Consider the following 72,089-nt stretch of genomic DNA (forward strand, 5'->3'; position numbering starts at 1 on the left):
ATCTTTGCGTCCTCACTGTCTACTTGATTAGTACAAGATGATTGGAGGTTGGCAAATGTCATTCCCTTGTTCAAGAAAGGGAATAAGGATAATCCTGGGAATTATAGACGGGTCAGTCTTACTTCTATGATGGGCAACTTCTTGGAGAGGATTCTGAGATAGTATTTATGATTATTTGGAAAAGCACAGTTTGATTAGAAATAGTCAGCATGGCTTTGTGAGAGGTAGATCATGCCTCACAACCCTTATTGAATTTTTTGAGGTTGTGACAAAACACATTGATGAAGGCAGAGCGGTGGATGTGGTGTATATAGATTTTAGCAAGGCATTTGATAAGGTTCCCCATGGTAGGCTCATTCAGAAAGTAAGGAGGCATGGGATTCAGGGAAATTTGGCTGTCTGGACACAAAACTGGCTGTCCAATAGAAGGCAGAGGGTGGTAGTAGATGGAAAGTATTCAGCCTGGAGCTCGGTGACCAGTGGTATTCCACAGGGATCTGTTCTGGGGCCTCTGCTCTTTGTGATCTTTATAAATGACTTGGATGAGGAAGTGGAAGGGTGGGTTAGTAAGTTTGCCGCTGACACGAAGGTTGGCGGAGTTGTGGACAGCGTGGAGGGCTGTTGTAGTTTGCAACAGGACATTGGCAGGATGCAGAGCTGGGCAAAGAAGTGGCAGATGGAATTCAACACAGAAAAGTGTGAAGTGATTCATTTTGGAAGGTCGAATTTGAATGCAGAACACAGGGTTAATGGCAGGATTCTTGGCAGTGTGGAGGAACAGAGGGATCTTGGGGTCCACGTCCATAGATCCGTAGAGTTGCTTCCCAAGTTGATAGGGTTGTAAAGAAGGCGCATGGTGTGTTCGCTTTCATTGGCAGGGGAATTGAGTTTAAGAGCCGTGAGGTTATGCTGCAGCTCTATCAAACCATGGTTAGACCACTCTTGGAATATTGTGTTCATTTCTGTTTGCCTCATTCTAGGAAGGATGTGGAAGCTTTAGAAAGGGTGCAGAGGAGATTTACCAGGATGCTGCCTGGACTGAAGGGCAGGTCTTATGAGGCAAGGTTGAGGGAGCTAGGGGTTTTTTCATTGGAGCGAAGAAGGATGAGAGGTGACTTGATAGAGGTGTACAAGATGATGAGAGGCATAGATAGAGTGGATAGCCAGAGACTTTTTCCCAGGGCGGAAATGACATTACGAGGGAGCATAATTTTAAGGTGATTGGAGGAAGGTATAGTGGAGATGTCAGAGGTAGGTTCTTTACACAGAGAGTGGTGGGCACATGGAATGCGCTGCCGGCAGTGGTAGTAGAGTCAGATACTTTAGAGACTTTTAAGCGACTCTTGGATAGGCACATGGAGGATAGTAAAATGTAGGGTATGCAGGGTAGATTTATCTTAGTAAGATAATAGGTCGGCACAACATCGTGGGCCAAAGGGCCTGCATTGTTCTGTGTTCTATGAAACTATTTGACAACTAGCCATAATTATACAGAATATATTTTGATTCATCACTTGTTCTATTAAGTGAATATTGCTAATTATTTAAAAATAACCAGTCTCACAACCCTAATTGTAAACCTTGTTTTTATCCAGGTAGCTTTGGAACATATAAATCTGCTGAAGCATATGCCAGTGATCTAACATCAATTGTTAGGAAACTTCTGGAAAAGGTTCTGAAGAACAGAATTTATCACCAGGGCAAATTGGACATAATGTTGTCTTAGTGGTAGAAAGCAGAGGGTGCTGGTTGGAGGTATTTTTTGTGAGATGCAGGAAGGATGTTCCCAGTGACAGGGGAGTTCAGAACCAAGGGTCACAGATGAGAGGTTGAGAGGAGACCTTACAGACGTTTGTAAAATCATGAGGGGTGTAGATGAGGTGAATGGCAGGTGTCTTTTCCCTAGAGTGGGAGATTTCAAGACGAGGGCACATACTTTTAAGGTGAGAAGAGAAAGATTTAAACATGACATGACAGGTAATTTTTTTACACAGAGAGTGGTTCGTGTGTGGAATGAAGTTCCAGAGGAAGTGGTCGATGTAGTACAGTTACAACGTTTAAAATAAATTTAGATAAGTACATGAACACAAAATGTTTGGACAGGATATGGGCCAAGCGCAGGCTGGTGGGGCTAAATTAGTTTGGGATTATGGTCGGCAAGGACTTGTTGGACCAAAGGGTCTGTTTCCATGCTGTATGACTCTGTAGCTCTATGACTGGAGGCCTGTATCCAGTGGTGTATTACAAGGTTCAATGCTGGGTCCATTGTTTTTAGTGGACGTTAATGATTTGGGCACAAGTATAGGAGGTTTTATCAGTAAGTTTGTAGATGAACTAAAATTGGTAGCGTGGTAAATAGTGAGTGGGAAAGATTTAGACTACAGGAAAATACAGACAAGCTGAACAGATAGGTGAAACAAAGGCAGATAGAGTTTAATCCTAAAAGGTGTGAAGTGATGCATTTTGGGAGGACTGACAAGGCAAGAATGTACATAATGAATGGTTGGATCCTGTGTGGTGTTAAGGATCAGCGGGACCTTGGAGTACATGTATACAGATCTTTGAAGGCAACTGGCCAAATGCATAGGGTGATTAAGAAGGCATATGGAATACTCACCTTTATTAATCAAGGTGTGGAATACAAGAACTGGGATGGAATGATGGAGCTGTATGGGAAGTTAGCTAAGACACAACTGGAATACTGCATATAGTTCTGGTGGCCGCTTTATAGAAAAGATATGATTGCTCTGGAGACGATGCAGAACAGATTCACCAGGATGGTTGACTGGGCTGGTGTGTTCCAGCTATAAACAGAGACTACACAGGCTGGGGTTATTTTACTTGGAGCAGAGAAGGCTGAGGGAGATTGATTGAGAACTACAAAATCAGGAGCTGCATACATAGGTATGTTAGAAATAACTCTCCTTAGTGGAGGGGGCACAGATTTAAGGCAGGGGGCAGGAAGTTTAGAGAGGATTCATAGAATTATTTTTCCACACAGTGTGGTGGATATCAGGAACTCGTTGCATGAAAGCATGGTATGAACCATTACAACATTTAAGAAGTATTTAGATGAACACTTGAAACACCACAGTATAACGGGCTATGGAACAAGTACTGAGAAACAGGATTAGAGAAGTAGATCCTTAAAGATTGGCCTGGACTCTGGGCTGATCTGCTTCTTTCCATGTTGTAATACTCTGTGACTTGACTTAACCAAAGTATGTGTAACTGAATCAACACTACTAAAACATCTGACCCAATATTTGTAATACTTAGCCTATGGGAAGAACAACTTAGTTTCTCACAAAATATAACATTAATTCATATCTGCTATTTGCATCTCTTGACCAATGTGAAGAGTACTCCCAGCTTCTCCACAACAGTCAATCTAATCTGAATTTGTATCTTTCTTTAGAGGCCGTAAAAACATTTAGTCCCTAAGTCATTCTTGTCACCAATCATCATTGTAGTGTTGGCTTTACTGTGATGGTAGACTCACTGGAGCCCAGTTGCATCCTAACTATAACTCCTTGTTCTTACTTAGAGCTATATCACAGCATTTGACACTTAAAAAATGCCAACTTTAAGATTTTCCTTTCTACAACATATCCTATTTATCATTATAAAGGAGACTTTCATCTCTTAGCTGATGTACGGTACAATTTGATCATTTAATCCTTATCAACTACACAAATGTGCAAATGAGGTGAAGTCTAACAATATTTTCACTGCACATTCCCAACCCCTTCCTAACATAATTCTTCCCTCACTGAACTACAACTGCAGTTCTGCTTCTTAAAAAAGGCCTTCAGCCACAGACCTCATTGTTACATTTTACTTCTGCTAGTTTGTAGCCCACAGTCTTGAAAGATTCATTCTTTGCCCACCATTCTCACCAGGCCTCCCAACTTAATATATCTGCCAACACTGTCCAACACCAGAGGAAACCTATCACTCGTTACCAGTGCTAACCATTGTATGGTTCACTAGTTTATGTCATTTAAAATTATTGTAATACTTTGGGAATAAAGTCAACTGTAATTCAAAACACACTTCATGAGATCTGTTTTCTATTTATACCGATCACATAGCATCAAGTTATTATGATCTGGAATAAACTCGCAGAAAGTGGTCGGAGAAAATTCTACACTGACTTTCAAAATGCCAAAAGTCATGATAGGCAGACTTCTTCTGTCTTATGATTATTTATAATCCATTGCACCAGCCTTACTTGTAACATCCCTGCTTTCCACCATATCACACTTTGTTCCTTCTTACTCTTTGCTTTCCATCTTTTCCCTATAGCTCTGCCCTTATTTAAAAGTTTTTTTTTCATTTGTAGATAGGAATAGGCCTGTTGAACCATTCAATTAGATCAGGATTGAATGGACAAGCTTGAACTGTTAAAGTCATGCCTCATGATTTGACTAACCCACCAGAGGAAATCAGTTTCTTTAATCATCGTAAACATCTCAATTAGTTCACCCTTAATTTTCTAAATTCAAAGTAACAAAGGCATAGTGTACAGAATCTGTCTTAATTTAAACATTTTAGCCCTATTATCAGTCCAGTTTACGTGCTCTGCAGCCTGAAGGCCAATTCTAGAGCTGAATACAGTACTCCAAATGACGTCTACCCACAGCCCTGTACAACTATAAATTTTTCCACTTTGTTAACTTCTTGAGCTAAAAAAAACCAACATCGCAACAGCGCCTTAAAAAAATTAATTTCTGATGAAGGGGACCTGTGATATTGGTCTACATTACTGAAATTGGCCTTATGATTCTCGAATAGCAATTGCAATTTATTTTCTCGACATACAGCATGCATCTTTGCTCTTGTCATTCTCTGGAGGGATTTCTGCAGCACAGCCAGTGTTTAAAGCTGAGTTCATACATTTTTGTTTCGGACGCAATGCTAAGAGGAAGAAGTGAAAATATGGCACTCCAACCTAGTTAGCCTGCCTCGGGTTACAGAGAGAGAGAGAGGTGAGAAGGCTGGAGGGGTTGCAGGAAAGGCAACGTTTTACTGTAGCAAACTGGGTTGGGAGGGCGGAGCCAGGATCGGCGCGAGCGCAAGTGAGAGTTGGTTGGTTATACAGGGGGGGTCCCCGCTCTGTCGGGTCGCGTGCTCCAGGCCGGGATTCCAGAGACAATGCAGAAACCAGCGCTACAGAACATTCAGAATGTTACCCTGAGCCTCACCCTGCCCATCTCGTGTCAGATCTGCTTGGGGAAGGTACTGTACAGCCACCGGGGGAGGGGGTATAAAGAGTGCAAGGAGGTGGAGAGGCTCTTCCTGTATTGCAACCGCACCAGTCGGGAAAAGATGCATTTTGTTTTCCTTCTCTTTCCATTGCAGTTTTTTTTTATATAGACAAAACATATATTTCTTTTCGAAATGAATCCACCATCCCCGTCCCTTGCTGATTGCAGCTTAGAAAATTAATGGTGTTGAAAATTGGGACGAGGAACCTGACACTTTTGTTTTACTCTTTGTCTGAAGAATCCAGTTCATTTCTTTAAATCGTTGCAAACTTTGCGAAGGTTTGTGTGCTGCTGTAAAGTTCAGAAAGGAAAGGAAAGGAAACTGGTGGACACTCTCTTTTCCTGGTTTAAATTCTCACTTCCGCATTATTTTGTCGGTTGGTCAAAATGTGTTGTTGAATGGCAACCGGAACTTTGAACAACTCTGTCAGACTATTCATGGCAATGAACACTTCCAGAAACTCTTACGTTGTGCTTTTTTTTACAGTAATTTTTTAATGCATTTTGTATATCTTTAATTCGACTCGACATTTGCCATACATAACTCGATGTCACTTTCAAATCATTCCACAATGAAGAAAGTAGTTTTATTTCCATATGTACTATTGTCCTGTCAACTCTGATCGTGGCGCAGCCACGTGAGACAGCAAACAGAAAGGATCTTGATTGTTCTTGCAAGATATTGCTGTTTTGTGCTTATTCAAGAATATTTGCGTGAGTACAAAAAAAGTTCAAAAATAGAGACTTGCATCTATCAACCTTTATCAATCTCATTACCTCTCTGCCATTTTACCTCCAATGTGACAATATTGAAATGTGATCATTGTAATGTAGGAAACACAGGGGCCAATTTGTACAAAGTTAGCTTCCACAACCATCAATGAGATAGTGATCAAATAGTCTGATTTAAGTACCATCATAGGAGTGAATAGTGGCCAGAGTCAGAAAATCAGTTTATATTCACTGAGAGAGCTTCTGGGACCTCCGCTTAATATTGCATCCCAAGGTCATCCCCTCCACAGCGCAGAGTTTTATTATGTTTAAGTGCTGACCTAGGTTATTTGCTGAAGAGTTTGGTCTGGGACTGGAATGCAAGAACTTTGCTGTAACAAGACACAAATTAGCTCTTTTTTGATGTAATCAACTTTAATTTCTATAATTATGACTAAAAGTATGAGAAGTTTACTTACTAGTTAGACATGAGCAGAAGTAATGTAATCAAGAGATTGACAGTATTATATCTTGCTGGATGTTGCTTTGTAAGTAGCTGCAGTTTGTTTTTGGAGTTATAACTCTCACCAGTTCATCAATTTATCTTATAGAAACCTATAAAATTCTAACAGGAATAGACAAGGTAAATGCAGGAAAGATGTTCCCAATGACTGATGAGTCCAGAATGAGGGGGTCACAGTCTAAGGATACAGGGTAGGCCAATTAGGACTCAGATAGAGAGAAATTTCTTCACCTAGAGATTAGGGAGCCTGTGGAATTCTCAGCAACAGAAAGCAGTAGAGGCCAAAACATTGAATGTTTTCAAGAAGGAGTTAGATGTAGTTCTTAGGGCTAAAGTGATCAAAGGGTAGGGGAGAAAATAGGAACAGGGTACTGAGTTAGATGATTAGTCGTGATCATATTGAATGGCAGAGCAGGTTCAAAGGGCCAATGGCTTACTCCTATTTTCTGTGTTTCTATCATGACATTATTAGCGGAATTAAATATCAGATGTGATATGGTTTGTTGAACATGACTGACTCAGTTGTGTGAATGTGTTAACCTCAATTAATACTCATTTTGCAAACGCTTTAGGTTCGTCAACCAGTCATCTGTTCGAACAACCATGTTTTCTGTTTCATGTGTATGCGGTCTTGGCTGAAAAACAGTACCCAGTGCCCAACTTGTAGAATTCCAATCACATCTGAAAACCCTTTCAAGGAAGTGCTCGGTAAGCCTATTTTAAAATGACATAAATGGCTAGGTTCTTTTTATTTTTATTAAATAGCTTGGTGCTTTTTCTCTGTGCTTGTATAAAAGGGCAAATTTAGTTTGTTTTTACGAGTAGCAATGTTCTTTCTTTGTGAAGATAGAAACAGTCCAGTGTTTTTTTGCTGACCATGATGCCAATCTAAACTAATCCCATCTGCCTATAGGATCGATATCCCTCTATTCCCTGCCTGTTCACGTGTCTGTCTAAATGCTTTTTCAACATTGCTATCATCTCTGCTTCTACCACCTCCCCTGGCAGCACGTTCCAGGAACCGACTACCCTGGAGGTAAAAAAAAAACTTTCCTAGCACACCTCCTTTAAAGTTTTCCCCTCTCACCGCAAGTCTTTGTGCCCTAGTCCTCAAAGTAGGCATTTTCAGCCTGACAAAATGACTCCGACCATCCACTTTATCCATGCCTTTAAATTTTATAAACAGTATTTCTATCAGGTAGCCCCTCAGCCTCCGAGGCTATAGTAAAACCAATCCAAGTTTGATCACCCATACATTTAATATACTTTTCAGTATTCCCAGGCAGTACTAGTAATGCATGTACAGTGCAATTCAGAGCTGAAGGGCCTGTTCTTGTGCTGTACAGTTCTATGATATAATTATACTTGAATCCTACTTTGACGATATATTTTAGATTAGTGTGCCCTTTCTGGACTCGTAGCAGGTAAATGGTGATTAAAATTAAATGACTAAACTGGGGAGCTGTATCAGAAAAGTCGAGATTGTTGCATATATAGTGCATATGTAAAAATCCCATGAGTAGGACTGATGAATATTGTAGGTGGGATAGTTATGTTGTGGAAAGAATATAGGTAATTTGTTGACTCTGTGTATAAGAGGGAAACAGCTTTTGGTCAGTCCGTTTTCCTTCACTTGTGTGTAGTTGAATTTAGTCCCTTCCCACGCAGCCAAACACATGTTTCTGCAGAATTGCCCTTGACTCCTGAAGCCTATCATTTAAAGCTGGGAGAAAGTATACAATTCATCATTGGACAAATCCTAACCTTGTATTTTGATAAACTAATCTTGTCCAACATGAATTGCTGACGAGCCATGGGATGTATTATGGGGATTTTTTTTTAACATGGGCACTAAAATAGCTAGAAAGCACCTCATCACAAAGATAAATTTGCTTTACAAGTGTATTTACTGAACAAACATTTCCTTTTGAGTAGAAAAAACATTTACCATCTTGCTCTTTCACTGAAGGTTTTGAATCTTGGCATGGATTTATCAGACATCTTGGTGCGGCTTCTGCATTTTCATCCATCAGTTGCGAGCAGCACTCTGACTTCTTCAGTGACTGAGTCACTCTTCTCAGCATTGACATATAGCAGATCTTCCCTCTCTGGTGGGAGGAAACTGTTTATCCTTTACAATGACATGCCTACTGGAGTTGCTTGTATTGGTTGAACATGTTTTTTTGTGCTGGCCTGGAGCAGTTACTCTGATTGGCCAGACTCTCCATAATAAGAGTTCTGCACAATGTTGCTGATATCTCCATATTACAAACTATTTTGGATAACCAGTAAGTACTAACCAAGGATGTAAAGTGCACAAAATGGTCAAAAGATGACTTGTTCTTCAGCTTTACATCTTATCAACAAATACATAAAATGAGTAAAATGTATATGGATACATCATGAGGATATGAATTTGTGATCACTTGCCCAAAGATGGCATTTTTATATAATTAAAATTTCAAATTGGTTTCTGAGTTGATCAGAGATAGCTAGAGTCTAACAATTTGCTTTACTACTCATAATGTTTTGTTATGACCAGATAAATGCACTGTACACTGACTTTCTCAGCACAATAATTATTCCTGAAAGTCTGCAACGCAAAGTTTCATGTTTCATTTTGACTGTTGCTGACACACTTCTGAATTTCTTTTGTTATGCCATCAGATTTCTGTAAGCCGGGTATAAGCTTAGAGATGCTACCTTATACAGGTGCAAATGACATAAGTAGCAATAAATACAAACAGATCTTATTAAACATAAGCTTAATCAGTGGGGAGAGGATGGTGTAGTGGTAACACCACAGGACTAGAAATCTAGAAGTACCGGCTAATACCGTGAGGTTGTGCGTTCAGATCTCAGCATGGACGTTGATGAAATTTAAATCCAATTAGTAAATCTGAAATAGAGAACTGGTCTCAATGATGGTGACCATGACAACTATCATCAAATGTTGTGAAAATCCATCTGTTTCGCAAATGTCTTTTGGGAAGGGAAATCTGACATCTTTACTTGGCCTAGCCTAAATTTGACTCCAGACCTACCATATTGTCATTGACTTTTAGTTGCTCTCTGAACTAATCCAACAAAGCATTTGCCTCGGGGACATTTGGGGATTAACAAACAAATGCCAGCAATGTCCGTATCTCATGAAAGAATAAAGAAACAGGAAAAGGTATTGTAAATTCCAAATGAAATTCACCGTATTTTACTTAATCACCATTCAGGTGGAACAGATGGAACAGAAAATTGTGACAGTCCATCAGTTAAGCGACACCTTCGAAAAACCAGGCTGGATCTACTACATAGAGAATATGAGGTCAGGCATTTGCTGTTGAACAAATATTTTTCTGTATTGGTCTGAATAGGAGAAGATTTTGTTTTTTAAAAAGCAGCAAACATCAAGCTATTTGAATGCACTTTCTTTTTGAAAAATCTTAACTTCTGGCAAAATATTGCCAGCAATTGAGTTCTCCCCTACTTGTATTTGTGCTTACACCTGTGTCATGAATCTGTAATTTACAAGACATTGGTAAAGCCATATTGGGAGTACTGCATACAATACTGGTTGCTCTGCTATAGGAAAGATGTTACTAAACTGGAAATGGTGCAAAAAAGATTTACCAAGACTGGAAGGTTTGAGTTATATGGAAAGACTGAACAGACTGGGACATTTTTTCCCTGGAGAGTAGGAAGCTGAGGAATGACTGTATACAGGTTTATAAAGTCACAAGAGGCAAAAGTCAAGTGAATAGCCAACGTCTTTTCCCTAGGGTAAGGGAGTCCAAAACTAGAGGGCATAGATTTAAGGTGAGAGGGGTAATATTTAAAAGGGACCTGAAGGGTAACTTTTTCATGTAGAGGGTGGTGCATGTATGGAACAAGCCGCCAGAGGAAGTGGTAGAGGCGAGTACAGTTTCAGCATTTAAAAGACATTTGGACAGACATGTAGATAGGAAAAGTTTACAGGATATGGATGAAATGAAGGCAAATGGGATGACAGGTATTTTTCCTATAAGGCGATAGTTGTATTCTTCTGTGACCTCATGCTATAGAAAATCGCCATAGAAAATCATGTTGTAGGGAAATCGCTATATGTACAGCAGAAAGTTCGCGTTATCCAAACAGCGTCCACTATTCCTCAATCGCGTTACAGCCAACTCGCATTAATGAAACGTGTTATAGCAGAAATACCTGTAGTTCGGTTCAAGAAACCTGGTCAGCATGGATGATTTTGGCCAAAGAATCTGTTTCCAAGCTGTTTACCTCAATGACTCGATGACTCTATGGTGCTTTTGATGAGGGACAGGGTGCACTCTGGGTTAGTACTATGTTCCAGAATTTTGAGAGGAAGTGATGATAGAATAGAATAGGAATTTTGGGGAGTAATGGGCTGACGTGTGGTAGAACAGTGAATAAAGGGCATTGTCTAGCAGCCTTGAAAGACAATATAGTTTGACATGTCTTTAGCTCCCTTGGAAGCAGTAAGTGCCTTGGATCTTTCATGGCCATTTATAGCCTCTTGAGTGTCTGGAAGTGGAAAGCCAGTTATGAAGGATTATCTTGAATATCTTTTTGGTGTTTAGGAGGAAATTGAATCCCTGCAGAAAGAAATTGAAGATCTTCGTGGCAAAAACCTGAGCCTGGAATCGCAGCTACAAGCTGTCTTTGATATGAGAACACTGCCACCTTCTAACAAAGCCGATAACCAAAAGCAAAGCCCAACTGAACAGGACAGCGTACCTGACTTAATCAGTCCGCAGGAATGGAGGGCCAAGTTAAAAGCCGCTACAGAAATCTATGAGAAAACGAAAGTAGACTTGGATAAACTTAAAGAAGTAAGTATTTTTCTATATTTTCCTTGTGAAACAATAAGAGAAGGAGAGGCATAGGAGTTCGTCTTGAGCAGCGGAACAAACCTGCTGGTATGGGATCAGATGCTTGCCGTCCATGTGCAGGGCCTTGTATTTAATTCTATTGACCTCGATGAAACTGAATAACTGGCAACTTGCAGTCAACACGATCCCGCTGGTGACAACCTTCTGCCCCCACAGCATTCATTAGATGTTCATTTGAAGGAAGAGAAAAAGAAGTGCATACATTTAGCCTTTTTCACAATTTCACCAAGTACTTTATAACCAATTAAGTCAGTTTTGATTGTCATTACCATTGAAAGAGGCAGCAATTTACAAATACCATGTCTGCAAGTAAGCAAAATAGGAAAAAAATTGCCCAGTTGACCCAATCAATGTCAGCAGTGTACCATTGAAGCCTCCTCAAATTGTTCTCCATTTCATACAACTCACTTCCTTAACACAGGCCTCTATTCACTTCTCTCTTATTTGTTTATCTAGCTCCCCATTACATACAGCAATACTATTTGTTTCTATGAATTCCTTTTGGGAGAGTCTTCACATTTTCACTAATCTCTGGGTAAAGAGGTTTCTTCTAAATTCCTCATGTAATTTCTTTGTGACTGATTGATGGCTTCAGGTTTTGCTCTTCCCTCATTAGTCATAAAGGCTATGAAAACACTTAATAATATTAAAAACCTGTTAGGTCATTTCTCAGCCTTCTCTGATCATTCTTTCCTAATGATTATAATCTTGCAATTCTGTTGCCGTGCTGTAAATCATACTTCACCTTCCTGAAAGCATCTATAATCCTTTTAGAATATGGCAGCGAGAGTAGCACACTGATGTGTAACCAAAATACCATACAAATCAGCATAACTAAACAATTTCAATGTACACGGGCAGCTGTGTGTATCATCTACAAGGTGTACAGCATTAACTCAAAGTTCTTTCTACATCACCTTCCAAACCCAGGACCACTAGAAGGACCAGGGCAGCAGCTACAAGTTCCCTTCCAAGTCTCTCACCATCCTGACTTGAAACTATATTGCCGTTCCATCGTTGTTATTGGGTCAGAAACTTTGAACTCCCTTTCTAACAGAACTGAGAGTGTCCCTATACCCCAAAGACTACAGTGGTTCAGTTTCTCCAAATCCTTACCAAAATGTCATATTTCACACTTATCTGCAATTAAATTCATTTACTGATTATTACCCAGACTACAAGTTGCTGATACCTTTGTTGCAGTTCTCCTCACGATTGCCTGTCCTTCCTCACCTGCACAATTAGAGATTGTGTTCTTGATTCTACAGTCTGTTGTTAATATAAATTGTGAACAGCAGCAGTCCCAGCACCAATCCTTGTGGGAGCCTACTTCCCACTTTCTTCTATGAACAGCTGTCCTTTACCCCTAATATCCATCTTTCAAACAGCTATGTATTTACTCTGCAACTCGTGCTTTAACTATGGGTGCTCTGATCTTATTCGTTTATGATGTTTCACCTTGTGGTAGGTCTTTCGGATATTTAGATGCATTGCATCTGCTACCTTACCCACATCTACTCTTCTTGCTACTTCAAAGAATTTAATGAGATTGGCTAATTAAGACTTTTCCTTCAGAAATTCACATTGAGTATTCATGGACAGAATACCAGAATCAGTGCCTTGTGAAAGGGAACCTGCCTTTGCCACAATAACCTTTTAACTAAGTGTTACACTTGTTTGATCTGTATGTTTCTATGTCAAATTGCAGACTGGCTCCAACAATAATCTCGGAAATTTTCACCCTCGAGAGCTGGCTTTTTAATTTTGTTCCTAACTCCTGGTCGTCCCTCAGCAGATTTCCTGTTTTGATGTATTCCAAAGTGGACCATGACACCCAAATAATCTGCTTTTTATGGTGTCATTTGAGGGATAAATATTGGTCAGTGCAACAGGAAGAACGCCCCTGCTTTTCTTTGGAATAGTGCCTCGCAATTTGTTACGTCTAAACTGAAGCCTTGTTTGCCCTCTCAGTTGATGTGTCTTCTGAAGGGTGGTACCTCTACCAATGCAGCAACCCCTCAGTACTGCATTGAAGTGTCAGCCTAGACTTTGTACTACAGTCTTATTAGGACCTGAATCCAGAACCTGCTAACTGGGCTTAAATAGGCACCAGTGAAATGTTTTTGACACCTAAATGTACACTTTCTCTTGCAATCTTAAGTATTGAAAAGACATAAAAAATGGACATTGATACATCACGTCTGTCATAAAGAAATGTGTTTTGTATGACATTGCACTCATGAAATGCTGGGAAATTAAACGGTCTTTTGAGAATCTACTGTTGGCATCAAGCACTGCTGGATACCTCCCGGGAACTTGGTTGTAGAGTGAGGTTTCCCTCTATCCTGCCAATGCATCTGAGCCTATACCTCAGATAAGCAACTCTGCTGCAGAATTTCTGTTTCTCACGCCAGCCATCCAGTGAATTTTTGTGTAAAATTCCCAACTGTTACTAAATTAGGGAATTGTTACATTGACACTCAAAAAGGACTGGCCACAACATTCTTATCAACCTAAAGTAGGAGGCAAACATATTTTTCGGTGAGGTATGGAAATCTTTGATTAGGCCATTTATTTGCCCATCCTTAATTGTCCTACAACTGAGTGACTAGCTAGGACCATTTTACAAGGCAGTAAAAGGCCTCATTGTCATGGAACCTATGGTCACATGGAGGCCAGACCAGTTAAGCCTGGCAGATTTCCTTCCCTAAAGGAATCCGTGAACCAGATGGATTGTTATGATAATTGATGCTAGTTGTCATGGTCACCTCTACTGTTGCTCACTTTCAGTTCCAAATGTTTTATTAATTGAATTTTAAATTTAAATCTGCTGCTATGGTGGGATTACAACTCATGGTCTCCAGAGCATTGGCACGGAGCCCCCGAATTGCTAGACCAGTGACATTACTACTACACCACTGTCTTTCTCCCTCCCCCCCACCCCCGACAAGAAAAATTCAACGTTCCAACCTGTACTTGAATCCACCACCCTCTTGAGACGAAAGGCAAGTGTCCATCCCTCACTGCTCCCAGACTCTGTACTGTTTAACTCTAATGCTCAGCAAGGTATGTTACGTACAGAATCTTCACTGAAATCTAAGCCTAGATGTATAGGAGTTTCAGCCTCTCTTCTGTGTGATAATCTTGAGTTAATGTGTTTTTCTTTTGTTCAGTAAGCAGTAATTCTGAATACAACTGTGGTAAGTATATATAGATAAAGTAATTTTTAGTTTGCTGTTTTACCTGTGAAATCGTTTCAAATAGTGAACTCCAAAAACAATTATAAATCATTGAAAACCTTTTACTATGATGATTAATAAAGGCCATTTAATCATAATGGGCTGGATTTTACAATCAGCAGTGATGCTGCACCACTTGCCACTGGCCTCCAAGAAAGCTGATGACCCAGATCTAGCCATTTCTGCAGAATTTCCCTTTCCTGATGCCCGTTCAAATCTGGGAACAAGCAATTGGGATTTCCAGGCATCCAACAAGCTAAGCAGTCAAGCAAGCTAAGCAGTCCGACTTAATCTCTCCAGCAATAAAGCAGGAACTTTAAATCTCTTCACTTTTAATTTTAGCTTCAACAGATGGTGAAATAATGTTTAAGACACAGCTTCTATGTTAATCCTGAATTTATTTCATATCGTCATGGAAGTTTGACATTTAATAAGTATAAATTTATGCTTTCAATTGAAAACCAAATTGCACCTCGTACAAAAAGGATCCTTTCCCAAAGGCTTTTACAGTTTTTTTTTCTATTTTACTGATTTCCCATTGAGTGAAGTCCATTGTGGTGTGTTGGAAGTAGCCAGCCTAACCCCTATAGAAACACAGAATCACAAACAGCAATTTTTGAATTTTCATGTTTAACTGTGTGCATCTATGTTCAGAAAGTCGCTGAAAATTTTAGAGGAGTGTTAATCCCAAGCGCAGAATCTGGTTGTTATCGTAGAATCACATGGTATAGAAGGAGACCATTTGGCCCATTGTTCCCTGTCTGGCCCCTGAAAGAGCTATCCCATTAGACTAATTCACAGGCTTAGTTAGTTCCTTGCTGGTACTTTCACAGACACATTTTCACCTGTTTCTTCTCCTTGCTCCACCTCAGCACCTAGCTTAGATGCCTATCAAAAATACTGAAAACTAGAACTTAATTTGCTTGTTGAGTGTTTCGATTAAATCAAATTTGCATTCACCAGGTGGCACTGTATCTCATAACTTCATAAGTCCCATGAGCGGAGAGGTTACTTAAATTTTATTTAGAGAACAATTACTATGGCTTATTATTTCCCCTGATTGTCTTTTGGTTTGCAGAGATTTTCCACATCCACCCTATATTGATTAATGTGAATAGTCTTGACCTCATTTAGCCTCTCTTCTTATAGCATTGTGGCTTTATGATATTGAAAATCCTTGGTCCCGACGTGGAGCTTCCAGAAAAGCCAGGATTAATAATAGTGCTTCTCAACAGGCACCATTTGATAAGCTTCTGTTTGGAAATAAGCATTGGAGCTTCCTCAGAAAATGACTAAAGCGTGTGTCCTTTCTTTGGTTCTGATGACAAAAACTAAATACTGAATTGACACTTCATGATAAAAACCAGAGTACATTATTGGAGAAAAAGCATTAACCTCTTTCACAATGGTGACTTCTTGAGTTTCTGCATTTGAAGTTAAGTTTGACTTTTTGCAAGATTTGATTAGTTGCTTTGCTTGATTCGTTGTTGATTTGTGACATCCAGCTATTTTTCCTCCAGACTTGTACATGTGATTTCTTAAATTTTTTTGTTTCTTGGTTGCATTTACCATTTAGGGTGCTGTCTGAAAGAGCTCTGTGACGAATACTGATGGGGCACTGCATTAAAATACAAACGATTTTAAATTACCTGGGTGCTGAACCAGTCACAATAGCTCTGTTGATGTTTACTCTAATTCACTTTTCCACATAACTCGTGCCATCCCGATGAAGACCTTGGGACGGCAGAATATTTAAGAGATCAGTAACTACATTAACTATGTTAAACCTAGGCCCTCTTTTTATTTGTGTCTGGGACAGTTGCACGCACAGAGACAGGATAATACCCAATTCTGCAAACCTGCTCTTGAAAAATACATGCCCTCCACCCTTCCCATTTTCATACTAGGCCCGAATCACTAGTTGAACTGGAAAGCAGGCTAGGAGGCCCAGAAAGAGTTGAGGAATCTGCCAGTTGGCTGGGTGGGGAGGTGGAAAGCCTTCCTTGAGGCTCCAGTATTATTTAAATGTTAAAATAAAAGAACATTGAAAATATTTTTCAGCCCTTGCCCCTCATTCCCCCTCAATACAACACACTGCCCATTTCCCAAGTCATGTCAACCCATGCCATTCCAATGCCCCTCATATCCCTTTTGCCTCTCTCTATCCATTCCCATTGCCCCCTCATACCTTATGCCAGCTTTGTGCCTGCTACCACTACACTATCCTTTTTTGTCCTTGACTTAGCATGATGATTTAGTTAGCATTCTGTCTTCACAAAGAAGTTCACACGTAATGCCCAAAAACGTTGGGGAACAAGGTCTAGAGAGAGGGAAGAACTGAAGGAAATTAGTATTAGTCGGGCAATGGTGTGGGTGAAATTGATGGGATTAAAGATGATCCACTTCGGAAGAAGTAACAAGACAGGGAGACCTCAATGATTGCAGGATATTAGGAAGTTCAGAGGAACAGGGGGATCTTGGGGTGCCTGCCAACAGATGGAGGTGGCAGGACATGTTAATAGGTTAGCTAAGAAGGCATATTGGATGCTTGCCTTTATCAGTTGAGGCGTTGATTATAAGAGCAGGGAGATTATATTGGAGCTGTACAGAACTTTGATTAGGGCACAGCTGGAGTTCTGTGCTCAGTTTTGATCACCATACTGTGTGAAGGGTGTGTTTGCACTGGAGGGGGTGCAGAGGATATTCACCAGGATGTTGTCTGTGATGGAGGATTATGGCTATGAAGAGAGACTGGGCAAGCTCAAGCTGTTTTCTTTGGAGCAGAGAAGGTTAATGGGGGACCTGATAGAGCTGTATTAGATTATGTTTTGGATGGTAAGCAGCTTTCCCCTTAGTTGAAGGGTTAACAATAAGGAGACACTCTTTTTAATTGAAAGACAAGTGTTTTCACCCAGGGCGTGGTGAGTATCTGGAATGCACAGTCTGGAAGGGTGCTTGTGGCGGGTAAACTTCAACCTTCAAAAAGTACTTGGATGAACAATTGAAGTGTCATAACATTCAAGCCTAAGGGCCTTGTGCAGGAAAGTGGGAATAATGTAGGTGGTAGTGTATTTTTGGCAATAAGGCCTCTTCTGTATTGTGTGCTTCTATGATTCTAAATGCCCATAACTTCCCAGTAATCTACACTCCAGGTTACTTCAGGAACTTGCCCTTGAAATAGTGGAGACGTCAGTGGTCATCTTTCAAAATTCCATAGGAACGCTTCCAGAGTCTATAAATTGGAGGGTAGCTAATATAACTCCGCTATTTACAAAATGAGGGAGGGAGAAACCTCGAATTACAGACCAATTTGTTTGTCAAAGTTGTTGGGAAGAAACTAGTGTCTATTTATAAAAGATTTAATAGCAGAGTACTTGGAATCAGTGACAGGATCGGACAGAGTCAGCATGGATCTACAAAAGAAAAATCATATTTGATAAATTTACTGAAACTTTTCAAGGATGTAATTAGTGGAGTTGATAAGGTGGAGGCAATAGATGTTTGTGTACTTGAACTTCCATAAGTGCTTTTGATAAAGTCCTAGCTAAGAGAGTAGCATGTAAATTAAAGCACAAGGGATTAGGTTGGTGTACTGACATGAACAGAGAACTGGTTGGCAGACAGGAAATAAAGAGTAGGAATAAACAGGTCTTTTTATCAGTGGCAAGCATTGACTAGTGGGGTACTGCAGGAATCAGTGCTTGGACCCCAGCAATTCATGATATATATTTATGAGGAAACTTAATGTAATATCTCCAAATTTGCAAATGACTTACTGCTGGACGGCAGGGTGAACTGTGAGGACGATGCAAAGACGCTTCAGTGTGATGTGGATGAGTGCATAAGTGCACGGCTGATGAAGCATAATGCGGATAAATGTGAGATTACCCACTTTGGTAGCAAAAACAGAAAGGCTGATTATTATCTGAATAGTGATAGATTGGAAAAGGGGAAGATTCACTGAGACCTGGGTATCCTTGAACACTCGTCACAGAAAAGTAAGCATGCAGATGCAGCAGGCAGTGAAGCTAAAAAATGATATCTTGGTCTTCATAGTGAGAGGACTGGAGTACAGGAGCAGAGAAGTCTTGCTGCAATTATACAGGGCATTGGAGAGACCACACCTGTGTGCAGTTTTGGTTCCTTATTTGAGGAAGGATGTTCTCGCTATGGAGGGAGTGCAACAAAGGTTTACCAGATAAATTTCTGGTATAGGAGGATTGAGGTATGGAGAGAGAGTGGATTTTGTTTAGCAGACTTTAGAAAAATGATGGGGATCTCATAGAAACCAGTAAAATTCTACCAGGACTGGTCAGAATAAACAACTAAAGTGTTCAGAACAAGGAGTCACAGTCTAAGGCTAGAGGGTTTTTACGTAGGTATGCTGGATATCCAGGGGAAATGCACCGAGAACAAACCTGCTGTGAGCTGATCTGTCCTGCAGACACCTGGTTTAATGCAATATGGTTACCAAACTGGAGTTTGAGTGGAGACTGCTGATCATTTAAATGGTGAGCTGCCTCCTGGAATTTGCATGTCTGTTTCCTGAGCCCATTCCACTCTCCTCCCTCCCCTGCCCCAATCCAGAAGATGGGAAGAGCTGTATTCAGGAGCAGGATTTGAGATTTATGCTGTCTTCTACCATTTTCACCATGATAAAGAAAATCTGGGCCCTAGTTTCTAACTATGGGTGGACATGGCGAAAATCCATCCAAAATGCTGATGATTCAAAGGAGATCTTGTCGTCATAATGTTTCTTTGTGGGCCCAGATAAGGAATGCTGAGATTTAAACATTTATCCTCTGAATAAAGTCAAGAATGTGTTTTCTTTCGAAAAGTCCTTTGTGTATCATCTGCTCTTTTCATGAAGAAAGGTGTTGGTCTGTTGTGTACTTTGTACTTGCGCTTCATGGATTGCCTTTTGGCAAAAACTTCAAGTCTAATGTGACATGAAACATTTATTAATAGCTGCTGAGTGGTTAATAGCAGTTGTGTTGATACTGACATATTGTCATTACATACTATTCATGAATCAGTTCATTGTGTGAGAAACATGATTTTACCATTAGGCTTTTCCCTTAATGTCCAGCTACTGGTGCTCAGCTGCCAGTTTGAGCATTAAAAATATATTCTGAATCTTGGTGTAAAATAATTCTGTTGTAAAATCTAATTAGTTCAGATTAAAATGCTGAGCTTTTTTTCAGTGTCTATTTTTAAAATGTCTTTCAAAATTATTTGAGGAGCAGCAATGCACAGGGTTACACAGATAAAAAGGAAGAATGGCATTAAATGAAGTGCTCTTTCAGAGAGCAGGTGCAGATATAGTGGGCTGAATGGCCTCCTCCTGGGATGTAATGATGCAGTGAAGTGCGTCCTGTCCTTTGTTTATTGGCCGTTAAATGTAGAAAATATGTAAAATCTAACAGTGCATGACACTTGCATTGAAAATGGTATTTTTGATATTGAACATTTAGCACAAAACTCTCTTTGATAGATCCCTTGAGACTCCATAATCTTTTCAAAGTATTTGAATATTTTTTTTCCCTTCCTCAGGCAAATCGAAAGCTTCGTGTTCAAAATGGTGATCTTGTGAGAGAGAATTTGCATCTGAAGGCTGAGATTGACAGCCGATCTCCACAAAAGTATGTCTAGTTTCTGTGTTAGAAGTGGAGACCATTATTATGGTCTTTATCTGCTTTCTCTGATCTCATTGACTATGTTTACAAGATAACTCTGAACCCTTATCCTAGAAATTACCATAACAGTGTTATTTCTGGTAAGTTAAGGCTTCAATAAGAAGCTGAAATTTAGGGAATTTAAATAGTTAACCTAGCTTTTGTGAATATTTGAATTTTCAATGCTTGTAGGGTTTTAATAAATAGGCAGTAGTGCTCATTAATCCCAGGGAAACCTAAACCTATCAGAATTTCCATGATATTGGATCTTTGCCTAAAACCTGCATGTTGTCATTGCAACCATGACACCCGCGAGGTGAGAGTGAGAATTTTGTAGCCACTGATCACAAGCGCTCTTGGGTACATCTGCGGAATCTTTGTGTGTGAAAAAAATAGGTTTTCTTTTAAGAAAGCTGCCTTTTATTCTGTAAATTGCTTATAAAGTGATCAGCTGCTATTCCAAATTTGTAACCGGGTAGGAATTACGCATTTGCTTCACAGTGTTCAATGGCTGTTGAGGGGCAGTGGAATTGGTGGGAATTACAAATAGCATTATCACATCAGTCACATCCTTTTCCCTGTCTCACTACTATGGGGGCTGGAGACACGATTTTGCCCAGCTTCACCCCTGCAAGAAACATTGGTGCAGCCTATAAATGAGGCAAGCAATTGGTGTGAAGATTATTCATCAACTTTCTACGATACAATATATATTTACCTGATATCTGTTTTCACCAGTGAAATCCCCAAGAGGTATAGAGCCAGCATGTACCACCAAAATTTGGTGTCCAATAACTTTCTCAATGTAGAATTGTTTTCTTTGACTCATTTCTGAAACCTGATCTGAAAATAGCTTTTATATAAGTTCAGCTGAAATGGGGTAAGCAGTTCCAATATCGATGGAAATGGCTTTATAGGGAAATAAACTTGGCCAGTTTAATTAAATGGGTAATCTTGACATAACAGTCCCAATGCCCCAAAATGTTTATGCAACATATTTATTGGAGGACTCTCTTCCACCTTAACACACAACCTTGCAACTGAGATCACAGTCAAAAGTAACAATTAAATAGTTTGGAACCACAGTTCCTCAAATTTCAAGTTCTAATCTAAACATAGTGTTGTTAGCCCACTGACAATTGTTACTTCATGTATTCAATTGAAACTACAGCTGACTGTTTTTGTGGCCTTAGTAGAAAGCATTAGTCAGCAGATGTTGCAAAAAAATGTACAGAATTTAAGGTTCACTTTACAAATTTACACCTCAAGTGTTCAGTTTCACCAGGAATGCAAACGTGGAAATGGGGATGCTTTTTTCCTGATGTTCTATCCATTCAATTTTTCAATAGTTATCTTCAAGAAGATGCTTCCAAATTTCCAGTGTGAACCACCTGCATGTTCCCCTCCTAGCCATGTACCATCCTCAACTTGGAAATGTACCACCATTTCTTCAATGTCACTGGGTCAAAATCTTGGAACTCCCTTCCTAACAAAACTGTGGGTGTCCTAACACCCCAACATCTGCAGTGGTTCAAGAAGGCAGTTCAAGGCCAGTTAGGGATGAGCAATAAATACTGGCCTATCCAGCAGTGTCCATGACCCAAAAATGAATTTAAGAAAATGGGCTCCGGGAAAGACCAAATGTCTATATGATAAAGTTTACCTCACTCAAGCTGTCTAAGGTCCAGTCTCTTGGTTAGAACTTTCTATCAACCTGTATTTTTATAATAACTGCTCGAAAATTTTAAGCTCATTAAGTTGCAGCCTCATATAATTCCTTCACTCTCTCAATGGGATTATTAGTGTCCAATCAGGAGCATTTCCTATAATCCATAAAAACTGTCCTGAAAAGTTGGATTGAAACCTACCCAATTTAGCTAACACAGAGACCTTTGGATTAACGTATGCTATATAATTTCCTCCTTGTGTGATGTAAAGACAATGTATTTTCTATTTTGATCTCAGAACATTGATGTAGCCCTGAATCTTATACAATTATTGTGATATCTGTCTCTGATTTTGCAGCTAGTAATAATCTGTAGTATTCAACATTTGCAAAGCTCACCCCTACAGGCCAGGACGTTAACCTAAATAGCTCCCTAGTCTTTTTATTATTTGCACATGGGATGTTTGGATCAGCATCATCCCTAATTGCCCCTTGATCTGAGTGCCTTGAGGGATCATTTCAGAGGACAGTTAAGAGTCAACTATATTGTGGATCTGAAACCACGTACAGGCTCGACCATGTAAGGATGACAGATTTCCTTCCCTAAAGGACATTAGTAGACCAGATTTTCCTGTGTGACATTTGGCAATGGTTGCATGGTCATCATTAGAACAGTTTTCCTTTAATTTCAAATTTTCTTTGAATTGGAATTTCACCATCTGCCATGGTGGGATTCAAACTTATGCCAACCCAGTGACACTACCACTCTGCCACTTCTTCCCAAGTTGGGAGTGCTGAAAGATCAGCAGACCACGTGAAGCGGATGTCTAACTGATTTTTTTTTTCATGTGTGCAGAAGTTCCTCTGATACCTAGGAGCTGTACTATATTCTTCCAAGCTGATATATTACCTAAGGTCATTGTTTTACCTTCTACATTCCTGCCTTATTGGACTATAGATAAATTTTGCAAACACCATGAGGTGATTTTTCAGTAAAATGACTTGGAAGAATTGCATGTCTTCTTGCACTGCATTTATATAAAAACCTTGTTTATTGTGCAGATTGTGCTGCCCATTTAATGTTTATTTGCTCTTCATATCAATTACCCGTCAAAGATTTGGAGGAAGTCTACATCCTCTCTAAAGCATGGCTTGAATGTTTTCAATTTTAATTTCATTTATCTGATTCAAGGCTGTTCCATTTTTGTGTTTTCTGGTAGATTTGAGCTGTCTGCAGTGTTTTCACTGGCAAATGATTATTATCCTAGATTGTCATCTTCAGGATAATCTTACAAACAAACAAGTTATGCTTTTAGCCTAAATGGTGACACCATAGATCCCTGTAAGAAATTAAGTGAACCAGCCAGAAATGACAATTATTGGCATGGCTTGGAATGTTCCTATTGATCAATCAATGTGTGATTTTGGACTGTTCCCTGCGATACAATGTATGTATCAAAGCAGACTATATGTCCTCATAGTTTAATTAGCATGTCTGTGTCAGCACTTATCAACTGTTTCAAACATTGTGGAAATTAACCCAGGATATCTTGAGTTAGCTAATTGTGATGTTTAAAGTATGACAGTATTTCGTCTGGGGAAATCAAGGATGAGAATACTATGTCTTAAAATCAATCTTAGGATATTTAGGAGGGAAATGAAGCAGGCTTTCACCCAAAGGTTAGTAGAAATCAGGAATTTTCTCTCCTGAAATCTCTAAGATGAAAGGTTGATAGTTCATTGCTTTGTAAGGTTATCCTTGTTTCTTGGACACTCCCTGAGAATAAGGATGACCTGCTTCCATTTCAGTTTGCTGGGTTCTGAGATGGCTGATATCTCGATTGCACAGTTTACTCCACAACATTGTGGTGCAGGTGATACCTTGAGGGTCAGGTAAATAAGCTATTATAACATTTGTCCCGGGAGGGAGTATCCAGCAGGTAACCTCTCCTTAGAAAGGGAGCAGTTATAGAGTCTTAGAGATGTACACCATGGAAACAGACCCTTTGGTCCAACTTGTCCATGCTGACCAGCTATCCTAAATTAATCTAGTCCCATTTGCCAGCATTTAGCCCATATCCCTCTTAAACCTTTCCATGCACGCACCACCCTCTGTGTGAAAAAGTTGCCTCTTAGATCCCTTTTAAATCTTTCCCTTTTCACCTTAAACCTATGCCACATAGTTTTGGACTTCCCTACCCTGGGGAAAAGACCTTGACTATTCACCCTATCCATGATACCCCTCATGATTTTACAAACTGCTCTAAGGTCAGCCCTCAGCCTCTGATGCTGCAGAGAAAATAGCCCCAGCGTATTCAGCCTCTCCAAGTTCCTTACGCTGTCCGTGGAGCGTAACTACAGCCACTGTGTTGTTTGGGATGGAGTTCCAGGATTCTGACCGAGTGATACTGAAGGAGAGGCGCTATGTTTCCAAGTTAGGATGGTGATTTGCTTGGAGGGTAACTTGCAGATGGTGGTGTTCCTATGCATGTGCCTCCCTTGTCCTTCTAGATAACAGTGGTTGTGGGTTTGGAAGGTGCTATCAAAGTGGCCTTGGTGAGTGGCATCTTGTAGGTGGTATACACTGCCTCAGTGTAGGAGGGAGTGAAGGTGGTGAGTGGCGTGCCATCAGGTGAACGATTTTGGTCTGGATGGTGCTTCTGTTATGGACTGTGGAGGGCCAGCAGTTCTGGACCCCCATTGTGTGATAGCCTCAGAGGCTATTATGAATTTAAATTTGATTAGGATTAAATCTGGTAAGGCTTGTCAAAGGACGGGAAGCCCCTGTGAAGGACTGGTTTGGGATCTTTCCTACACATGACCCCATCCGTATGACATAGAATCATAGAATCCCTACAGTGTGGAGGCAGGCCATTCAGCCCATCGAGTTCACACCAACCCTCCAAAAAGCATCCCACCCCACCCTATTCCTGTAACCCTGCATTTCCCCATGGCTAACCCACATAGCTTGCACATCCCTGAACACTATGGGGCAATTTAGCATGGCCAATCCACCTTGCGTGCACATCTTTGGACTGTGGGAGGAAACCAGAGCACCCAGAGGAAACCCACGCAGACACGGGCAGAATGTGTAAACTCCACACAGACAATCTCCCATGGGTGGAATCGAACCCGAGTTCTTGGCACCGTGAGGCAACAGTGCTAACCACTGAGCCACCATGCCACCATGACCCTGCCGGGACATGGAGCCTCTGCTACTGAAGGCGCCTCCACCCTCGACCTGCATTTTTGGGACATGGGCACTGCTGGATAGGCCAGTATTTATTGCTCATCCCTAACTGGCGTTGAACTGCCTTCTTGAACCACTGCAGATCGTGGGCCGTTGAGATGGTATCCTCCACAAGTGGTACCAAACTACCGTGACACTGTGCCTGTGACAAAATAGCCATGAGAATGTACCACCATCACTAATTGTGACCTTAGCTATGGGAATTAGTTACGTGTCCTTTTGGTACGAACAGTTGGTCCAGTCTCGGCACAACGTCCTGGTAATAGGAGTTAGTCCAGGAGCTATCCTGAAATGACTGCTTTCCTATTTTCCCAGCAGTTCTCTCCCAGCCCAAACTACCTCCGACTCTGTACCCCCCATTCTAGGAAAATCCAGATCAATGTTTCCTGTGTGTCGTTTCTGACAGAGTGGAGTTCTGAGGTACACAATGCAATTCGGACAGTCTTGAGCATTTGTTTCCTGTGTCACGAGGGCCTAAGGCAAATTAATGAGAAAGAAACAGATAGCCAAATGATGAATGTATCATGTACTGCTAACATCTTGCACTTGGTTCCATTTGTACGACTGCCCCTGCTTTGCATCTCTCCAGTGGGTTTCCATTTAGAACAAACACTGTAAGGCTGCCAAATGAAGCAATCCTCACGTATAAACAAGCAATTACTCTTCAGAATAAACCACAGCACTTGACAGTACCTTTAACTGATTACTGTGAGAGCTACTATAATGGCTGCTACATCAGACTGCACCCCAAAAGCATTAATAGTGTACCTTGCTCTGCTGTTTTAGTTTGGTAACAATGAACATGAGAGATAGTTATCCATGTTGTAGAACTGATTTCATTCTTTACATCCTCCACAGCCCCACCAATTCAAACCTGCAGGATATAATTTTCAAGGTTAGTGCAAAGTGGTTCCTTAGTTTTAGTTTGGCTTTGGTCAAAATTAAGTGACTCATTGATACATGTGGAACTGCAGAAATAAGAAGCCATACTGGCTTGCTGAAGCATCATCAAGGCATTTGTATCTGAATACTGAGGTTTTCCCAGAACACATCAAGCCAGGCTATACCCCTATGGTATGCAAAGGCAGCACCACCTTTTATGAAATGCTTGATTTGTTTTTAATGGGGAGTTCTGATGGGTTGACAACTGAAAGTAGGAGTTTAATTTTAATATCCATTTTAGCTTCTAAAAATTATTTTGCGGCGCGCCTTCATTATCAGCAAAGCTGATTGGAAAGATGCACTAATGCATTGAATGAGAAACTCGTTGTGTGTGTGATGTTTACATGCGTTCATTTAGGAAAGTAGGCTTTTATCAGTTTACTTTGAAATGATACGTCAGTCATTCATAATGCTTTTAGTAAAGGATTTTGATCCCAGCTTTAGGCATTTGAGTATTAAGCCTGATTGGTGAACCACATTTTAAGGCAGCAATTTTCTGCTGATGGAACATGCAATTAATGCCCATTAACCTCAGCAAAGAGAACACTGCAAATAAACATGATTATTTAAGTGGAAAATTGAGATATGGCCTGTATGGCAGGTGATGCAAAAGGTGTTTGAAATTGCAAGAGCAAAAAGAACTTTGAAAAGTTAGATCTAGAAAAGAAAATGTCAGTATTTTGGCCCTTTGATTAGACCGATAATGCTCCAGTGGGCAAGATGGGGGGCAACAGAAAGAGGGGTCAATCTTGGTGTAGGTGGAAGATGGACGTTACAGAGCAGTTGCAGATGAGCTACAGTGTATGGGTGAGGATGACAAAAGGCAAAAACACATTTCCCACCCTGACAACCGATGTCCTGGCAGGAGTAAGCTACAAATTGCAGCAGGAGTGAGATGGCGATTTACAGAAAAAAGCAGCGATGATCATTCAAACAGCTTGTGTTGCAAGAGTCTTAAAGTTTTACTTGTAAGCTGCTCTTTATTTTCAGCTGTGATTAGAAACAAATATTTCAGAGTAGTCTTATTACTTGAGTTTTTATCTGTAAAATATATCTTCTACCAATATTAAAACAACAACAAATAAAATGCATCAAAGAGAATTATTTCTGGAACATTCCAAACTTGTGACATCGAAGCCGTAAGCTTGGCAGAGAAACCAAATTTTGCCAGATTCATTTGCAGGCGTAAGGTTTCATTGTTCTCTGAATGGTATTGCTTTTCAGTTAAAGACATTGTACATTCATGCAAATGAGGAGCACGAACAGAACTCTCAGCCCTCGACTCTGCTCCATTATTTTGTTAGACCATGACTGATCTGATTCTGCTCTCAAATCCACCTACCTGCCTACCCCAGTACCTTTGACTCACTTGATAGTCAAGAATTTTCCTAATATTGTCTTCAGTATTCAAAGACTGTGCCTCTGCCACTCTAGGGGAGAGAGTTCAACAGACTCTCAACTTCCTTTGAGGGAAAAATAGTTTTCAAAATAAAACTCTGTCCACTAGCTCCAATCTTTCCCACAAGGAGAAATGTCCTATCAACACCACCCTTCCTACCCTGTCGTGTCTATTCAAGATGACCTCTAATTCATCTAAACTCTAATGGATACAAGCCCAAACCTGTCCAACTTTGTCATCAGATAACCTGTCATCCCACGACTCAGGAATGTAAGCTTTCGATGAACTGCTTCTAATGCAGTGATGTTCTTTATTAAATAAAGGGAGCAAAACTGTACATAATACTTTAGATTTTCAACAATGTCCTGTACATTGTAGCAAAACATGCCAATTTTTATGAAAGGAAAATACTGCGGTTGCTGAAAATCTGAAATATAACCAGAAAGTGCTGGAGAAACTCAGCAAGTCTCTGAGCACCTGCGGAAAGTGGAATGGACTCTTTGAAAAAAATGTCATACTGGGCTCGAGATATTGACTCTATTTCTTTTTGCACAGCTGTTGCCAGACTTGTTGAGTTCTCCAGCTTTTTATGGTTCTCCTTGCAGCAAGCAACAGTGTTCAGTTATCCAAATGAATATGTGACTGTCCCTGACTATACTATGGCACTTTGACAGATAGCTTCTGGAAATCTAAATGCACTGCATCCCTTTATCTACATTGCCTGTTACTTCCCTACAGAACTCTAAAGAATTAGTCAAAAAAAAATTTACTTTTACAAAATCATGTTGACTCCCCATTGATTTTAGTGCCCAATATAACATTAAAATTGGATACTGGTAGTTTCCCTATGACAAATGTTTAGTTAACTGGCTTGTAGTTTCCTGGTTCTGTCTCCCTCCTTTCTTGACAAGAAAAGTCCCATTTACTATTTTCAAATCTTGTGGGACATTTGCAGAATCTCTGGTAATTTGGAAAATTTAAACAAATCTAAGGAGCCACTTATTTTTAGAGCTTGGGATGAAGACTTTCAAGATCTGGGACATTTTAGTTTACTGAATTTATCCAGTACACTTTTCCTTGTGATTGTAAATAAATTTCTCCTTTTCACTTCTTGATGCAATTATTTTGGGAATATTAATTGTATCCTGCAGTGAGGATGGAAGCAAAATATTTGTTCAATTCCTCTATCATTTTGTTATTTTTCAATACCAATTGCCCCGACTCCTCTCTTAGAGAGTTATTGCTCAATTTACCTGCACGTTTCCTTTTTAAGGAGCTTTTCTTCTCTATATCTATTTAGCTTCTCTCATACTTTGTTTTCTCACTCATTGGTCTTTATCATTCTTCACTGTTTTTATTAAGCCTTGTACGCTCTTCTAACCTGCCGTTAATCATTGAAATTGTAAGCTTTATCTCTCAATAAATTCCTTGATTAGTCACTGTGGTATGTCCTTCCCCTGGAGTATCTCTTTTTTTATTGGAAAGTAATCAACACTCCACAAAGGGGTCTCCTTAGCTTACTGCTGCAGGTCTGAGGTCATATAGTTGACCAAGGCTCTTATTTTCACAGATCTTGTATCAAACTAAAATAACTAAGTTTTCATGTATATCATGAAATAGTAACAATAGTGATTTGCAGACAATAATACCTGATTTTATACTTTTGCTTTTATACTGGACATTTTGGTGAGGGAAATCAGCTCAGAACTAGATGCTCACCAAAACATTCTCACTGTTAATGTATATAAATTTTTTGATTTCAGATTTGGACGGTTCACAGTGGCTGCTCTTCAGTCGAAGGTGGAACAGTATGAACGTGAGATGAGTCGTCTAAAAAGGGCTTTGGAGCGGAGTGACAAGTACATCGAAGATATGGAGCTCCAGATTGAACAACTGAAGGGAAAGAGGGAGGAGAAGGAGAACGAGGTTGGGAAATTTAGTCCAGAATTACCATCTACTTCACTGCTTGGTGGAGAAAATAGAAGCAGTAGAGAACTGTGGAAGTGTTCTGATGATACCAAGGAGAACAGGATCATAGCCATGAGAAGAAGCCTCACAAATATCGAGCAGCCATTAGTTAACCAGTTAGATGGTGTCATGTCAACTGCTTTTAATATGGCTTATCAGCAAAATTTACGTGGAACAATGACAAATTTTGCTCCAGTGAACAGGGTCCTGGCTGATAATGGACTTCTAACCACTGCTCCTGTTGAGGATGATGCTTTGTGTTTGTCCCAGAGAAGTAATAAGAAGGAAGATGGGCATTCTGCAGCTGCAGATGAGAGTGAGGTACAGTTTGAACTTCCTAGTCCTTGTACTCCATCGACATCACTTGGTGCTCTCCACCTTCAGAGTACAGATGACGAAGTAAGTCCCCTGATGAAAAGGAGACATGAAAGAAAGAAGTCGACTCACTTAAGAAAGCTTTGTTTTGATGATGCTCATTTGAGAAATGTGTGTTCTGAAGAGCAAAAAGTATCGCAGCCAAAGGTTGACTGCAACATTGTACAGAGTACAGAGTTCTCCTCCAATAGCCTGATGTTTTGGGATACGTGTCAATCTCATTCAACTGAAAGTATCCATAAAGGCACTCAAAAGAAGAGCTTACAGACTTCTCACGGTGAAGAAGTACTCTTGGACAAAGCAAAGAACAAAGTGCCATATTTAACCAGTAGCCCAGGTATTAATGAAACTTGTTTTCCTCAATGCGGCAATGTACGCTCAAGAACATCCAGTGAGACCTCAATGGATGCAGCTTACCGGGAAAAGATATCTGAGCTGGACTTCATGTTGGATGAGTCGGAGAACATCCAAAATCCTCAGTCCTCTCTGCAATCTGAAGACCACTCTGACCTTGACCTCTCTTTAACAGCGGAACTGGCACAGTGCACTGAACTTTTGAATGAAGCTGAGAAAAGATTAGAGCAGAAGATACAACAGAAACAGCCGCGGGCTCCTCCCTCAGACACCAGGGATATGATTGCAAATACTGAAGGGCAAAGTCTGGTTCCATTGCCCATAGAGCCTCCTGTTGTTTTAAACATTGCAGAAGAATCAGTGTCTTCAGAAGAGAAAACATCTTTTCAGAGTAGTTTTAGTTCCCCTTTTCTTTCAGTATCGTCTGACCTATCCAACTTGCAACAAAATAAACTGTCGTTATGGAACAGCTGTTTAACATCTGAAAGTGAAAAATCGCAGGAAGCAACCAATAGGTGCCAGACTACTAAAAGAAAACCACAGTGTTGTGGCGAAGAGTTATCCAGTCCATCTAAATCATTAAGAAAAGACTTCTAAATCGAAACTCTTGCTACAGTTAAATTTATTTTTCTCTCTACATTTTGAAACCATCTAATCATCGTCATAATTTCTATCCTTTTGTTCTAAGTCCAATCTTAAGTATCATTTAGCACAGCTAAAAAGTACAGTGTAACAAAAGCCAGTGGGGACAGTATTTTGGCTGCTGCATTCAACCTCCCATATTTACTACTTGTTAAATGGGCAGAGAAGTCCATGTTTCTGGAGAGGGCAGAAGCAAAGTGCCTGGCCTTGTTTGTCAACCACACACTGCTGTGACTTGACTTTGTTCCTGATGTCATGTTTGTCTAACAATAAAGATACCTTGTTTTCGGTTTTTAGGGCGCCAATATGCAAGCAGATCAGTCCCTTTTTCCTGTTGGTTTAGAAGTGGAATACGAATTAGTTAAATATATGAAGGAATTGGAAGGTTGTTGCAGTGAATGCAATTGAGGGAGAACAAATGCAGTAGCAACAGCTTGGGTGATGTACCTCAAAAATAGCTGAGGAGATATAGATGGACATCTAAGTGATTAAGATGGCATGTTTGTCCTTTAGCTCACTATAGCTGCAATGTAAAATGATGAGCAAATGCTAAAGATTGGTTGGGGGGAAAGGGTGGAGGAGAATAAGCATATTAATAAATTTTTTGTGCTTGTTTTTTTGTATTCAGCTCATTAATGGAGTTGGAAAGCTACCCACAGTATCACTTCAAGTATAAGTTACCATTTTGTTAAATTTGGTAAAGTTCTAAACAAAACTCTTTCAGATGTAGCACCCAGTGGAGTTTGTTCTGATTTGAGATGTGTAGCATTTGACAGTGCTTAATTTGCACATCACACTCACCAGTGTGCTTCAGAGAGTGTAATTCTTAAAAAGCAGTAAACATTTGGACCATGAGGTGAAATGAAGAGCAGCCCACTGTTGTAATTATGCTGTAGGCATCCTTCATGTGTGTAGTTTTCAACTTGATAATGAATCAAAAAATGTTAGCATGTTATGAACTTTTCAGTGGGTAACTTTAATTGGTAAAGGATGCCTCACAGAGCAAAGGACTTACTTTTGAGCAGTGAGAGATTGAGGTTAGTTCATCCTTCAGTCAGCCACAGGGAAGTGCTATTGGTGACAGTTAAGGGTATCTGTGACTCATCTGCCGATGATATGATCATGACTGTGCACCCAAGCAAAGGAAGGGGAGAGGATGGTTTTCTGCAATGTAAGGAGACTTCTTTTCAACAAAGTAGACTCTTTACAGCAGAGAACTTAGCAAGAGATCACCTCTTTATTCATTTCTATTTCCTTCAGTGATATACGAATGAATGTGTTGTGATACAGTCTGCGTTTTATTTTTTTTGATTCATCGTTTAAATCATCGTGATAAAATACTTGAGAGAAAAAAGAATGTTTAATTGTTTGTCTTGTGCATAAGAAATAAATGTTCGCTGACTTGATCATTGTTATTTCCTGTGCAAGGCTGTGCAAGTTGATGAGAAATGAGGGAAGATTTCTGTATTTAACACTGATCTGGGTTTGTACAATAAGGGTATTTTCAAAAATGCAATCACTGTCACGTTTCAGGGCAGATTTTCTCTCAATACTTTCACTTGTTTTGCAGTTCCCAAGCAAGCCAAAGATTCTTTGTTTAGTCCTCCCTGGATCCTTATCTTGATTAATGTAGTGTCCTATTATGCTAATTGTTAACCTGTAGCTATAAGACAATTCACTAGACATCTGGTAGTCATGTAAGGTGAGTAAAGCCCCTGCCTCTGAGCCAGAAGCTCTCATTCAAGACCACCCCTAGACATGATGGCCAAAAAGGTGTGTTCCTAGTGCTGCTAAGCAGGCTGGTTATTGACCTGTAAATCTTCATTCACATGCTAAAAGGCAATAAAAGCAGGAGGGATCCCTGGCCAACCAAAGTAATGGAAGGAAGTATTGAGCTTCCACCACTACTGATAATAGCAGACTATCACAAATCAAACAGTTTCTTGGACTTCGAGTGACCTGTAACACACCACCACACTCTGTTACTGGTGTTCACCATGTTCTCGTGCATATTTCAAAAGATCCTGTTCTGACAAGTTCATACCAAAACTAACAAATTTATGAACAAGCAAGGTAGTTAGAGAAGCGGAAATGCCTTAATATACTGCTGTACCAATTGTCAGAAGAATCTTTTAAAATATTAAGGTGCTGCCCCTGAATGCATACTTCATAAGTCCAATAATCTGTAAAGCTTTTGTTTGAAACTACCTTCCACAAACATCCTTATATTTATAGCTGTAGTGATATCCATTGGCTTCTGGGCTTATGCTGTGGTCAGTGATTCAGAATTCTCATCTACTGAGCTGAAATACCAGCTGTCAGACTGAGCAAAAGCAGAACAGCTAACTTGGTGTTTTAGTCAGTACAAATCTTACATTTTACAAGTCTAACTTCTTAAAACATCACATGATGAGTGAACTTTTGCTACCTTCACCAATTTAGAAATTCACACAGACATCAGCATTTCCAAGAAAACACTACGGTCTGAACTTTGCTTCAAATCAACTTTTTAAGTTTACATCCAACTTTGCCAAGAATCTTAAAATGAAGACTTGCTGTGTGCAAACAGTAGCCAAAATATCATTCAGCTTTTTAGCGAATTCAGAAGTTCCTGTTCTGCCTTGAGCTATTGTGAATGACAGACTGAAGATAGGGCAATGTAAATGGTGGTCGTTGTAAGATTACAGCAACCAATACAAAGAACAAAGGTCCCATTATAATTTCCAAGCCATGTTAATGAGATTGTTCAGTCCAGTTCAGGCTCAGTACATGTACTGAAAAATGAGGGCTCTCGTTGTCCAGTGATCGGGTCCCTGCCTTTGGGACAGAACAGCCTTAGATGTGTGACATAACCTGTCTGAGCAGGTTGTTTAAAATAACTGAAACCTGAAAAACAATTTTACATAAAGGGTGTTAATTATTTCCATTCATACTTTTATTGCAAATGTATGAAAGACTAAGATTTTTTTAAAATTTGGTCTGTATTAATGTATTACTGTAGTTTGCAACGCTGTTGTTTGTGTTATTGCTAGTATGCCAATATGCTAGTTAAAATCTTTTAGAAGGTGTTGGAAATAGCAAGATGGAGGCATTTGTCCAGGAAAAGGAGTGTTGGGGTTGCTGAGACTTTGCCACAAACAGAAAACAAATGCTCGTGTGTCATTATTTAGAGGACTGATGGCCAAGGATTGGGATTATAGTGCTTGAGTTTGCAAAAGCTGTAAAAAGGAGATCATGTACCTCTTCGGTTTGAACTGACAATTGGGGTACCAGGAACAAATAAGGCACTTCATTTGTTGGGTCTGATGAAAATCAAATAGAGAACAAAGTATAACGCAGGGAGTAGAATTTTGAACAAGTTGGGAATTTACATTGGCAGGAGCTTGCAAAACCAGCAAGGAGAGTAAGAAGACAAATCTGGATAGAGTATCAGATCATAGCTGAGTTGTTAAATGGCAAGGTGGCTCAGTGGTTAGCACTGCTGCCACGCAGCACCAAGGACTTGGGTTCAATTCTAGCCTCGGATGACTGTCTGTGTGTGTGGGGTTTGCACATTCTCCCCATGTCTGTATGGGTATGCTCTGGTTTCCTCCCACAGTTCACAGATGTGCACGTTAGGTGGATTGGCCATGCTAAATTGCCCATAGTGTCCAGGGATGTGCAGGCTAAGTGGATTAGTCATGGGAAATGCAGGGATTCGGGTGGGGGGCTTTGGTCTGGGTGGGATGCTGTTTGGAGGGCCAGTGCGGTCTTGGGCCGAATGGCCTGCTTCCAGACCAGGGATTCTATGTTCCCATGATTACTGCTAAACAGGTTTCACATTCTCTGGCATAGCAGAGAGAAAGGTGCAGTTGGACAAGTTTTATGGTGGGAACATCAATCTTCTTGGTGTTTAGTTGGAGTAAGTAGTAGCTCAACAGTCTCTATAGTTTGAGAAAATGGGGCTCTTGTGACAATGGTAGGATCCCTACCTCTGAGTTAGAAGGGTGGGGTTCAAGTCCAACCTGCTGCAGAAGTGTGTTATAACAGGTCTGAATGGGTTGATTACAACTATCTATAATTTGACAAGATATTTAACTCAGAATTTTGTGCAGTGAGGAAGGAGGTGCTATTGTGATCCTTTATTAACAAGGAGTGGGTTGGTATGGAGAAACGGACAGGAGTTCTGGGACACTTCTGTAATCCATAGCAACCATATTTGCAGTATGTATCTGCCAATAGAGAAATTTCAGCTGAAAATAACTAGCTTCAAACACAGATGCTTAAGGGAAAAAGAAAGTTATCTGGCCTTGTTTTTTTTTGCCCCGGAGGTATTTACATTCTTTGAGTTTAGTGCCTCAGGTTTGATTCATGAAAGGGGGCAAGAGCATGTGACTACAAGCAAGACAGAGATAGGGTTCCACAAGACAGCAGTGAAAGCGTCTCAGCATGTGCACAGCCAGCAGGTTCAAGGTTTATAAATAGTTTTTTGTTTTACAGATTTTGAAAAAAAAGCACACTGCACTCATCAGGACATGTCACAAGAATACAAATTCAAGGGGAAAACTAACATTTATGCTACATAAGAGTGCTTGTTCAATGTAAAAGACGTTTAATGGGATTTCTGTGAATAAATCATGCTGGGACTTGAAAGGCAGTACACAATGGCTAAATTACTTCATTGGTCCTTAAGACTATCCAAGACACTTGTAAGGGCAGGATTGATTTGTATGTCTCACCAATAATTTGAAGTTTTCAATTTAATGCCATTAGTTCTGGCACTATTGAAACTTAAGCCAAGTGGCTTTAGAAATGCCAGTGTTTGCAGGTTGGCGCTCACACTGCACAGCAAAACAATGTTAATGATTTAGAGTCATACAGCACAGAAACAGATCCTTTGGTCCAACTCGTCCATGCCAACCAAGTTTCCCAAAATAAACTAGTCTTACTTCCCTGCACTTGGTCCGTGTTCCTCTAAACCCTTGCAATTCATATGTCTAAATGTCTTTTAAACGTTGTAGCTGTACCTGTATGTACCACTTCCTCTGGCAGTTTATTCCACATATGAACTAGCCTGTGTGTGGAAAAGATTGGCCTTCAGGTCCCTTTTAAGTCTTTCTCCTCTCACCTTAAAAATATGCCCCCTAGTTTTGAACTCACCCATCCTAATGAAAAGACCTTTGCTATTCACCTTATCCATGCCCCTCATGATTTTATGAACCCCTATAATGTTACACTGAAAGAAATGTTAGCACCACCGACTCCAGTCTAGCCAAGACCAACACCCAACCCCAAATCTGGCTCAGTGATACATTATAGAACAAGGGAATCAGGTGTTTGGATGACTGTTTTGTGCTGCAGTAATGTGAATAATGTGGGGTCACTTCCTGTACCAGATGAGGTTACCATGAAGGACTCTCTTTCTCAACTTTTCCCCTTGCCTGAGGTGTGGTGATCCTCCAGTTAAACCACCACCAGTCATCTCTCTATGAGAAGAGAGCAGCCCTATGGTCTGGTAGGACTCTGGCAACTTTATCTTTTACTTACACGGAAACCGTTCAAGAACACAACTCACCATCACCCCTGAAGAACAGTAAGGGACGGGCAACAAATGCTAGCCTAGCCAGCAACACCAACATTCTAGAGACTGTATACCTTTATAAATCTGAGTCCTATGCTCCAATACAAAAGAAATTTAGTTTGCCAGCCTCAGGCTGACTTGTTCTTTATTTCCCAAATTGGTTATCATTTTAGGATGGGTTTGAGGTTGTTGTCTTGCTCGCCGAGCTGGCTTGTTTTCGTTCAGACATTTCGTCACCATGCTAAGTAACATCATCACTAGAGCCTCCGATGAAGCGATGTTGTTCTACTCTGCTTGGAATTTATACTATCTGGTCCGTTATGGTGTGTGCTGTCATTTCTGGTTTTGTTCTGTATGGGTTTGTATATGGGGTCCAATTCTATGTTTGTTGATTGCATTACGAGTTGAGAACCATGCCTCTAGGAATTCCCGTGTGTGTCTGTGTTTGGCTCGGGCTACTATAGTTACATTGACCCAGTTAAACTGATGTCCTTCATTGTAAACCACGTTGGTTCTGCATGTTGTGGGAGTGGGGTCTTTGATCCTTGTAAGTGTTTGTTGTAGAGTGGCTGTGGGCTTGTGGGCCACCATGATTCCTAGTGGTCTTAGGAGTCTCGTTGGAGTGGGGAGTAAAAAGCAATGTAGGATTAGTATTGCACAGTATGGTATTAGTAAGGCAGTGGGCTAATAGTATTACTGTCATGGTATTATATCCAGAAACTTAGGTAATGCTCTGGAGACCAGGGTTAAAATCCCGCTACGGCAGATGGTGGAATTTGAATTCAATTAAAATAAAGTGGTATTAAGAGTCTAATGATAACCATTGTTGATTGTCAGGCAAACCGATTTGATGTACTAATGTCATTCAGGGAAGGAAATCTACCATCCTCAGCTGGTCTGGCCTGCAGTTGACTCCAGACCCACAACAAGTTGTGCTCTGAAATGGTCTAGCAAGCTACTCAGTTGTATCAATCACTATGAAGTCTCAACAAAGAAATGATGAAACAGGATGGACACCGCCCACCCACCCCCAACCCCCGGCATCGACCTAGGCAGCAGAAAAGACAATGGCAAAAACTGCCCTGTCAACTTTACAAAGACCTCTGTATTAGTATTAATGTTAATATTTAGGGACTAGAGCTACCTCGCAGACTAGTGAAGCAACAGCCTGATATAATTATGTTCATGGAATCGTACCTTATAATGTCCAAGGCACCTCCATCACCGTCCCTGGATATGTCCTGTCCCACTGGCAGGAAAGACCCAGCAGAGGTATATAGTCAGGAGTAAGTTGCCTTGGGAGTCCTCAACATCAACTCTGAAGTCTCATGGCATCCGGTTAAACATATGCAAGAAACTTGCTGATTATGATATATTGTGCTCCCTTGGTTAATGAATCAGTATTCCTCCATATTGAACAATACTTGGAGGAAGCACCAAGGATGGCAAGAGCGTAAAATGAAAACTGGGTGGGGCAGTTTCAATGTCTACCACCAAGAGTGGCTCAGCAGCAGCACTACTGATTGAGCTTGTACTCCAGGAAGAGCTGCAACCTCATGGCCTGGCAAATCCATCACTCAACCAGTACCATCAATCCCAGTTCAAGGGAGAGGCAGGAGGGCATACCTAAAAATGAGATGGCAAACTGGCAAAGCTACCAAACAGCATAAGCACCAAGCGATAGACAGAGCTAAATGATCCCACACCAATGGATTAAATCTAAGCTCTGCAATCCTGCCACATCCAGTAATGAATGGTAGTGGACAATTAGACAACTCACTGGAGGAGGAGGCTCCACAAATATCCCTACCCTCAATGATGGAAGAGCTTGGCATTTCAGCACAAAAGATAAGGCTGAAGCGTTCGCAGCAATCTTCAGTCAGAAATGCCATGTGAATGGTCCATCTCGTCGTCTTTCAGTGGTTCCCAGCATTGCAGGTGCCAGTCTTCAACCAACCAATGGATTCATTCCACGTGACATTAAGAAACAGTTGGACGCATTGAATACTGCAAAGGCTTGTGGGCCCTGGCAACAATTCAGCAATCCTACTGAAGACTTGTGTTTCAGAACCTGCTACTCCCCAGCCAAGTTCTTCCAATACGAATACAACACTGGCATGGACCTGACAATGTAGAAAATTGTCTAGGTACATCCTATACACAGAAAGCAGGACAAATCCAACCTGGCCATCATCAATAAAATGATGGAAGGTGTCATCAATAATGCTATCAAACAGCACCTGCTCAGCAATAAGTTGCTCCCTGATGCATATTTTGGGTTCTGTGAGGGCCACTCAGCTCCTGACCTCATTACAGCCTTGGTTCATATATGGACAAAAGCGTTGAATTCCAGAGGTGAGGTGAGAGTGATAACTCTTGACATCAAGGCCACATTCAACCAAGTGTGGCATCAAGGAGCTCTAGCAAAACTGGAATCAATGGATACCAGGGACAAACTCTCTGCTGGTTGGAGTCACAATTGGCACATATGAAGATGGTTGTGGTTGCTGGACGTCAGTCAGGTAAACTCCAGAACATTTCTGCAGGAGTTCCTAAGGGTAGCGTCCTGGGCCCAACCACTTTCAGCTGCTTCATCAATGACCTTCCCTCCATCATAAGGTCAGAAGTTCACCGATGATTGCACAATGTTCAGCACCATTTGCGACTCGTCAGATACTGAAGCAGTCCGTGTCCAAATGCAACAAGAACAGGACAATATCCAGCCTTTGGCTGACAAGTAGCAAGCAATTTCACGCTACACAAATGCCAGACAATGGCCACCTCTGATAAGAGATAATCTAACCACTTTGATATTCAGTCATGTTACTATCACTGAATCCACTACTGTCAACATCCTGGGGCTTACCATTGACCAGAAACTCAATTTGCTGTATAAATACAGTGGCTACAACAGCAGGTCAGAAGCTAGGAATAATGCAGCGAGTAACTCACCTTCTGACTCCCTAAAGCCTGTCCACCATCTAAAAAGGCACTTCTAGATTGCAAAATACTTTAAAAGCTGTAATTGTAGACCGACAATGGCTAGCATTTAAAGAACTAATACATTATTCACAACAAAAAATACATTTCTTTAATGCAAAAAGCCAATACATGGGCAAAAAATCATTTTATTTTATCTTCTTAAAGGTAGAGGCCTATAAATTTGCCAAAAAATTGCTAAGACTGGTGTGAACAAAGTAGACAGGGAAATGGGTTAAAAGATGAAGCATGACATAGGAAGATAAAATTTCAGGAGATATTTTACAATTCTCATCAAGGACGTATTCCACTGAAAAGGAAGTTCATCCTTCTCAGATGCTATGTGCGACCATCTGATTGTGAAAGGTGGCATCAAATTGTAAGAAAAAGCTATGAAAATTACTAGTGAGTGCCAGAGGATTAGGAACATTTTAAAAACCACCAAAGGATGACTTAAACATGAAAAAAATTAGAAAATGAGAATTAACCAACAAGAAATATGATACAGCATCTGAAAAAGTAGTCATGGTTGGCAAGGGAGCCTAGGTATCTCTCCCCCTTAGAAAGAGACATGGTTATAAAGCTTTGGGGAACTCTACTCTTGGTCAACCATGGGACAACTATAGGAGCCAAACCTTCATGAATTACCACAGTTGGTGTGGGGATTGAATCTTTACTATTCTGCTCTATTATCTGGCTAACTAAGCTAAGCAACCCCCAAAAGCTTTTTCTATAACAACATGAGACAGTGCTGAGAAAATAAAAAAAATTGGTCCCTTGGAGGCTAAGACTGGTGAATTAATAATAGGAAACCAAAAAATAGCAAATATCTTGAACAAGCATTTTGTATCTGCCTTCACAGAAGATGACCAAACAAGTGTCCTGAAAATAGTACAAAACCAAGTGACAAAAGGGACAGAGAAGCTTGGAACTATCACTTGAGGGAAAAAAAAACAAGAAAAATTAATCATACTAAATGCTGACAAGACCCTTTAACGCAATGTTCTGCGTCTAATGGCCATAAAAGGAAGTAGCTGCATACATGGTAGGTATATTGTTTGTAATCTTTCAAAATTGCCTCTATTTTAGAAAGGTCCTCTCAGGGGATTAGAAAAGCACAAATCTAAAACCATTATTCAAGAAAGATAAATGATAGAGACCCTGGGAACTATAGATAAGTGAGTCTAACATCGGTCATTGGGAAAATGCTTGAACCCATGATTGAGGAGATCTGGTAACAGATGTCCAAGTCAGTGCTCTTCAATCGGTACCTCTTGATCTCAAGGATGTGCAAGCATTTTATTGTATCAGCTTAAAGGTAGAGGCCTACAAATTTGCCAAAAAAAAAATTGGTAAGACTGGTGTGAGTGAAAAGCTTAGGTCTGAAACTAGCACTTTAATTTTGAACTGCAGCAATATTGAAGTTATAAGGGCAGAGTTGAACAAAATAGACTGGGAAATGAGTTAACAGATAAAGCACAAATAAGATCATAAGTGACTTTGGTAGGTGTAGACCATTACCCAGAAAAGAATGGTAGGAAAATAGACAGTGGAGTCATGTTTCATAATTGATGATAAGGGAGTATATTTGCAGCTATGATAATGAAATCTTTCTTACAGGGTAGAAGGTAATTATAATGAGCACAGAAATTTAAATGGTAAGGAGACAAAAATGCTACCTCAGTTGGCATTATTTTTCAAAATCTCAGATGGTGAGACCTTGCACCACAGCATTGTTAAAACTAGTGGCTGAATGTGTAGGGTAGTGAGGTTGATTGATGATAGAGAAAACAAGTGCTCACTTAAAGGATGAATAGTGAGAGGAGCTTTCTGAATAAACCATGGCTTGGCTTGGAAAAGCGTTAGACAATGAATGAATTACTTCATGATTCTATATAAAAAAAAACTTTTGTTTCTGTAAAGGCAGCTTTAATTTTGTGTCTTGACAATAATTCGTAGTTGCCAGTTTAACACCATATTATTTCTGACACATCTATAATTTTGGGATTATTTTCCTTTGCAGCATTAACGTAGTCTTGAAGTCAAGCCAGGTAGCTCTGGAAATGTCAGTATTCACATATTGTCCCTCTCACAGCTAAGTAAAGAGATTTAGAGTCCTGTAAATCATTATAAGTCTGAGCTCTTTGCTTAAAAAGCTAAATGAATTTGGTTTGCCAGCCTTAGGCTGACTTTTTATTTCTTTTCCTGATGGGATGCCATTTTAAGGGCAGATTATTCATAGTATCTAATGTAAAATAAATGAACAGCTAGGTTCTTAGTGCAGAAACATAGCAAATAGGAGCAGGAGAAGGCCATTCAGCCCTTTGAAACCTGCTCCCCTATTCAATGCGATCATGTCTGATCATTCAACTTAGTACCCTATTCCTGCTTCTGCTCCATACCCTTTGATCTTTTTAGCCCTAAGAACTGTATCTAACTCATCTTGAAGACGTTCAATAGTTTGGACTCAACCACTTTCTGTGGTAAAGAATTCCACAGGTTCACCACTCAGAGTGAACTTTCTCCTCATCTCAGTCCTAAATGGTCTACCTCATATCGTTAAACTGTGACCCCCAGTTTTGGACTCTCTTGTCATCAGAAACATCTGCGTTTACTCTGTCTGGTCCAGTTAAAATTCTATAGGCTTCTATGAGATCCCCCAACTTCTACACTCTAGTGAATATCATCCTAACTGATCGAATCTATCTTCCTACATCAGTTTACTAAGTCTTACCAAACATTTTTTAAAAATTCCTTCTTCCCACTGCATTCACAATAAAACATGTTGCCTGAAAAGGAGCACTCAAAACTTTTCCCAAGGTATTCTTTGCTTGTGTGGCAGACAAAAGGCAGGGAACGGACTCAGAATTTAATGTAACCCTTATGTATTTTCACTGTTTAAGTAATAATACTCTATATAACTTACATTTGTTGCAATATTTACTCCTTACTTCATCTGACTTTAACTTTAACTCACTTCATTTAACTTCACTTTACCTACTTTACTTAACCCACATTACATAAGAGGCAACTTTTTTTACACAGAGGGTGGTTCATGTGTGGAATGAACTTTCTGAGGAAGTGGTGGATGCGGGTAAAATTATGATGCTTAGAAGACTTTAGGATGTATACATGAATAGGAAAAGCTTGAAGGGATATGGGCCAGGAGCAGGCAGGTGGGACTAGTTTAATTTAGGATTACGTTCGGCATGGACTGTTTGGACTGAAGGATCTGTTTTGTGCTGTATGACTCTATGACTCTATTTAACCATAACTTTAACTCATTAAGTTTGGCTTGAGTCAAATACTACCCCAATTCAAGTGGCCAACTATGTCTCCGTGTAGATCTCGCCTCATAGTTTTTTGTCTACTCTGAAAGTAATTTCAGGGCACATACTTCTCAAATGTTGTTCTCGAAGGCTTCTCCTGAAAAAATCCCTCGTTCTACTAACTTATCTCAAAATGTGCTCGGTTTTCAGAAAGCTTTCTGTCACTCAACCAAAGAACTGACCAAAACCTGATTACATTGTTCAATCCCAGCCAATGGAATTTACTGGTAAACAACTCCCAAATGTTTACACCAAGTTGTAAACAGTGACTTCCATGCTCCATATAAAGTAATATTGGTGCTAGTCAGTCTAGAGACACCATGACATTTGCCTTATGTGGTCAACACAGGAAACTGCAGGTTACAACACGTCCTTGCTGCAGTTTTAACTGAGATCAGAGTTTAAACTCGCTTGACCAAAATTCCCAGCATGCCTGATTGTAGCTCTTAACCAATCTTGTAAGCATTTCTGCTGCTGGCCACCTGACTACAAACAGATGAATTGTTAACTCAAGTAGAAATATAACATATGATCTGATGGCCAGTAAAGGGATGCGGTTACAAGGGAACCAGAGTTTGGACTTGAATATCCAAGGTTACGTAACATTCAAGAAGGACAGAAAGCTCAGAAATAATAGTGGGTTAATTTTGTAAATTAGAGAAGATGTTAATGTTTTAGTGGGTGGTTCCTAAGTTCTGAATTTTAAGACATAGAAACAGCTTAAGTGGAACTAAGACACATAAGATAGAAAACACGTTTTACACCTGACAAAGGGGCTGTGCTCAGAAAGCTTATGTGATTCCAAATAAACCTGTTGGACCATAACCTGGTGTAATGTGACTTCTGACTTTGTCCACCCCAGTCCAACACCAGCACATCCACATCATGTGTGTAACAAGGACATTGGAGTGATTTGTGAAGAATTTCAGTCCGTGCGAATACTGAGTAAATCAAATTAGTACTAATGTTGTGGAGGATGAATTCTTGGAATGTAAAGAAGATTGTTTTCTAGAAGCAGTACCTTGCGAAACCAACTAGGGAACAAGCTATTTTAGCTCTCTAATTGTACATTGAAAAAGGTTATTTGATATGTTGGTATAAAGGAGCTTTTAGATAACAGTAACCAGAAAATGTTAGAATTTTATATTAAATTTGAAGGTGATGTAGTTCAATCAGAATCCAAGGTCATATGTCTAAAGAAAAGAAATAATAAAGGTATGAAGTCTGTGTTGTGAAATTACATTAAAAACTGAGATTGTTGACAAGCAATGACTAGCATTTAAAGAACTAATACATAGTTTACAGCAAAAAAAAATTTCTTTAATGCAAAAAGCCAAGATATGGCTAACAAGATCTTTTGTATTATATCAGCTTAAAGGTACAGGCCTATAAAGTTTCCAAAAAAATTAAGACTGAGGATTAGGTGCATTTTAGGATTTGAAAAAGGATCGCCAAACCAAAAAGAAGAGTAAGAAATGGAAAATGGAATACGAGAGTAAACTAGTGACAAACACATATTGTAAAAGCTTCTATATGTATGTAAAATAGACAAAAAAGCAAAAACAAATGTGGTTCTGCAAATGATAAAACAGAACTCAAGTATTTCTGAAAAAAGCCATTTTGCCAAAGTTTATTGTATTGCAATTATCAGGATAGTTCACAAGAATGCCAATTTAAAGGGAAGACCAACAATTAGATTTAATGTCAATCATAAGGAAGATGCTAGAATCTCGAATAAAATAATGGTAGCATTGGGCAGAGTCAGCATGGACTATTGAAAGGTGAATTGTGTTTAACAAACCTGTTGAGTTTTCTCAGGGTGACTCTAACAAAATAGGCACTGGTGGAAGCAGTGCATATGTTATATTTAGATTTCCAGAAAGCTTCGAGTAAGTTCCTATGCAAAAAATTGGCAAACAAAATTGGAGCACATGGGATGGGTGCTAATTGTGTCTTGGGTTGAGAATTGCTTAGACAGAAAATAGGAGGAATAAATTATTCATTTTCACTCGGGAGGCTGTAACTAAGGGTACACTGCATGGGTTAGTGCTTGGACCTGAGCTATTAACACTGTATAACAATTTGGATTAAATATCATATTTCCAAGTTTGCAGATGACATAAAACTGAGTGGAAGTGTGAGTTGTGAGGAGAATGCAAAGATGCTTTAGGGCGATTTAAAGAAGCTAAGTAAGTGGATAAAAGAATTGACAGATGGAATACAATGTGGAGAAATGTGTGGTTGTCCAAATTGGTTGGAAAAGATAAAACAGAAGGACAAAATATTTCTTAAATAGTGAGAGGCAGGGAAATGTTGAATTTCACAAGTTGAGTCACTGAAAATTAATATACAATAACATCAAGCATTTATGAAGGCAGGTCTTTATTACAAGAGGATTTGAGTACAGGAGTCAAAATGTCTTACTGCAATTATATAGATCTTGGCTGAGAGATCAGCTTGGAGTTTTGTGTGTAATTTTGGTTTTCTTACTCTACTTGTAATGATTGTTTACTAAACTAATTCCTGTAATGATGGTTCCATGAGGAAAAATTAAATAGACTATTTCAGGAGTTTAGAAGAATGAGAGGTGATCTGTAATCACATAGACTGAAGTTGCTTTTGGGGCCATGCAAAAGTCTAGACAAAGCTGATTCGGCAGGAATTGCTCAGGGAATTAATATTGCTTTTAGGCAATTACCTGATATCTGGATTACTCTGAGGATTTTGATTTACTTACCTGAAAAGTTACGTACCAGGAAATGTTGGAGACTGATACCTGTTCTAATCCTGACTAACTATAAAACTGACACTCCTAACTACCCCTTCTAAACACTCAAGGACATTCAATCCTACTTCCCACTACCCAACTGGCAAGCCAACTACCAACTGCCCACTAATTCCCCACATCCACACCCCTACTCTGATGCAAACATCATTGCCACGATTTCTGCCCCCCAACTCCCACTCATGGGCTCACCGTAACATGTTATCCAGCCCCCCTACACCAGGACCTGACAACCTTCCTCAACACTGGTCTGTCTTGCACCCATTCTCCTCTAAGACTACTTTCCCACTGACTTCCTCCCCAAGGAATCCTAGACCCCTGCTCCCACTCGTCTGATCCACCATGACAACCTCAACTTCCACCCACCCACCTGCCACACATGTGGCACCCTCCCCACACATCTGGCATTTATGCCCCCTCAACACCCCCATCCCACTAATTCACCCAGCACAATACTTTACACAGTTATCCCCTGTGTATCAATAGCTGTCAGGGTGACTTACACAGCTTTGGACCACAAAGTATGGCACTTACAAAACAGTGGAAGTGTTCTCAGTGTCAATTAGCTCTGCTGCTTTCGTTGAGGATTCCTAGACTTGTCTATGCTGCTTCAGTTGGGAAGTCACAAACTGTAAATTCACCTGAAAAGCTGCATCAAAGGTAAGTTGATAATGTTTAATCTGATTTGGATGGGAAATAAAAATTTCAACCCAGATCGGAAGACTCAGACCATGATTTCTACTGATTTAGTAACTCTTGCTGTTTCAATCATGTTCCCAGTTTTAAGTATTATTTTTCCCAGAGATATTTGCCTCCCCACCCCTATCTGCCTTTCGTAGGGACCACTCTCTCCTTGACTTCCTTGTCCGCTCCACACTCCCCACCAGCCCCACCACCACAAGCACCTTTCCCTGCAACCACAGGAAGTGCTAAACCCGCCCCTACACCTCCCTCCTCACCTCCATTCAAGGCACAAAACAAACCTTCCATATCAGACAGGGGTTCACCTGCACATCCGTCAACTTGGTCTACTGTATCCGTTGCTCCTGAAGTGGCCTCCTCTACATCGGTGAGACCAAGCGGAGACTCAGAGACCGTTTCGTAGAGCATCTGCGCTCTGTCTGCAGCAAACGACAACACCTTCCAGTCGCCAGCCAGTTTCCCCCTCTCACTCCCTGGGTGATGACATGTCCATCCGGGGCCCCCTCCAATGCTACAATGTCACCACCCACAAACTGGAGGAGCAGCATCTCATATTCCGCCTTGGGAGCCTAGAACTCAATGGCCTAAACATGGAACTCACCAGTTTTAAAATCTCCCTGCCTCCGGCCTCATCCCATGTCCAAGCTTCCCTCTGATCCCCCACCTCTTTGACCTGATACAACCTGTCCATCTTCTCTCCCACCTATCCAACCCATCCATCCCACTGACCATCCCCACCACTCTCGACCCACATTCACCTATCACCATCCCACCTACCTGTCCCAGCCTCACCCCACCTCTCTCTATGTATTTCTGAGCACCCTTCCCCCTCCCCATTTCTGAAGAAGGGTCCCGACCTGAAATGTCAACTTTCCTGCTCCTCTGATGCTGTCTGGCCTGCTGTGTTCCTCTAGATCCACACTGTGTTGCCTGTAAACCTGATTGTATGTTTTGCCAATTTCTCCACTCCATTCCTAAATGCTTTGACACTGGGTGAGGTATAGTCCTACGGATACAGTTATATTCTGCCTCTTTGCCTTAATGCCAATTCCTCCAATGCAATCCATACAACAATAAACAACAGGGCTGAGATCAGTGATATCTTTGCCCAGAATTCCCATGCCTTCACTTGCTAGCCAGGATCAGTGGATTGCAAACAGAAATAGGATTCTTGATTGATTTGTCCCTTTCCCACCAAAGAGGATATGAAGCAATTTGTAGTACACCAACTGCTACCCTGGATAGAAACACAGTCTGGAAGTAAACTTCAGGCTTTCCGGTGCATAGTAGCTCATTTACATAGCGCATTAGCTAGCTGAGCCATGAGGGAGATCTGTAAAGCTTCTTTAATGTAAACCAATATTTTGCATCAATCGTCATGGTGGAGGATCCAAAGATAACAATGAGAGGAAAGATCTTGTAACAGTTTCTATCACATGGAACAAAGTACTTGACAAACTAATGGGACTGAAAGCAGACAGGTTAACCACTGCTGGCTGCATCCAGGGGTTTTGAAGAAAGTGGCAGCAAAGATAATGGGGGCATTGGTCAAAATATTCCAGATTCCCAAGCATTCCAGTGGATTGCTAATGTAACGCCCCGTTCAAGAAGAGAGGAAGACAGAAAGCAGGAAACTACAGGCTAGCTGATTTAATGTCTATTGTTGGGAAATCCATTATTAAGTAAAAATAGCAAGGCATTTGGAAAACCTGTACACAATTAAACAGAGTCAACATAGACTTGTGGAAGGGGAATAATGTTTAACAAGTTTGTTACAGTTCTTTGAGAATGTAACAAGCAAAGTCGATAAAGGGAAACCAGTAGATGTAATGTATTTGGACTTTTAGATGGCAATTGAAGAAGTGCCACATAATAGGCTATTGCTCAGGATAGGAGCTCACAGTGTTGGGGTAATGTATTACCCCACTGGACACAGTGGCTTAGTGATTAGCCCTGCTGCCTCATAGTGCCAGGGACCTGGGTGTGATTCCACCCTCAGGCGACTGTCTTTATGGAGTTTGCACATTGTCCCCATATCTGGATGGGTTTCCTCCAGATGCTCCTGTTTCCTCTCGCAGTCCAAAGGTTAGGTTGATTGACTATGCTAAATTGGCCATAGTGTCCAGAGATATGCAGGCCAGGTGGGTTAGCCATGGGAAATGCAGGTTTAGAGGGATAGGATGGGGGTGTGGGTCTGGATAGGATGCTCCTCGAAGGGTTGGTGTGCACTCAATGAGCCAAGTAACCTCCTTCCACACTGTTGGGATTCTATTAGCTTAGACTGAGGGTTGGTGAATACACAAAAGGTAGAGAATCGGGATTAATGAGTCTTTTGAAGGTTGGAAAGACGTAACAAGTGGAGTGCCAAAAGGATCAATCCTAAGGCCTCAATTATTTGCCATTCATATTAATGACTTGGAGCAGAGGTCAGAGTTTAATGTATCCAAATTTTCTGATGATACAAGAATAGATGAGAGCATATGCTGTGATGAAGACATAAGGAACCTTCAAAGTGAAATGAATAGATTGAGTGAGTGGGAAAAACTTGGTTAATGTAGGGAGGTATGAGGTCTTGCACATTGCTAGGAAGTATCAAAAGTTCATTATTGTAAAGGAGAGAGTTTCCAAAACAAAGTGTGGTGCAGAGGGATCTGGACATTCTTGTAGAACAAAAAACACCAAAGTGCAAGGGCGGAAAGTAATTAAGAAGGCAAAGATATTTTGGCCTTTATTGCTAGAAGGGTGGAGTTTAAAAACAGGGAAGTCACATTAGGACTGTACAGGGTGTTGGTGGGGCCACAGCTAGAGTGCTGCGGACAGCTATGATCCTTGTATTTAAATAAGGATTGACTGGCATTGGAGGCTATTTGAATGAGATTCAGCAGGCTAATTTCTGGGACAAAGGAGTTGACTAATCAAGAGCGGCTAAACAAGTTAGGCCTTCATTCAATAGAGTTTAGAAGAATGAAAGGCAATCTTACTGAAACATGTAAGATTTTGATGAAGTTTACCAGGTGTTGAAAAGGTTATACCATCAGTAGGGTAATCTCGAACTTGGGCATATAGTTACAGAATAAGGAGACACTCTCATAAGACTGAGATGGGAGGAATTTCTTCTCCCAGAGGTAGTCAGTGTCTGGAATATTCTACCCAAGAGAATGGAGGAGGCTAGAAAATATTTCAAGAGGAAGTCAACAGATTGTTGAAATATCAGGGAGTTGACAGCAGTGCTGATCTGGCACAAAAGAGGTGTTGAGGCCTGGGCTGGATCAGCCATGATCTTGTTGAATGGTGGGACAGGCTTGAGGAGACATATGGCCTTCTCCAGCTCCTATTCCTCGTGTTCTTATGTTCTTTAGTGTCTGTGAGGTTTGCATGCAGTAGATGCAAAATTAAAATTTTTGACTATTTTTGTTTATTTGAAGTTACTAGCACAATGCTTTGCACCATATCCTTGTTTTCATGCAGCTCCCATTGACAAAACTACAAACAACACTGGGAAGCAGGACAAGCAACAGCAGATAAACAAATGTCTACATATATTATTAAAATGGTCTAAATGCTTGTAGTAAATTACAGAATTGGAATTGCTTTCGTATTTGTTATTCTATAGTAGAAATTGTTGAAGTAAGGCTGAATGTATTTCACCACTGTGAAAGCTGCATAATTTTCAATAGTGCAAGCATGAGCTTTCATAGCAAATAAAATAATAGGCTGCTGTTTTCTTCAGTACATAACAATTCATGAGTCTCCGGTCGAGAATTATTTTTCCAACAATTGCAGCCCGGCTTGTTGTGCTTTGATTTCTTTTGTTATTATGCCAGCATGTGAAGCATCATCCCATTGTCCGAGGTGAGATACTGACATAGTGCTTCCAGCAGTCGTAATGCAGTTTATATCAGACTTTGAGCATTCTTCTTCTTGAGGTCTGTGAATGTAGGCAGCTCCTTGGTGATTATTTGCTTTACCATTGGCAAAGTGTCATTTTTTTTCTCATTACTGTTAGGATAAGGAGGCAGGCCACAAGTCAATCTCAACCATAATGGGGATTGAACACTGTTAATCGAATCCACATGCTCACAGTCTAACCACCTGAGCTAACTAGCTCCATACTTTGAACATTACGGGGACAAAAAAAAATGATATCTTTCACAATATCAGCAAATCGCAACATGCTTCATGATTAGTGTACTTCTTTAGGAGTGCAATTAATGGTGAAATATAGGTAAGGACACAACACAGACAGTTATCCCTTTGTAAATAAATACCTGTTACATGTCAGTTGACTTTTTTTATTGTTGATTTTATATAAAATATAAAACAAAAACAGGCTGTTTAGTCCGACCAATCCATGTTCATATTTATGTTCCATCTGAGCCTCCCATCCTTCCTCATCTAACCTGACCTGCATAATCCTTGATTCCCTTTTCCCTCATATACCTATCTTGCCTCCTATGAAATACAATTATACTACTCGCCTCAGCAGTCCTCTGTGGTGGCAAATCCCATATCCTCATCATTCTCTGATAAAGAAATTTCTTCTGAATCCTACATTTTATTTCTTGTTGGCTGCCTTATTTTGATGGCCTCTAGTGCTTTTTTTTTAATCATTCCTTCATTGGGTATCACTGGCCATACCAGCCTTTACTGCCCACCTCTAATTGCATTGGAGAGGTGGTGGTGAGCTGTCTACATGAGCCTCTAGTCTAGGGGTTTGGTGCGCACACAGTGATGTTAAGAAGCAAGTTCCAGGATTTTTAACCTGGAATGAGAGAGGAATAATGATATATATTTTCTGAATTGGGACAGGTGGATGGATATGACTTTGTGTGGAATTATTGCTGATGGTTTTCTTTTGGATCTTCTGTCCTTGCTCTTCAAGGTCACAGAATTGCAAGTTTATAAAGTGCAGTCAAAAAAGTCTTGGTATACGGTTGCAGTGCATTTTATACGTAGCAAACATAGTTACCACTCTGTTAGTGGTGCAGGGGTGAAGGCGGAGGATTAGGTGCCACTCAAGCAGAATGTTTTTTCTTGGATATTACAAGTGTTGTTGAGTATTGTTCTGAGCTCATCTAGGCAAGTAGTAAGAATTCAATCATACCCTGCCCTGGTTTAATACTGACCCATAGGCTGCAATCAGTGAGGATAGATAACCGCACCTCCTCCACAATAACACTCAACACTGGAGCTCCCAAAGAAGGGGCCTCAGTCCCCTACTTTACTCCCCATACACTTATGACTGTGTTCCCAAATTCCGAACAAACGCCATCTACAAGTTCGCTGATGACACAACTGTAGCGGTACAGATATCTAACAATGATGAGTCAAAATACAGGAGGGAGATAGAGGGCTTAGTGACGTGATGCAATGAAAACAATCTGTCTCTCAATGTCGGCAAAACTAAAGAACTGATCATCGACTTCAGAAAGAAAGGAGGCGAACACACTCCCATCTACATCAACAGGACTAAGGTTGATCATCATCATCATAGAATCCCTACGTGTGGAAACAGGTCATTTGGCTCAACCAGTCCACACCGACCCTCGGAGCATCCCACCCAGACCTATCCCCCTCGAGACAGTAAAGAGCATCAAGTTCCTTGGACTGACAATAACCAACAAACTGTCCTGGACTTCCCACGTAAATGCAACAGTCAAGAAGGCACAATAACATCTCTTCTTCCTAAAGCAGCTCAGGAAATTTAGCATGTCCATAACATCCCTTGCCAACTTCTACATGTGCACCATTGTAAGCATAATGTCTGGGTGCATAATGGCCTGGTATGGTAACTGCTCTGCCTAAGACTGTAAGAAACTACAGAAGGTGGTGCACACAGCCCAGACCATCACGAAAGCGGCTACCTATTGACTCTATTTACGCGGCTCACTGCTGTAGAAAGGCAGCCAACATCATCAAAGACCCATTGCACCCTGTTAATGACTTCCTACAATCTCTTCCGTCAGGCAGAAGATACAGAAGCCTGAATATATGCATGAGCAGGTTCAAGAACAGCTCTTTTCTGGCCGTTATCAGACTGTTGAATGGACTCTAGCCTCAAATACTATAACTTGCAATGTCACCAAATGCCTCTAAATCTTTTTGATCAGTACGTCCTTTGCTTGCTGTGATCTCCCTGTATTGCTTGTAAACAAAGCTTTTCACTGTATTTCGGTCCACATGACAACAAATTAATCAATCAATCTATCAATTAATGGTGGTCACGCTTTGAGGATACAGGAGGTGAGTTACTTCAGAAATTCCCAGCCTCTGATCTGCTCATGAGTCACAGTATTCATGTGGCTGACCCAGTTCAGCTCTGGTCAATGGTAAATTCCAAGATATTAGTAGTGTGGAATTCAGCAATGTTATGCCATTGAATGTCACAGGGAGCTGATTTGGAATCTCTCTTGTTGGAAATTGCCATTAACAAACCCTGATCTGGATGTTGACCAGGTCTTTCTGCTTATGAGTATGACCTGATTCAGTATCTGAGGAGGGACGAATGGTGCTGAGCAACAGTGAAATTTTAGCAAGCATTCCCACTTCTGTCATTATCATGGAGAGAAGGTCATTGATGAAGCAGCTGAAGATGGTTAGGCCATGGACCATTTCCTGAGGAGCTGGGGGTAGTTGTGAGATCGTGGTGGTATTGCTTCTTCTGGACCAAGAGGCCTAGGTTCAAGTCCCACCTACTCCAGAGGTGTGTTTTAACAGGTCTGAACAGGTTAATTATAAATGTCAAAACCAAGTTTCCCTGAGGAGGCAGTGGCATAGTGGTATTGTCACTGGAATAGTAATCTAGAACCCAGACCAATGCTTTAGGGACATGGGTTCATAACAGGTAGTTATGAACTACCTGTTTGCATTCAATAAAATTCTCTGAGGAACTGGGACTGTTGTGATGTGGTGGTAGAGTTCCTAACTCTGAGTGAGGTGGCCTAGATTCAAGTTTCACATGCTGCAGAGATATCTAACAACATATGTTGACTTTAGGAAAAAAAACTACCCTGAGGTGATTCATCTCCAACAACGATATCATCTTCCTTTGTGCTGGTTTCCATCCACTTCTGTTTTGCAAGGGGTCCTTAATGCCACTCATGGTCAATTGCACCCTGAACTTCAAGGATAGTCACGAATACTTCATCTCGAACTTTGTTTTTTTTTGGTTTATATTTAGACCAAGGGTGTAATGGGGTCAAGAGCTAAATCATCCTCACACTGACTTAGAAAGGAGGTTATTGCTGAGTAAATGCAGCATGAGAACAACTTGCATCACTTTGCTGATGATTGAGAGTAGGCAGAAGGGGCATAATTGGCTGGGTTGGATTTCTTCTGCTTTTTGTGGACATACCTGAGCAACTTTCCACATTGTCAGGTAGTTCACATTGTTATAACTCTACTGGAACAGCATGGCCAGTGATGTAGCTAGCTCTGGAGTGCACAGCTTCAGTACTATTGCCAAAGTTTTGTCAGGGCCCACAGTCTTTGCCTTCTCCAGTGCCTTCAGCCATTTCTTGATGGCATGACAATTGAATCAAATTGAAGAATGAGACTGGCATCTGTAATACAGGGGTCCTCAAGAGAATAAGATGGATTATCCATTTGGCATTTCTGGCTGAAGGTGGTTGCATGTCCTTCAGTCTTTTGCTTTGCTTTACCATGGTTGTCCACAGCTACACCATGCAATGTAATTATATTTTCCCAAAGTTCTAGCCAAATTGATTCTGTCCTTAAGCCCTCTGAAACATTCTCTTTTGCAGCATTACAATGTCTTTAAACAGTACTTCCACGCATTCTCTTTTTTTTCATTTCCTATCTTTTCTGAATACTTGTACCCAGGAATAATCGCCACCCAGTTCTGCTTTGCCCTTGAGCCAAGTCTTAGTTATAGCCACATTTCATCAGTCCATTTTGCAGCTAGCACCTATAACTTGCCAACTTTATTGACTACAGCCTATGCATTCACACACAACCATAATTGAGACTCCATTTCTTTCTTCCACCCCTTAACACCACCTATTAATTTCCAATTCTCTGTTTTAATGCTGTCTCCCCCAGTGTTTTTTGCACCCACCCTTGTTTTAACTCTGGAATATTCTCTGCTGGTTCCTACCCCATTTGCTGGCAAAACACCCAGCAAGGAACTCAGTCATGGTTCTGTTCAGGTGTAATTGTGTGGCTTAATACAGGTGCCATCTTCTATAGAATCTGTTCCAGGAGCCCTCCTAAAGCTAACTCTCCTGCACCATCTTTCCAGACACAAATTTAGCTGTGTTACCCTCCTATTACTGTTATCACTTGCATGTAGAACTGGGAATAATCTAGAGATTACTACTTTTATGTTTTGAAATCCCTTCCTGCATCTGTGTTCCAAGATGGCACGGTGGAGTACGACGTTTTGGCTGAAGGTCATCCAGTCCGTCAGCGTGGCAATCTCCTGGCCCGGTGTGGTGGTACGTTAGTGGCACATGGCGGTTTCTCAGCTCTGCGTGGTGGGTTTTCAGCAGTCTTTTGGTCTAGCATGGACTTCCGAGGTGATCCAGCACAGTCTCCCAGCCTCAAGAGCCTCAAGATGAATCCTGACAATCTGGAGTCAAAGCCCAGTGTGGATTGGAGACTCGGTACCGGCGTGGACTGGGTTGGAAGGTCTGTTATTCTGAACTTGTTATTTCTCTATTTTCTAACTGGTACTTACAATCTGCAATGCTGGACTTATTATTTCTTTATTTTTGTATTTTTTTTCCTAAGAACTTGTACTGAAGAATCTGTGCCTAGGTACCTTGTACTTAAGATGCTGCTATAAGTGGTGACTTGTAAACTTTTCACTGTACTCATTTGAGTACATATGACAACAAAGCTAATTCAATTCATCTTTAATATGCTCCAACTATAAACCATCCCAGACTTGTGCATTCCTCCAATTCTGGCCTCTGAGACACCCAAGTTTTCCATTCTCTATAACTGGCAGCTAGAAGGTTTATATGTATGAGGACTGTAGGACCTTGAAATTGGTGTACTGGTGCAGTTAAGACATATGTATTGAGAAGCATACTGAAGTCATTTTTTGCATCCAAGTACACTTAATGTGGAAACTGGTTGCCTGAAATAAGCAAATATTAAATTTATTATTAATAGAATTGTTTACATTGCCTAAACTCTCCACAATTTTAACTTCTTATGCATCCCTGATTTTCTGCACTCCGTATTTCTTTACGTGGTTAAAATCTTAGTTGAAGTCCCAAAGCACTTTACAGACAATGAAATGCTTTTGAGGAACAATCACTATTCCAATGTAGGGCAGGGAGCAATCTCCCACAATCAGCAATGTGAAAAAGACAATTTTTGTGATACTGAAGGATGAATACTGACCGGATCACTGGGAATAACATCCCTGGTTTTCTTTGAAATAGTGCCTAGGGATTTTTTTATATCTACATAAGAAGACAAATAAGCTCCTTCCTCAACTAAAAGTCAGTGGCTGTGACAGGTCATTGCTGCCTGTCTAGATTTTTGAGCTAAAGTCTTGGCATGTCACTTGAACCCACAACTGGCCATCTCCCAGGTCAGAGTTATATTAGAAAGACGGAGGTTGAGGGGGGACCTGATTGAGGTCTACAAAATCATGAGAGGTATAGACAGGGTGGATAGCAAGAAGCTTTTTCCCAGAGTGGGGGACTCAGTTACTAGAGGTCACGATTTCAAGGTGAGAGGGGAAAAGTTCAAGGGAGATATGCGTGGAAAGTTCTTTACACAGAGGGTGGTGGGTGCCTGGAACACATTGCCAGCAGAGGTGGTAGAGGTTGGCACGATACCATCATTTAAGATGTATCTAGACAGATACATGAATGGGCAGGGAGCAGAGGGATACAGATCCTTGGAAAATAGGCGACAGGTTTAGATAGAGGATCTGGATCGGCGCAGGCTTGGAGGGCCGAACGGCCTGTTCCTGTGCTGTAATTTTCTTTGTTCTTTTGTTCTTTGAGTGTTAGCACATGAGGCATGGCTGACAGGACTAATAAATATATTTTGAACTTCACAGCTCATTACATAATGTTTGCATCTGTAATATAAATATTCCATTTAGACTGCAATGAAAGTCCACAAACAACATTTTTAGTTACAGGAGCATAGGGAAGAGGGTGAGGACAGACCACTCAGTCATTCAATCCTGCTCCACTATTCAACTAGATCACTGCTGGTCTCTTACATCAATGCCAGTAAGAAGGTTGTTCGAAGTCTCCTGTGGCTTTTCCTCTCTCAAACAGATATTCTGTTTTGGGTACTGTTGAAGGGGATAGTCTCTCAGAGGAAAATAGAGGTGGCAGTCAGATCTTTGGCACTAAGAATCTAAACGGGATTTCTAAAAATTTTTAAAAAAAATTGTTAAAGGAGACTCTGCTATCAGGGGCACAGACAAGAGATTCTGTGGCCATGAGTATGAATCTAGGGTAGTATGTTACTTTCCTGGTACCAGGGTTAAGGATGTCTCAAAATAGTTGAAGCATATTGTCAAAGAGGAGAGTGAGAAGCTGGAAGTTGTTGTACATATTGGTAGGAATGACATAGTTAGGGAAAGGGTTAAGGCTTTGCAGATTGAACATAAGAGGTTGGGTAGGGTTAAAAAGCAGAACCTCAAAGGTAATAATCTCTGGTTTACTCCCGGTATCATGTTCTAATGACAGATGAGGATGGTTCTGAATCAGAAAGATCAAGTTAATTAGAAAAGGCAGACAAGAGCAAGTCAGAAAACAAGGGTAACTGTGAAGAATTGAACTGCAGTTATTTCAATGCAAGGGGTTTCACAAGTCAGGCTGATAAACTCAGGGCATGTCTGGGTACATAGGTCTGGGTTGTCATAGGTATTACAGAAACTTGGCTGAGGGAATGACAGTACTGGCAGCTCAATGTTCTGGGTTTTAAATGATATAGGAAGGATAGAAAGAGAGGCAAGAGAGAGGGGCAGTGGCATTTTTGATTAAGGAAAACATTCCTGTTGTAATTAGAAAGGATATTTCTGAGGGATCATCCAGTGAAATTATATGGACAGAAATTAGAAATAAGAAAAAGATGATCACCCTGACGGGATTGTACAACAGCACACTCCCCCCAAAAGAAATCAATGGGAAATTAAGAAGCAAATATGTAGAGAGATCTCAGATGTATGAAAAAAAATAGGGTTGCAATAGTAGGGGATTTTAATGTTTGGAAAATTAACTGGGACTGGCATAGTATTAAAGGCTTGGATGGTGTGGAATTTGTTAAATGTGTTCATGAAAAGTTTCTTTATCAGTACGTCAACATACCTACTAGAGAAAGAGCGAAACTTGATCTTCTCGTGGGAAATAAGGCAGGGGTAAGTGACTGAAGTGTTAGTTGGGGAACACTTTTTAGGACAAGTGATCATAATTCTATTAGTTTTAAAATAGTTATGGAAAAAGATAAGTCTGCTATAAATGTTAAGGTTCTTAACTGGAGTAAGGCAATTTTAATGATATAAGATGAGTACTTTCAAAAGTTGATTGGAGTAGACTGTTCACAGGTGAAGGGATGACCGATAAATGAAAGGATTTCAGAAGTGTGATAATGAGAGTTCAGAGGCATTACGTTCCTGTTAGCATGAAGGGTAAGGCTGATAAGAGTAGGATGCAATGAATGAATAAAGATATTGAGGTTCTTGTCAATAATAAGAAAGAATCATATATTGGATATAGACAGCTGGGATCAAATGAATCTCTTGAAGAGTATGAAGAGTATAGGGGCATTCTTAAGAGAGAAATCAGGAGGACAAAGAGAGGATACACGACAGCTCTGGCAGATATGGATAATCCAAAGAGACTCTACAAGGACATTAAGAGTAAAAGAGCAACTAGAGCAAGAATAGAGGCCCTTTAAAGATCAACGAGGTTGTCTATGTGTTGAACCTCAGGAAATGAGAAAGATACTAAATGAATATTTTGTGTCAGTTTTTATTGTGGAGAAAGAAATGGAAGCTGGAGAACTTAGGAAATAAGTCTTGATGTTTTCAAAACAGTTCACATTATAGAAGAGGAAAGTGCTGGAGGTCTTTGAAAGTATAAAGGTGGATAAATCTTTGGAATCCGATCAAGTGTATCCCAGGACATTGTAGGAAATCAGGGAAGAAAATGCGGGGCCTGTACCAGAAATATTTGCATCAACTATAGCCAAGGATGAAGTACCAGAGGACTGGGGGTTGGCTAATGTTGTGCCTTTATTTAAGAGAAGCTGTAAGGAGAAGGCTGGGAACTATAGACCTATCAGCCTGACATCAGCGGTGCGTAAGTTGTTTGAGGTGATTCTGAAGGATAGGATTTACATTCATTTGGAGAGGCAAGGACTGATTAGGCATAGTCAATATAGTTTTTTTGTGAGAGAAATCATCTCACAACCATGATTGAGTTTTTGAGGAAGTAACCAAAAAGGTTGATGAGGGCAGAGTGGTAGACATTATTTACATAGACTTTAGGAAAGCCTTTGACAAGGTTCCACATGGTAGACTAATTAGTAAAGTTAGATCATGTGGGATTCAAGGTGAGCTTGCCAATTGGACACAAAATTGGCTCGACAACAGGAGATAGAGGGTGGTGGTGGAGGGTTGTTTTTTGGACTGGAGGCCTATGACCGGCAGTGTTCCACAGGGATTGATACTGGGTCAACTTTTGTTTATCATTTACAAAACAATTTGGATGAGAATACAGGAGGCATGGTTAGTAAGATCACGGATGACACCAAATTTGGTGGTATAGTGTACAGTGAAAATGGTTATCAAAGGTTACAAAGAGATCTTGATCAATTGGGTTAATGGGCTGAGGAGTAGCAGATGGAGTTTAATTTCGATAAGTGTGAGGTATTGCATTTTGGTAAAACAAACAAGGGCTGGACTTATACAATTAATGGTAGGGCCCTGGATAGTGCCATAGAGCAGAGTTCGGTACACAATTCTTTGAAATTTGCGTCACAGGTAGACAGGGTGGTTACACTTAGGATGCTTGTCTTCATTGCTCAGACTTTTGACTATAGGAGTTGGTATATCCGGTTGAGGTTGTACAGGATGTTGGTGAGGCCTATTATCAAGTACTGTGCACAGTTCTGGTCACCCTGGTAAAGGAAAGTTATTATTAAATTGGAGAGGGTTCAGAAAAGATTTATCAGGATGTTGCCGGGAATGGTGGATTTGTGTTATAAAAAAAGGCTGGATAGGCTGGTACTTTCTTCACTGGAGTGTAGGACGTTGACAGGTGACCATACAGAGGTTTATAAAATCATGAGGGGCATAGATAAGTTGAATATCAAGGGTCTTTTCCCTAGGGTGTGGGAGTTCAAAACTAGAGGGCATATTTTTAAGGTGAGAGAAATATTTAAAAGGACATGAGGGGCAATGTTTGATCTGTGGGTGGAATGAACTGCCAGAGGAAGTGGTGGATGTAGGTACAACATTTACATTACAACATTTAAAAGACATTTAGATAAGTACACGAATAGGAAAGGTTTGGAGAGATATGGGCCAAATGGAGGCAGGTGGGACTAGTTTACTTTGGGAACCTTGATGGCAAGGACTAGTTGGACCAAAGAGTCTGTTTCCATGCTGTATGGATCTTTGACTCTATAGCCCTTGATGCTTTTAATTAGAAAAGTCTATTATTGCCTTTCTTTATCAAACTGAACAACTGAACATCCTCAGCACTCTGGATAGATAATTCCAATGATTCGCCATCTCTGAGTGAAGAAATACCTCCTCATCTCAGCCCTTAATGGTCCACCTCTCCTCCTTACACTGCTTGAGCGGTAAGTGCCAGAAGAACTCTCTCCGTCCACAGGAGCCAGGATTTGGCAGTAGTATTGATGGTGAAACTGTCAGTGTTTTCTGTCATTACTCCACTGGAGCTGAGAGCAAATGCTAGAGAGTGCACACGCACAGAATAATAGAAATCTAGATGTTGGTGTCAGTGAATCCATGCTTCTCCAAAAGGAGTGCTTTTGAGGCACCTCCTGGAATGCAATCAGTGGGAAGTAAAGTGATCATAGAGACTTTTGGCACAGAAACAGACTCTTCAGTCCAACTAGTTCACGCCAACAAGGGTTCCCCAAGTAAACTATTCCCACCTGCTTGCGCTTGGCCCATATCCTTCCAAATATTTGTTATTCATGTATTTATCCAAATGTCTTTTAAATTTTGTAACTACATCCACACCCACCACTTCATCTGGAAGTTCATTCCACACTGAGGTGAGAGCTTCCACTCTTATTGCTAATCTCACTATAAAACCCTTTGAAAAACTATCATTTAAAAGGTGTTGTAACTAAGTTTTAAACTGCTCATTAACTTCAGGATTACTGTGAAAACACTCTCACTGGCCTTGAAAAGCTCATTTTATATTTTCTGAAATGTCAAATTTCTATCAGTTGTAGATTTTCATATTTTAGAAGTAATTTAAAATTATTTACTTAGGATTTATGTAGCTAAAGTAAATCATAACCACTTATTATGATATAATTTTAAATTCAAACTGAAACATTGTAACCTTCCTGTGTGTGAATAGTTCAGGGTGTTGAATTGCTTACCTGATTGCTAACAGCACTGTTGTATGTCCCTTGACTTGGTGCCAGATTTAAATGGACTTTGGGTAAGGGGTGATTCACACTGTAGGCAGAGATTGGCAGATCATTGAAGTGGACAGCTTGTTCTGGTTTCCATTCTGCTGAATCTTGGCTCATATGGTGGATTGTTTAATGCCTACGTGGAACTCATCTGAAAGACAGCAAGGACAACATTCAGTGTGACACTAAGATGGGCAGCTATAACTCAAAGTCACTCACCATCCTGACTTGGAATGAAATCATTCTTCTTTCACTGTCACTTGGTCAAAATCCAGAATTCCCTGACTTATTGGCATTATGTGTCCAACTTCAGCGCTTGGACGGCAACAGTTCAAGCAGGTAGCTCACTTTCACCTTCCCAAGCGCCACTGGGAAGGGAAGTAAATGCTGGCTAGGCCTGCGATGCCCGTTTCTCCTGAATGATTTATCTATTTAAAAATGTGAAACGAAGTCTCCTGGATGGTACTTGATGCTTCTGATTCTGTTTCATTCTCAGAGTGAGACCACTGCACGCAGCTTTGCGTCCTCTTAAAACGAGATTGCATTTCGTACATAATCGAAGCTTATTACGAATTGTTGCACCCATGGTTAGTAAATATGGAATCTGCAGTTCACTCTATTCATAACGCTCACAGCAACTCTGTCTGAACTAAAGGCTCCAGTCACACGAATGCTCGTGGTCGGAAAGTGAGGGGGTTTCTGATATTTGCTGTGTCAGTCAAGGATCAGAGAAGTTGTGCTTTTTTTCCGGCTTGCAATTCTCGGCTTTATGTCCACTGTGCTAGACTGAAAAAAAAATGAACACTCGTGTTCACAAACCCTGATCCTCACAGAACCCCTGACCTGTGTAAGAGAGCTACGCTCATTACCAAGGAGGGAAAATGCTGAAATTGAATGCACATCTCCTTATGCAATGACGATGTGCTGGCGACTTATTTGCTGTTCACGTTTGTTGCATGATAATGGAGATTTTGACTTCTTGTTTCATTTGCATGTGTCGATTTAAAGTGGTCTGTACAAGGGCGTTTAGGTATTCCACTTTCGAACTCAGGTACGACATCTGGGAGCAGCAGGCAATTCCCAATGTTTGGGTTTGGCAAAGAGGGGCAGGTTCATCTCCACTGCCTCCTGGTGGTTAAGAGATACTGTGCGTATTCGTCCTGTAAATCTAAATGACAAGAAGTGAGGTTGGATTCGGGTTCTATTTTAACATTTTGAACTCAAAGCGCCCGCAGTGAAAATCCACAGGTAAGACAATTTACACTGGGAAATCAAAATTCAAACCAACCTCACAAATAGAGGGGGTTGTGCACTCGGAAAAGCAATGCAATATTTCGATTTTCGTCCGCACTTCGCTTTTATTTTTTTTAATTCGTTCACGGGATGAGGGCGTCGCTGAGCGGGCAGCATTTATTGCCCATCCTTAATTGCCCAGAGAGCAGTTCAGAGTCAACCGCATTGCTGTGGGTCTGGAGTCACATGTAGGCCAGAGCAGGTAAGGATGGCATTTTCCTTTCCTAAAGGGCATTAGTGAACCAGATGGGTTTTTCCCTCCGACAGTCAACTCATGGTCCTCATTAGTTTCTTAATTCCAGATATTTTATTGATTTCAAATTGAACCCGGGTCCCCAGAACGTTATCTGGGTCTCTGGATTAACAGTCCAGCAATAATACCACTAGGCCGTCGCCTCCCCACTTTAGATTGAACTTTGTGACAACAAACATTTGTGACTGTTAGTATTAAAAGAAATCCTTACTGCAGTCGCTCCGTTGTCTTATCACTGCAGAAAACGAACAGATCAATACTGTTTCAGCCTTGCGTATAACTTAAAAGAAACAAATTAATTAATCCTAATGAATTAGCTCTTCATTTATTTAAACGTAGCGCAGTCCATGAATTAAAATTGCATGCAGTGATTAAAGCTTTGGTAAAAGGCGAATGATTTCGTTGGAAATTTATAATAAATCAAGACCATTCCAGCTCACAAGACAGTGGTTTCTCAGAACGCTCTGAACTTGAAATCGGGGTGATGGTAGCTCCAGATTTTAAAGCTCTTCATTTGTGCAAGTTCCCCCTGCTTTGTAAGCGGTAATTAGATAACAATAGGCATGGCAGGGTGTCCCATATAACCAGAACACCGGCATCCATAGCCCAACCAGGCGTGCTCTCATCTCTCCCCAGAAGGGGTTCACCAGCAAGCACCCTGGGATGAAAACCACAATTAAGGCTTTCAATATTTAATATTACAACGTTATTCACTTTGGAGAAAATCGCAATTATGCCGCTCGCGTACAGACAGCGAGCTGGTCTTCACTGATCTAAGGGCATAACTCATATGAATGCCTCAGCGTAATTAAAGCCACCATCTCATTGTTGGTTTTTTTATTTACTAACATTTCAGCCTTTGTAGGAGTGCATAAGAAATCATACAATTCATCATATTTCATAGGCACGTCAATCATAGGACATGAAGCTCTACTAAGTAAATAGTCAGTTCCAGCCTAGATGTTTTGCGTTGAACTGAAATATATATATATAAATATATATAGCATGTATCTTTAAAGTCGGCCTCTCAGATTTAAATGTTGAGACAAATTGAAGCGCGCATTGTTTGGTCTTTGACCCCTGTCGCTGTGTTGTATTGGTCTGCTCATCGCTGATTCAGAAGCCGATCGACCAATGCGAAAACGGATAGTAATTGGTTGGTTTCTGAGTTTGTGGAAACTGACCTGAAATTAATGAAATGTGTGTAGAAAATATAGCTGATACTTTCAAACGGTTTTGCGTGAATCCTATATTAAATGTGATGTATCTAACCGCGGCGAGGCTTCATTTTGCTTAAATTAAATCTCATGAATTAATTTACCGCCTTTTAGAAAATGTTAATATATTTTGACCGCACCCTGTTGTCATAACGTGGAGTCAGAGATGTACGGCGTAGGAATTTTATACGGTGTCGCATAACGCATTTAAACCGGTATAATGATGCACATGACCTAATTAATATACATTAGCTTCCTGGTTCTTCATACAGAACAGCAAAAAATAGCTATACTTTTTTGAGTCATTATTATTTAGGATGCTTGTGACCAAATAAAGGTGTTGCGTGCATGCAGGATAGAGATATAGTGATCCGTGACTGTGTTATATGGACTGCAATACCTTAGCATTCCAGGCATATCACACCCATTTATAATTTCGCAGCACTGTTGCTTTTCATAAAATTATAGCTAGCTATTTGTGGAAAATCTTTTTTGAAGAATTGCTCGGAAAGAGTTGCGCTCATTACAAAAAAAGTTCAAAATAATATTGAACCGAAGAGTGTAATCACACATTCCAGAACATAATGTTCACCAGAAGCGTGATCCGCTGGATATTCTAGCTACAGTTGAATACTGATCGCGATTTTTATGTGCGTTTTGGGGGAAAGAAATCCCTGGGATCAAAAGAGGATGTTATTACTCTAAGAATCTTGGCGATTTCATTACGTCATTCAAAAAGATACCTGTCCCTCCCTCCCACCAACCACCCTAGTAAGGAAGTAGATAAATTAAATGGCCTGTCTGCAATATTTTTAAAAATTGAAAACATTGATTGCGTTTTCAGTAATGTTAGAGCGATATGGGGATAGGTTAGTCGGTCATTTTGTCACTTGAATGTTTTTTTTTCATACAGACAGATGGTTTTGAATCTGTGGGCCACACTAGGTATCATTTTTCAAGGACGGCTCATCTGACCACCATTCGGCCTGAGGGTTGTACTTACTTGAAGAAAGTACAGAATTGTCAACATTTGATCTTAAGGGAAGACAGGAACCAACATAAAGAGGAAGGTTACCAGCAAAAATGATACATTGTGTGTTATGTGATTGTAATCCTCCATCCTTGTAAAATACCATTGCAATGTATATTTGTATAGCCCCTTTAAAGGATCAAAACCCCTGGGGCACTTCACAGAAGTATTATAAAAGAAATTATGGCCGTCACATATTGAGATAAGACAGCAGGTGGTCAAAGTCTTGGTCAAACAGGTAGTTCTTAAGTTCTGAAGGAGGAATGAGAAGTCCAGAAATGCAAGGGATTAGTTCCAGAGTTACTGGATAAGGTACTGAAGGCCGATCAACGGTGGAGCGATTATAATACAGGATGCTTGAGAACTATATGCACATACGGACCTGCCCATCGACCATCACTGCCACATTTCAAAGAATCATTATTTGTCATAGACGACAAGAAAATGTTTTAAAATAGAAATATATTTTTAAACCACAAGTCTGAAATGCGCAATTACCATTGTCTTATGAATGAGGTTATCAATGTACAACCAGCCAGTCACTGTGGTCTGCCGTTTCAGAGGAATGACTTTGTAAGGACAGGCCAAGTTAGAAATCACAAGAAAGACCCAGCTCTCAGCCTGTACTGATAAACACAATACAAGAGCATCCAGTGGACAGTACAAGATATGTCAGCGGAGCTGAGTGTACACTGGTCGCTGCTAACCAGGGGCTTTGTAAGGGGAAAGTTATCGTCCATAAGAAAACTCACACAATAGAGTCACTTTATTTTGATCTCTGAAAAAAAATCTTTCAGTCAAAGCAAAATACTGCGGCTGCTGAAAATCTAGAAAAAAGGGAAAACGTTTTGAGAATAACCAGCAGGTCTGATAACATCCGTGGGGAAAGAAATAGTTAATTTCCCAATCGAGAAAGATTATTTCTTATCTTGAAGGGAAAATCATATTCGTTTCGAAACGTTAACTTTGTTTTTCTCTCTCCACAGAGGCTGCCAGAACTGTCACGTACCTGAACAACACGTCTTTCTCCTACCAGCTTTAAATAGATAAACTTATTTGGTATTTCACTTTTCATGTTTAATTACTCAGATAAATCAACCACATTTGAATAACGCATTTGCTGTAATAAAACCTAGCTCAAAGTAGTTTACATGAGTGTTATTAAATAAAATGTCGTTAACAAATGTCAATAAATCAATCTTTGCCTATGAGATGGGCAGTATTCGCATTATTTATCTCTACCGTTTAGAATTTAGACTAGCTGCCTACACTGACGGCTAAGAAATACGTTTTTTCTTTCCTCCTTTACCAAGTATGCCCCTAATAGCAATCTACCTAAGCAAAACTTTTTGGTGAAGCATTTGGAAATTCAGGTCTTTAATTCAGGCTCCATCTCCAAATTAAAACAGAAATGCAATGTTTTAGTTTATATACAATATTAATGTTCACTTGGGTAATAAATAGGAGATTATATTTCCTGCAGTCATCCAGAATCTATTGATGAGTATAAGGACATGCCCAGAATTTCTCCCACCTTTTGCCACTTTTATGTTCAGGTCTGTGTTTTTATGGCGGAAGGCAGGTCAATAAAAATGAAGTATTCACGCCCGAAGAAATCTGAACTTCATGTTTTACATTGCACTCTCTAAAGTTGAATGCTTTAACATGCTCATTCTCATATTGAAGGAGTTGTGAATTATTGTCATTCTCTATTCGTGTTTTTTTTCGCCCTGAACAAGTATATGTCACTGACACATGCTTATTCGAAGTCACGGGTGAGGTGTTTCGTCTGGGAACTCAGTGTGCTGACTTCTGACTTGGGTACAGGCCTCCGATGGGAAACCTGTTGCCAGCATTTTAAATGCTGAAGAGCTATTGCTGGATACGTTTAATAATTTACTTGCGAACTTCGCGTGATATTTTTTATAAACTTCATTTCCGGCGGTGTGAAATTTACTGGAAAACGACGAACGAGGAAAAACCTTTCGTCCATCAAGTTTGTCTTCTGCCGTGTTAACTTGCACAGATCAGAACGCTGTAGCGTGCCCTCCCACACAATCTCCCGGGAGAGACAAAAATCGGTAAGATTGCGAGATCCCGCCATGACTCCTGATGCATACACAACACAAGGTGGAGGTTTTTCTTTTGAATGACCATGTTCGTTTTTTTTTGGTTCCAAGTTTCCTGCTTTGTTTAATGGGAGCAGAAATATTGTCTCTGCAGTTGCACGATTTTCCTACTTCCGCTTCCATACGGACGGAAATAGCAAATGAAAACACGAAGAAGAACAAGATCCAATCCATTGCTTTTGGAAATCCATAACTGGATGTTTCCTTGGAGTAGCTACATGTTGACCGTGTGCTTCCTATTTGTTCTGCTGTGACCTGTTGCTCTTCCATGAAATCTGATTCAAGCTGTTGCATATTTTGCAGATCAGGTGCAATAGCGTTGTACCACTGGCAGAGGGAGGGGCTAAACACTTTCACTCTGGACCCTCTATTTACATTTCTATTATTAGCATATCAGTAGCAAAGGAAACTAAACTAGTATCTGACTGTTGGAGGAGGGTGGCTTAAGAAAACGTTTTGTTTTGCCTTAGATGCAAAAACTTGGTTGCCAAATTAATTCGAAACTGAATGCATCTGTCAGGATTTATGTCAAGTACTTAACAGTTCACTAACCATTCACAGCAAACAAACGGGAATACCTTGCACAATCTTACGATAAACGTCTGGAACAGTGACTCTGATACCTGACCTCGCTTTTAATTATGTCACATGGAAATTATCCTTGTGTTAGAACTGTCCAACCATAGTGATAAATGGCGACTTCTAGAAACGCGATAACTTGGTAATGTTTAATTAATTGGCGCGACTAAAATGTTGGCCAATGTTGCTGCCTGCTTCGCAACTACCGAGATAAGCAGCGCGGCTGATTTTTTAACACGTGGTTTATCGATTTTAGGATTTAAATAAAACTTTTTGGTTGTATTTTCTATTAACTGTAAAATAACGTGTGCACGATAGAATTGAACCTATTCCTGTCGACATTTACGAATACAAAATCAGGTTACAATTGCACGTAATTGAACATAAGGCAAAATGGTGTTTACAGAGTAATACCCCTGTATTCGAGTTTTAAACGCTTTTTGCTGTTTCGCTATAAAATGTAGATGCATTTGGTTTTCAGATTAGACTGGAACTAATGTTCTCAAACCACAGTACAGCTTTTTTTTATCGCATCCAACCCCATTCGGGAGGTCAATCAAAAGTATTAAAGCAATACATTATTAGGGAAAAAGTTGGAACGTATACTGGTAAAGTGTTACTATAAAATAGGCCGTTAACTGGAAGGGAAATTGTTTTATGAAAATCTACCACTTTGAGATCGACGTCGGTCGGCAAATAAAACGTTCATGATAAATGATTCAATCCCAACCTCTTGGAAATTGAATTCTACGGAATCATATTTATTGTTACTGTATAACTGTTGTGAACGTATAGTACGTGACCATCTACTTTGGAACGGCACATGGGGAAACGTCATCAGTTCTTTTTAAAATTGAACAGTTAAAAGTTTAGATTTCTACATCACAGAATAATAATGATATAAAAAGAAAGCCTTGCATTTAGGTAGCACTTTTTCTGACCATTTTACTGCATTGTTTGTAGTGTAGTTACCGCTGTAATGCAAGAAATAGGGTCGTGCTGTTTGTTATTTTGTTTACTGAATGCGATGGGGGAAAACGCACAGTATATTGAAATAAAATATTTCTAAAATCAATTAACTAATTCAGATCAGTTTGTAAGGAGACTTATTAATTTTATAAATGCTGGCATTCATTCGTTGTTTCCATTCATGTAATTCCCTTTGCAGAAGTTTCCAGGTAAGATGCAGAATGATCGTATTAATTGAATAATGTTTTCAGGGATCGGATTTATGTAGTGAACACAGCTCAGGATTACTGCTTCCAGTGGGGATTAACGAAGATAACAGCTTAGTGAAGTTGCCTCGCCAAAAAGAACATGAAGAGCACGTTATCATTAATTCTACACAATCAACTCCAATCGTATCCGTGAAATTATTTGGTGTTGCAAGAGGAATACATTCCTTCACTTGCATGTGGCATTTGCGCGTGCGCATGCAGGTTTCTCCCCCACCCACTCCCTGGCGATAATGTTTGTTTAATGGGCCTTGGAACATTTTTAAAATGCTGGCAGAAGGCAGACCGTGCGAAGAGAGCCCGGTGTCTGCTCGGTTCCCTTCCTGGAAGCGCCATCGCTTTGCCGCAAATGTGGGAGAGAGAGGGGGGAGGGAGTGGGGTAACACTGATCAATAATTGGATGAGCTGCGTTCTGGATGTGTTAAAACTTGTTGAGCTGATTCGAACAGGACCTGTCATTACACGCAAATACATGTTGTTTTGTCACACGCGCAAGGAACTTCAGAGCATCTGCTCGGATTGCTCAGTAACAGCTGGAATCGCACAGTCTTCGGTCCACTTTTCAGATGCATCTGGGCAAGGCTTAGGAAGGTTTAACGCTGTCAAGAAACCCCGAAGCCTCGATCGTGGAAGCCGCGCCACCGTCTGCCCCCTGCAATGTTTGCAATCGCTTCCAGTGACTGGAATGGTTATTTCCCACGTGCTCCTGAGCGGCTGGAACGGGACGGAGGTTGTATTGTGGGAGCTGTAGTCTCCTTTCGCCTTCCCTCTGACTTTGCAGCCCCGCGGGGGACAGAGGAGGAACGGGGTGGGAGGGGCGAGGACTCGGTGTTTGTCAATCAACAATAGAGGGCGGGCGAGCGCGCTTGCGCGCATCCCTGCTCGGGCCGGCCCAATGGGCTGCGGCCTCCGGCGCTGGTCTCCCGGACAACCGTTTGGCCGCACGCGCTCGCGCGGGAGGGACGCCCAGATCTCGCGCGAGCACGGAGAGGGGGGCTGGGCCCGAGAGTGGGCAGCAGGTGTAAGCGGAGCCTGTGTGTGTCCCAGGCAGCAATAGGGAGGCAGCACTCACTGAGAGAGAGACACACAGACATATACACACACATAGAACAGGAGTGTGCAACTGGCCTGCAGTTCAACACAGAGCTACTTATATCTCTACATGTTTACAAGGAGAAGAAGAAAAAAAACGCGAATGCACACATAAACATTTATAATATGTGCTCACAACTTCTGCGTTCTCTTTAAACACAGTTCCAGCCTCATTTCCTCTCCTCTTTCTAGCATCCCTATGTACAGTGTTCAAAATGATGTCCATGAACAGCAAACAGCCAGCCTTCGGGATGCATCACACCCTACCTGAGCACAAGTACACTTCTCTGCACTCCAGCTCGGAAGCAATAAGGAGAGCCTGTCTACCAGCGCCGCCGGTACGTACCTTTCTCTGTCTCTCTCTCTCGTATGTGGACTAAGTTGTGGCTGCAAGGCAACCGTCTGGCAAAATACTGCTTAAATGTTCTATATCTGCTCGCTCAAGTCTGTCCATGCCTTTGCAAGATTGCAACTCTTTTCTCAGCATTCATGTTGCAGTTTTAAATGTTTTGTTGAGTGTTATTTGACTATTCCCTGTTGAGAATTAGATGTTGATCATGTTTCTTTCTTTCTCTCTTGTCCCTCTCTCTCTCTGTTTGTGACAACAGCTGCAGAGCAACATCTTCGCCAGTTTAGATGAAACTCTGCTGGCCCGCGCCGAGGCTCTGGCGGCCGTGGATATCGCCGTGTCCCAGGGCAAGAGCCACCCGTTCAAGCCGGATGCCACCTACCACACCATGAACACGGTGCCATGCACGTCTACCTCGAGCGTCGCCCTGCCGCACCCGTCCGCCCTGTCCTCGCACCCGCACGCCCACCACCACCACCACCCCCACCAGCCGCACCAGCCGCTCGACCCGGGGGAGCTCATCGACCACCTCAGCTCGTCCTCGCTGACCCTGGCCGGGGCCATGGCAGTGGCCGGAGGAGGGGGCGGAGGGGCAGGAGGAGGAGGAGGGGGGGACGGGGGTGGAGGGGGAGGTGGTGGTGGAGGAGGAGGCGGCGGGGTGGTGTCGACCTCCTCTCACCCCCACGCGGCTCACATGCACGGCCTGGGCCCCCTGAGCCACCATCACCACCATCATCACCACCATCACCACCCTCACCCTCACCAGGCGGCCATGGGCATGGCGCCGCACCCTCACGGCCTGGTGGGCCACGGCGTGGCGTCCGGCCTGCCCTCGGTCAACGACGTGGACGCCGACCCGCGGGAGCTGGAGGCGTTCGCCGAGCGCTTCAAGCAGCGGCGGATCAAGCTTGGGGTGACCCAGGCGGACGTGGGCGCGGCCCTGGCCAACCTGAAGATCCCGGGCGTGGGCTCGCTCAGCCAGAGCACCATCTGCCGCTTCGAGTCGCTGACCCTGTCGCACAACAACATGATCGCGCTGAAGCCCATCCTGCAAGCGTGGCTGGAGGAGGCGGAGGGCGCGCACCGCGACAAGATGAACAAGCCCGACATCTTCAACGGCGGCGAGAAGAAGCGCAAGCGGACGTCCATCGCCGCCCCGGAGAAGCGCTCCCTCGAGGCTTACTTCGCCGTCCAGCCTCGGCCCTCCTCCGAAAAGATCGCGGCTATCGCCGAGAAACTGGATCTGAAAAAGAACGTTGTGCGGGTTTGGTTTTGCAATCAGAGACAGAAGCAGAAACGAATGAAATTTTCCGCCAACCACTAGCTGGAAGAGAAAAGCGGGATCCCCCTTTCTTCCTATCCTCTGCACCCCCGACAACCTTTTATTCCAACCCCCTCCCCCAGCCCGTCTCCTGAAACCCCCGCCGGCAGACTCGATAACGGACAGGTCTTTTTTTTCAGGGGGTGACCGAGGATAGATGTTCGTCCTCACTTGGGTCCCTCCCGGACTTGGTCACAGTACTTTTTTTTATTTATGTGTGTTTAATGGAGCGAGCGGAGGTCTGCAAACGCGTTCCTGATGAGATCCAAGCGAAATCATCGGTTTCTGAAGCATCGTCGTGTTTGTGTTATTTTGCCACGTTATTGGTGAAGTATGCAAGTCACAGGTAATTCAGACCGCCCGGTTTCTGTGCTGAAATTTCTAGATTTTAAGGGGAAGCAAAAGAACAAAACTGTAACCGTGCCAGACTTGCCATTATCTTGTTATTGGAAACAAAATGCGAAGAAAAATTGATTGATGTTCAGTCACTTCAGTATAATTTCACTCCAGTGTTCCATTGATGCTGCTGTGCTCCGTTTTCTCTCGTCCTTTTCTTTTAACAAAAAAAAAACGTTACCTCGACAACTTTTTGTTATTCACCAGCCCATGGAGTCTGTTGCGTTAGGACATTTCGATTCTGACTTTTCAGAAGCCGATTGCTTCAGTTACAAAAAAAAATGCTCAGGCACGATCGTCCATTTGATT

General features: G+C 41.0%; 2 protein-coding genes across 3 annotated transcripts; both read left to right on the forward strand.

Annotated features, from left to right (window-relative positions):
* Window positions 1–5,065: 5,065 nt before the first annotated feature.
* obi1 (ORC ubiquitin ligase 1) lies at window positions 5,066–32,318 on the forward strand. The gene is made up of 6 exons (XM_020526936.2): window positions 5,066–5,241; window positions 7,077–7,212; window positions 9,732–9,823; window positions 11,091–11,342; window positions 20,195–20,283; window positions 29,337–32,318. Exons 1-6 carry the CDS (start codon window positions 5,158–5,160, stop codon window positions 30,865–30,867), a joined length of 2,184 nt encoding a protein of 727 aa, XP_020382525.1. The 5' UTR covers window positions 5,066–5,157; the 3' UTR covers window positions 30,868–32,318.
* Window positions 32,319–69,279: 36,961 nt separating this feature from the next.
* Window positions 69,280–71,387, forward strand: pou4f1 (POU class 4 homeobox 1). 2 transcript variants are annotated; one of them, XM_020526935.2, is made up of 3 exons: window positions 69,280–69,352; window positions 69,907–70,052; window positions 70,323–71,387. In XM_020526935.2, exons 1-3 carry the CDS (start codon window positions 69,280–69,282, stop codon window positions 71,385–71,387), a joined length of 1,284 nt encoding a protein of 427 aa, XP_020382524.2. The 2 variants fall into 2 exon arrangements, with proteins under 2 accessions (XP_020382524.2, XP_048454187.1); XM_048598230.1 differs by lacking the exon at window positions 69,280–69,352 and having other exon boundaries at window positions 69,930–70,052; window positions 70,323–70,625; window positions 70,749–71,387.
* The last annotated feature ends 702 nt before the right edge of the window (window positions 71,388–72,089 follow it).

Source organism: Rhincodon typus, chromosome 6 (assembly GCF_021869965.1).
Source record: "Rhincodon typus isolate 14 chromosome 6, sRhiTyp1.1, whole genome shotgun sequence".
In the NCBI taxonomy this organism is placed as follows: domain Eukaryota; kingdom Metazoa; phylum Chordata; class Chondrichthyes; order Orectolobiformes; family Rhincodontidae; genus Rhincodon; species Rhincodon typus.

Coding starts and splice junctions, on each gene's coding strand:
- obi1 (XM_020526936.2), top strand. CDS start 5,158: ATGCAGAAACCAGCGCTACAGAACATTCAGAATGTTACCCTGAGCCTC. Junction 7,213..9,731: donor CCCTTTCAAGGAAGTGCTCG/GTAAGCCTATTT, acceptor ATCACCATTCAG/GTGGAACAGATGGAACAGAA. Junction 11,343..20,194: donor ACTTGGATAAACTTAAAGAA/GTAAGTATTTTT, acceptor TCCCTTCCTCAG/GCAAATCGAAAGCTTCGTGT.
- pou4f1 (XM_020526935.2), top strand. CDS start 69,280: ATGTTTGCAATCGCTTCCAGTGACTGGAATGGTTATTTCCCACGTGCT. Junction 69,353..69,906: donor GCGGCTGGAACGGGACGGAG/GTTGTATTGTGG, acceptor TCCTCTTTCTAG/CATCCCTATGTACAGTGTTC. Junction 70,053..70,322: donor CCTGTCTACCAGCGCCGCCG/GTACGTACCTTT, acceptor TTGTGACAACAG/CTGCAGAGCAACATCTTCGC.